Raw genomic sequence first — 69450 nt, 5'->3', positions numbered from 1 at the left:
CCCATAGACACCCTTCTTAACCTTCCCATAGACTACCTCCTAAACCTTGTAGACGGCCTTCCCAGAAGAGTTGAAGCTGTTATAGCTGCAAAGGGCGGGGCCAACTCAGTATTGAACCCTACGGGCTAACACTGGGATGCCATTAAAGTTCATGTGCGTGTAAAGGCCGGCCGACCAATACTTTTGCCAATATAGTCTATCTATCTATCTATCTATCTATCACCTATGTCTATGAGGAAATAATACATTGCAGGTATGCGCATTTCTCACTGGATTTGAAAAGTTAAAAAGAGGGATAAAAGAACAAAGAATACACAAGAAAACAAAAGGGAAAAAACACAAAAAGAAAGAACAAAAAGAAAAAAAAAGCTGTGAGAAATGCACACACCCACTTTTGTTTCTGAGATTTAAGAAGTAAAAAGCCTTAATAAAGAAATGTAAATTGCACAATATACAATGCTGCTCCTGGGGAAGGATGAGTCATGATAGATGCACCTGGGGAGGGATAAAATAGAACAGATATTCTTGGGGAGGGAAAAATTAATCAATACTCCTGGGGGGGAAATAAAATATAACGGATATTCCTGGGGGGGGGGGAAATAAAATATAACGGATACTCCTGGGGAGGGATAAAGTATAACAGATATTCCTGGGGAGGGATAAAATATAACGGATACTTCTGGGGAGGGATAAAATATAACGGATATTCCTAGGGAGAGGTAAAATATAACAGATGTTCCTGGGGAGGGATAAAATATAACGGATACTCCCGGGGAGGGATAAAGTATAACGGATATTCCTGGGGAGGGATAAAATATAACGGATATTCCTAGGGAGAGGTAAAATATAACGGATATTCCTGGGGAGGGATAAAATATAATGGACACTCCCGGGGAGGGATAAAGTATAACGGATATTCCTGGGGAGGGATAAAATATAACAGATACTCCTGGGGAGGGATAAAGTATACCGGATATTCCTGGGGAGGGATAAAGTATACCGGATATTTCTGGGGAGGGATAAAATATAACAGATACTCCTGGGGAGGGATAAAATATAATGGGCACTCCTGGGGAGGGATAAAATATAATGGATATTCGTGGGGTGGGATAAAATATAATGGATACTCCTGGGGAGGGGTAACACTGCAGCATTTGTGTCCTAGAAGTTTTATTAGAGATGGCATTGGTGGCAGGGTGCTTGGAGGGTATAGCCACAGGCCCTGAGTGAGGTGGAGGGGGGGGGGGGAATGTATAGAAAGAAATGCCTTGCATTTGGCTGAAACACAAGAAATGTCTATTGTCTCCGGGAGACAATGATGGTGAGGGGCTGGGCAGATGATGCTACACAAAGTCTATTGTGTCCCTCTCCTGGGCCTGCAGGCTGGGGATGCACACACATTAATAAAGGTAAAGGATTGATTGGGCCCAGGGATGCACATAGCAATGGGATGCTCAGTCCCCTGGGCTGTGGGCTACTGTCCCTTTATGTGAGTATGTATGGCCCTGTGTATTAGGACAGGTGACAAACCATGCGCAATATCACAATGCTTGCATCATGGGTGAAGTGAGACACAAAGAATGGAAAGCATTGGGGTGGGGGAAGCATTGTTGGGTGCAAACAAAATTTCCATATGTGATAAATATATCACATTTTAGTTCCGCCCCATTCTACCCTTTATTGTGTATGCGGAATGAATGGAATATCTGAGGCTTTGCCAAAGGTGATCAGCCATGAGTTTCGGGCTAGGTTCACACCTTGTCGCTGCCATGCGTTGCGTTAACACACACATGAAGGCTGATCTGTAGCAAAAACGCATATTCAATATATTTCAAAATATATTTAAAATAAATATATATATATATATATATATATATATATATATATATATCAGGGGCAGGCTGACCATTCGGGCACTACCCGAGGGCTCAGGGTCAGTAGGGGGCCCCATGAGATGCCCATGGTACCTTTCATAGGCTTTCTTGGGTGTGGTTTGAGCATGGGCGAGGACACAGGGGCCCCATGATCCCCTATTACCCAGGGGCCCCATGAGTTGTCAGTCCGCCCCTGATATATATATCTATATATATATAGATATATAGATATATATATATATATATACACACACACTGCATGTTGAAATGCATTTTTTATATATTAAAAAAAATATGAAAGATAAAGATAATTTTTTTTTTAAATATAGTCTTCAGATTTTTTTAACATATAAAAAAGTAATTTTTACATATATTTGTAAATGCATTTGTGTTTTTTTACAGGACATAGGACTCGAACTCCACACCAAAAACACAACATGGGTGCGGTTTTGATGCGTTTTTTTGCCACGTTCTTCATTCATTTCAGGAGGTGCATTTTTGGTGCGTCTTTTTTTTTTGTTATCACACCAAACCCGCACCAAAAATGCAGAAAGCAGGATTTAAAAAACGCAGCGGACCTGCAATTAATCAGTATGAAGAGTTCCATAGGAATACATGGTCACAGGTTTTTCTTTCACTTTTTTTTTTTACGCAAAATCAGAAGAAAACCGGATCAATGTGAAAGCAGCCTAACATGCACTTATTTATTTTTTTGCTCATTCAAAAACCCAGAAAACAGACCTGCACTGGGGCGGATTGACCATTTGGAAACTTGGGCGCTGCCCGAGGGCCCGGGGTCAGTAGGGGGCCCCATGAGATGCCCCTGGTACCATTTTCATAGGCTTTTTTGAGTTTGGGAAAGACACAGGGGCCCCATGATCCCCTATTGCCCGGGGGCCCCATGAGTTGTCAGTCCGCCCCTGGACCTGCACCTTCATTAGCATGCTGCTGCTCATTGCATTGCACTGTAACATGTGTGCACCCACAAGCTGCAGTGCGTCAGTGCAAGTAACGTGTTGCAGGGCTAGGTTCACACCTTGTCGCTGCCATGCGTGGCATTAACACACACATGAAGGCTGTCTACACACTGATCTGTAGCAAAAATGCACATGCGTTTTTGCCACATTTTTTACCGATTTTGCGCTGTTTTTTTACAGGACATAGGATTCGAACGCCGCAACAAAAACACAACACGGGTGCGTTTTTGATGCATTTTTGCCACGTTCTTCATTCATTTCAGGAGGTGCAAGTAACGTGTTGCAGGGCATTACTGCAAGGTAAAACTGTGAACCTAGCCTAAAGGAAAACTGCGGGGAAGTCCCACATGGAAGAAAAATATATTTGAAATATATTTTAAAAATATTCTTCCCAAATATATTCACATATATTTGAAATGCTACAATTTTGGCCATATTCAATATATTTCAATAAATATATATTTATATGGTGCATGTTGAAATGCGTTTTGTTATATATTACAAAATATATGAAAAATATTTTTAAAAATAAATTATTTTTAACCCCTTCACACCTGAGGGTAAAACAAATCTAAATGCCTAAGCACAATTTTGCAACGTTGATATGTGTTAGTAAAACCGTACATATCATCACAACTACTTTGTACATCCCGGGGGATTATACCGCGTTTTTTCAGGACAAATTGGGCTTTCAAATGGTAATGGTTATTGCCTGATTTTTTTTATTATCAAAGGAAAACTGGCCCAAAATAGTAAAAAAAAATAATTTTTTTTTAAATTTAGCTGTGTGTTTCTTGTTACTACCATAACCTACCACCAAAGAACAACAAAGAAAATAAATTCTCCAGCTCTTGACGATCGCAGCGATACCATATATGTGTATGTTATTTGTTGTTTGTACCCGGAGTACAGCCCAGAAACAATAGTGCGCATTTTGCTTTTGTCTTTTTTTTTTTTTACCTAAAACACACTGATACCAATTTTTTTTAAATCCTGACCTTTGACCCTGACCTTTTGACCTTGACTTTTGACCCTGACCTGACCAAACTCTAACACTGGCACTGAACTAGATCAAACCTTGATCTAGGTATTTTTCTTTATTTTTTTCTTTTCTTTTTTAATATTTATTTATTTTTTTTTTACAAACATTTTTTTTCTCTCTATGCCAGGAGTTAGAGAGATACAATGTATCTTTCTCCTCCATTCATAGAGAAAAAAACAAGGGGGCCGGGCTGTACAGTGACTGATCACTGTGATAGCAAATCAGAGGCTATCACAGCGATCATGTGACATGGAATCGGAAGTCCTGAGTCCCGATCATTAGAATGGGACCCGGGGCTCTCAGTGACACTGCGGTCTTTGTGCTCCCAGCACAAAGACAGGTATGCAAATATGCGGCCCCACGGAAAAAAGCCGAGTTCCGTGAGGCAGCATATTTGTGTGACGTCGGTGTCAAGGGGTTAAAATATAGTCTTCAGATTTTTTTTTAAAAAATAAAAAAGTAAGTTTTACATATATTTGTAAAAAATGTAGATTTGTATTTTTAAAGATATACAGTATATTTGAAATGTATTTTTAAAATTACTTTTCATAAATTTTATAATAAAAACGCATTTCAACATGCAGTGTATATATATATATTTATATATATTGAAATATATTTTGAAACATATTGAATATGGCCAAAATTGTAGCATTTGAAACAGGGGCGGACTAACAACTCATGGGGCCCTCGGGCAATAGGGGATCATGGGGCCCCTGTGTCCTTGCCCAAACACAAAAAAGCCTATGAAAAAGGTACCAAGGGCATCTCATGGGGCCCCCTACTGACCCCGGGCCCTCGGACAGTGCCCGAGTTTCCAAATGGTCAGTTTGCCGCTGATTTCAAATATATGTCAATATATTTGGGAAGAATATTTTAAAAATATATTGCAAATTATTTTTCTTCCATGTGGGGGTGGAGCTGCAACTGTGAATGCAAGGTGTATGGCCAGATTTAGGTCTTATGCACGCAGGACATTTTCCTCCCCTGATTGTCTTTGCTGCAGGAGAGGAAAGAGCAGCTTAAAAAACATGCCTGAAGTCGCGTTTTGCATGTGCGTTTATGCATGTTTGACATTATTGCATTCTACTGGCCAAAATATTAATATGCTGTGGCCATTAGAATGCATTAATGTGCAAACATGCCTAAACGCATCTAGCGTTAATGTGCGTTTATGCTCTTTTTTGCTGCCCAAACGCTCCTCTTCTGAACACGCAAGTGTTTTTTTTTTTTTTTTTCCTGTCTCTAAACGCCTATGTGTGCATGGACACATAAGCAAACATATAGGGGTGTTTAGACGCAGAAAAAAAAAATTAAACGCCTGTAAAAGTGGCGTTTTTGACATCCTGTGTGCAATACCAAAATGATGTAATATGAGGACAAACCTAACAATCCATTCATTGTATCAGATCAGGCAGCTCTTGCAGTACATGATGGCAGATCTAAGGCTCGGTTGATACCTATGCAGTTTGCGTTTGATCCGTTTCTACAGTGCGTTTTTTATGCATTTTCTGTTTTTTTTTATTTTAATTACTTTTTTTTCTTGTTTCTAGGAAGATTTGAAATACAAAACACAAAATGCATAAAAAATGCAGCAAACACGCACTACATGCTTTTCTGCAGCGTTTCCACTGAAGTCTATAGATCCAAAAATGCAACTTTGTGTGTTATTTATTTATTTCAGGTCCATCAATTTATATAGCACCATCAATATACGCAGCACTTTAGCACGAAATGCGTCAGATGGGGCTACAACTTCTGGACATCTAGCCACCGCTGGTGGCCATCCTGAACTTTTTGGTCAGTATCTGTCATTTTTACCTTCATACTTTAATAAAAGCTCATCAAACAGTATCACACTATGTGATGTCCCTTATTGGGCTCTCTCTGTGAGCGCCATCCTCTGCAGTGCCTGTCCCTAAAGGTGACTCCATGATGCTGTGAGTGGATAATGAGAGATGAACCCCAGGATCCTGTCCTGTCCGTGACCAGATGCTGATAGTGAATGCAGCCTGTTCTGAATACAGAAGAGCCTTCACGTGTCTGATGATACAGGAGTTTTTTCCTAATGCGTATCTAATACGCACTTCTGGTGAGTGCGCATTCTATACATTACCTACCACCTCTGGATCACATATTCCCACCATAAATAGGGACTCTACGAGATTTTCATATCATATGTCTTCTTATTTGGACGTTATTTTGCTTGCCTTGAATTATTAATATGATCGCTATGCTATTGTACATTGACTAATACTCTATATGTGGCATGTCACACAGTCATACTATTTATAGCGCTGCACCTATATTATCTACATATTACATATATATATATTGTACATTCACATCAGTCCCTAACCCTCAAGGGGTGTACAATCTAAGGTCCCTAACTCACATTCATACATACACATACTAGGACCAATTTAGACAGGAATCAACTAACCTACCAGCATGTCTTTGGAGTGTGGGAGGAAACCGGAGTACCCAGAGAAAACCCACACAGGCACAGGGAGAACATGCAAACTCCAGGCAGGTGGTGCCGTGGCTGGGATTCAATCCAACAACCCTAGTACTGCTGGGTGGAACTGCTAACCATTTAGCCACTGTGCTGTGTTCGAAAAAGTCCCTGACCTTTTCCAAAAAACGCACCAGGTGAAAAGGCAGAGATGTGAATCTGTCCCATAGGAAATCATGTTAAGTGGACTGTAGTACATTTCTGCAAAACTCAAAATGCTGCGGAAAACGCTTAGGTGTGAACCTGGGGTAAAGGATATTGTCCAATCGGATTGTATAATGTTGGTCAGCCTAAGAATGGCCACACACACTAAAATCTGATGGTACAATCCCTGTCCAATCTAATTTAAATTTACCGATATAATATCAATTTCTAAAATCAATTTCTATCCAATCTCATAGATCGTAATATTACAACATCGGGCAGCACAGTGGCTAAGTGGTTAGCACTTCCACCTGGCAGTACTAGGGTCATTGGTTCAAATCCCAACTACGGCACCACCTGCATGGAGTTTGCATGTTCTCCCTGTGCCTGTGTGGGTTTCCTCCAGTTTCCTCCCACACTCCAAAGACATGCTGGTAGGTGAATTGGCTGTCTAAATTGTCCCTAGTATGTGTATGTATGAATGTGAGTTAGGGACCTTAGATTGTACACCCCTTGAGGGTTAGGGACTGATGTGAATGTACAACATATATGAAAAGTGCTGCATAAATTGACAGCGCTATAGAAGTACCTGAAATAAATAAATTGTTGATTGATATAAAGGAGACTGTACAACAGGGGTGGACTGACAACTCATGGGGCCCCCAGGCAATAGGGGATCATGGGGCCCCTATGTCCTTGCCCAAACTCAAAAAAGCCTATGAAAAAGGTACCAGGGGTATCTCATGGGGCCCCCTACTGACCTTGGGCCCTTGGGAAATGCCTGAGTTTCCAAATGGTCAGTCTGCCCCTGCTGTACAAACAGATTGTGACATGTATGGTCAGCCCAAGGTACCCTGTGATAAATGAACAATTTAATTTCTGACTGATGTCTCCCGATAAGAACAATCGATCTATAGTTGGCAACCCATTCGATCGATTTGCTTCATGGGGAAGAGGATTTCGCTCAACAGGTAAAATACGATCGTAACTTATGATTGTAAGGTATCAATAGCAGGGGTGGACTGACCATTTGGAAACTCGGGCACTGCCTGAGGGCCCGGGGTCAGTAGGGGGCCCCATGAGATGCCCCTGGTACCTTTTTCATAGGCTTTTTTGAGTTTGGGCAAGGACACAGGGGCCCCATGATCCCCTATTGCCCGGGGGCCCCATGAGTTGTCAGTCTGCCCCTGCACCGAATGCAACCAAGTGCGGTAGGTGTTGCTGCTCCTCTGAAAAGCAATCCTTGCCCGGGGGCCCCATGAGCTGTCAGTCCGCCCCTGATCAATAGTGTCTGTTTTCACAATGTAATCTCATGAGCCGTGATTAAACTCGCAGTTTGGGAGGGGGCGGCAAAAATGCAAAGTTGAACCGCATTATGTAGAAAAGATAATAGAGCGAGTGCTAAATGCAGTATATGATATTAAAATTATATATATTCAAATGAATTAAAAGCAGCTAGCACTCAGGGTATAGGTAACAGTCCCAGAATCACAATTTCTAAAATATTAGTGCAGCGCTGCACTAATATTTTAGAAAACGTTGAACCGCATTATTGCTGCCCGCCAATTGCCTTCCTGCAGTAGGCAACAGATAGAGATGTTTACATGCTGCAGCTGCAATGCTAAACACCCACGGTAAAGCTGTCCTGATCGGTGGGCTCGTTGCTACACATTCAAGTCAATCGGGACATGCCACATACACCCCGCAACCGTGTGCAATGCTGCGCAATAACAGACGTCCGTATCTCTTCAGACGAAGTCCGGAAGTGACGAAACGCGTTAGGGGAGGTGACGTCAAGACGCATGTACGCTAACCGGAAGTGTCGCCGCGGCCATTTTGTTGGTTACCTACACATGGTGTGTGCCAGTGTTTGGTAAACCTCTACAGAAAACCTTTTTGTCAGAGCTGGAAGTTGGTTACTACAATGTAAGTTACTATTACATTTTATCTATGCTTGGAGATCTGTCTTAAGACTCTTCTTGTCTTTGTGAGGACCTTGGAAGGAGTATCCATAAAGAAAGAATGGAAGATTATGGTTCCATATTATCGATATGTGTATCATTACTCACAGAGGGTAATAGTACCCAGCACTATTGGGTGTTGTCCCACGGAGTGTTCACAGTGTTGCAGTTGATCACAGAGTGCTCACAATTTGGGGCTTAGTGTATTATATATTATATGTATATATATATATTTATATATATACATATAATGTTTTTTTTTTTTTTCTCTTTCACATTTTTGCGTGATTTATGTTTGCACAATATTGGTTTATTTTGAAAATTTAAAAGGTAATGCACTATGGTGTATATTTTTCATTTTTTTCGAGGTTTCATTGGATTAACCGCATGCCGCCCAGCCACTGTACATATACAGTGGCAGGGCGGCACTCACAGGCAAAACCACGTTTTAAGACGTGTGTTTTGTACACAAATAGGGGGCGCGCTCGAGGCGCGCCGCCGCCCTATTTGTCCCGCGGATCACCGCCGCAGATGTCAGTCGCCGGGTCACAGCCGCTCCTTAGCAGCTATGTCCCGGCGATCGGCGGCAAACAGTGACAGAGAGCACAGCTGCAGTAGCTGTGCTGTCTGTCACTTCCTTGTCAGCTCGAGGATGAGCTGATCGAGAAAGAACAGTTTCTCTTTCTCGATCAGCTTTGTCCTGCCCAGTACACACCCCCGCCCCCTAGTAAAACACTCACCTCACTCCTATAACCCTTCCCTGCTAAATAAAGTTAACCCCTTCCTCCCCATTGCCATTAGTACAGTGTCAGTGGTTTTTTTTTTTGCCCTGATCACTGTATTAATGTTTTTGGGGATGTCAGTGACCCCAAATCAGTACCCCCCAATGTCAGAATGTCTGCCGCAGTCCCGGCATAAGTCCCTGATCGCTGCCATAATACGCTGATCGCCGCCATTATCAGTATAAAAAAAAAACTAAAAATCCCAGTATCTTTCCCGCCATTTGTAAACGCTATAACTTTCACGTAAACCAATTAATTTACACGTATTGGGTTTTTTTTTTAGTAAAGACGTTGCAGAATGCATTTTGGCAGAAATGTATGACTAAATTTGATTTTTGCATTTTTTTTTTACTGGACATGTTATATAGCAAAAAGTCCAAAATATTGTTTTTTTTCCTCAAAATTGTCAGCCTTTTTTTTTATAGCGCAAAAAATAAAAACCGCACAGGCGATCATATACCACCAAAAGAAAGCTCAATTTGTGGGAAAAAAAAGGATGTAAATTTTATTTATTTTTTTATTGCATGACCGAGCAATTGTCTGTTAAACTAGCGCAGCGCTGTATAGCAGAAAAATGGCGTAAATTGCAGTATTTATACCATAGTTTGTAGACGCTATAACTTCCACAAAAAGCAATCAATATACACTTATTGGGATTTTTTTTACCAAAAACATGGAGCAGGGGTAGGTTTCAAGATGGCGGCGGGAGCAGACACGCTTTAGGAGCTCCTGCGCTCCTAGCCCCAATCCGCTGCCATCCGGGCCGCAGCGGAACCCAGCGGGGCCCCTAAGACACTCCCGGCCCAGCCTGACCACCAGGGACCACTTCTGGACCTTTTCCCGGAGCCCCGGAAATCGCGGCCTACCCGCGCACCCGAAGCCGCGGCCTCGATTTTGGCCGCGGCCGAGCCGCGATCGGACCGGATCGCCGGACATCTACCCGGACCGTCACCGCTCTGCCCACCGGGTCCCGCCGACCTGCCTGCCTGCCCAGGGCCCTCCCCATCAGCCCTGGGTCCTTGCTGATCACCCTGGACCACCAGGAACCGGCACGGCCTCACGGTCTCCCTGGAGCCCTCCCTAGCTCTGGGACCACCCCAGACCACCTGGCACCCAGCCGCCACCTCGGGGCACCCAGCTGCTCGCACCCGGCGACCCTGCATGGGAACTGCTTCAGGCCTCCCAGCACCCTGCGGGCCACCCTGCACCAGCCAGCCCCAGACCAGGAACCTTTCCAGGACAACGCCGCACCTCCGCTACCTGCATCGAGGGGATTCCGAAAAACCATGGGTCTTTAATGCCGTTCCAGATATTGCAATGCATTGTTGATGAGGATTCTCCCGTCCTTCCCATCTCTTGGCCTTTGCTTGGCAACTCGAAGTCTAAGCTCCCAGCTAACACCCCTGGACACCCAGCACCCAGCTACCGGGTACCCAGCTACCACCCCTGGACACCCAGCACCCAGCTACCGGGCACCCAGCTACCACCTCTGGTCACCCAACACCCGGACCACCCAGCGAATCGAGACGTCGCCCAGCGAATCGAGACGTCGCCCAGCGAATCGAGACGTCGCCCAGCGAATCTCCCGGACCCGGACCACCCAGCGAATCTCCAGTCACCGAGCCGCCAGCATCACCAGACGCCTTGCCTGCCAACGCCCCCCAACATCGCACCCTACGTCCCCTCCACTCGCCGATCCACCAGACCCACTGATGCCCCCTCGGACGCCAGCATACTGCACCCACAGATTGCAGCCAGCCAGCTGCTGGACTCTACTCCCACTCTCCCCCTACAGAAGGAATCTAGTGGACTCCTCCACGGTGATATAGACTCTCCACATCACCTCGCCCTGACCCGTATCCCTTCACCTCCCCTGACCCGAACAGCACTGCACTCACCCCAGCATGCCACCTGCACTTCTCCTCCTCGTTTTCCTCTCCTCCATCCCAAAAATCGCCTCCCTCTACCCGCCCACCCCCCCAAAACGGCTCTACATTGCCCCTTCACTTCTGCCCTCTCCCCACTACGGCACTCACCACCTCCTCCTGGTACTCCACTCCTCGGTCGACCCACGTGCCACCACTACCAGACCCACACGCTCCTACACCTCCCATTCCCATGCCACCCTCCTCACCCTTCTCCTTCTCCTATCCGCTGGGGACATCTCCCCGAACCCTGGCCCCTCACCACCTCTCCCCCCCTCCAGGGACCCCCCTGCTCCCGCCAGCCGCCGCAACCCCCTCAACCTCATACCTGTGCACCTCCTCCCCACATCCATCCCCCCTCTCTCGGTTGCACTTCTGAACGCCCGCTCGGTTTGCAACAAACTAACTGCCATCCATGACCTCTTCATCTCCCGCTCCCTCAACCTCCTAGCCATCACCGAAACCTGGGTACAGGCCACCGACTCTACCTCCCCTGCGGCACTCTCTCATGGAGGTCTCATCTGGTCCCATTCACCAAGACTGAGCGGTCACAAAGGTGGTGGTGTCGGCCTGCTCCTATCACCGCTGAGCACCTTCCAGGTCCTCCCTAACCCCCCCTCCCTAACCTTCTCCTCCTTCGAGGCTCACTGCATCCGGCTCTTCTCACCCACCCCCTTAAGGATCGCAGTGATCTACAGGCCCCCCGGATCCATAGCCCGCTTCCTGGATGACTTCGCCGCCTGGCTTCCCTTCTTCCTCTCCTCTGAGCTACCGACCATCATCCTCGGGGACTTCAACATCCCCATCAACGACAACACCCCAGCTACCTCTCGACTCCTCCACTTAACCACCTCCTTCGCGCTCACACAACACACTCAATCCTCCACCCACATCAATGGGAACACCCTGGACCTCGTCTTCTCCCACCTCTGTACCCTTAACCACTTCACTAACACCCCCTTCCCTCTCTCCGACCACCACCTCCTCACGTTCTCCATCTCCCCTTCCCCTAACTCCCCCCCCCCAGTGCGCCAAACCATCACCAGCCGCAACCTCCGCAACCTGCACCCGGCCCCCCTCCACTCGGCTGCCGACCGCTTGCACGACAGCATCCTTCCACTGTCATGTCCTGACCTAGCCACCACCGCGTACAACGAGTCACTATCAGCCACCCTAGACTCTCTGGCACCCCTAACCACACGCAACATCAAACCCAGACCGCTCCAACCATGGCAGAACGACCACACTAAATGCCTCAAACGTCGCAGTCGTGCGCTGGAGAGACTATGGCGCAAAACCAGGTCCCCTCATGCATTCTCCCTCTACAAATCTGCCTTCCTCACCTACACCTCCTCCCTCCACGCCGCCAAGCAGGCCTACTTCGTTGACCTGATCAACACCCTCTCTAACTGCCCTCGCCGACTCTTCTCCACCTTCAACTCCCTGCTCTCTCCCCCCCCTCCTCCACTCAGTACCTCACTTACCGCCCACGAGATTGCCACTCATCTCCATAGCAAGATTGACGCAATCCGCAAGGACATAGTCAACTTGCAGTCTACCTCCCCATCTAGCCTCTCCCCTTCCATCACCCTCTCATCTCTCCCCTCCTCTGACCTTGCAACGGCACTGCCCCCCACCACACCCAAGGCCCTGCCTACCGTAACCCCCCCATCACTGCACTCCTTCAGCCCTACTACCACTGAGGAAGTCACCAGAGTCTTCTCAGAAGCCCGCCTCACTACCTGCCCCCTGGACCCTATCCCCTCTCAACTCCTCCGGTCACCCCCCTCTTCCCTCATCCGCTCCCTTACCCACATCTTCAATCTCTCCCTCGCTACTGGCGTCTTCCCCTCCCCCCTAAAACATGCGCACATCACCCCCATACTCAAAAAGCCCTCCCTGGACTCCACTGACCTCAACAACCTCAGACCAATTTCCCTACTGCCACTCACATCCAAGCTCCTTGAGCGCTTGGTCTACGATCGCCTAAGCGCCCACCTAACTGACAACAACCTCCTTGACCCACTACAGTCCGGCTTCCGTCCCCTACACTCCACCGAAACTGCCCTCCTCAAAATCACCAACGATCTACTAACCGCCAAAGCCAAAGGCGACTACTCTGTCCTCCTTCTCCTAGACCTCTCTGCGGCCTTTGACACAGTCGACCACCCCCTCCTCCTTAATAAACTACTCTCCCTTGGCATCAGAGACACCGCTCTCTCCTGGTTCTCCTCCTACCTATCCCAACGCTCCTTCAGCGTTTGCTACAACGGCGCCACCTCCTCTTCCCTCCCCCTCTCTGTTGGGGTCCCCCAGGGCTCTGTCCTTGGACCCCTTCTCTTCTCCATCTACACCTCCTCCCTTGGCAAACTCATACACTCCCACGGCTTCAACTACCACCTCTATGCTGATGATACTCAAATCTACCTATCCACCCCTCACCTCACCCCCACATTCTCCGCCCGCATCACTCACCTCCTAAACGACATCTCTGACTGGATGTCGCTCCATTTCCTCAAACTCAACCTCTCCAAAACCGAGCTTCTCGTCTTTCCCCCTTCCCGTGCCCCCCCCCCCATCCTTTCCATCACTACCAACAACACCACCATCAATCCCGCCCAGCAAGCCAAGGTCCTTGGCGTCATTCTGGACTCAAACCTTTCCTTTCAACCTCATATCAAATCTCTCACAAACTCATGCAGGCTCCACCTCCGGAACATCTCCAAGATACGCTCCTTCCTTACCCCAGACACCACTAAACTACTCGTTCACTCCCTGATTATCTCACGCCTTGACTACTGCAACTCCCTCCTCACCGGCCTACCCCAGTGCAAACTCACCCCGCTTCAGACCATCCTGAACTCAGCTGCCAGACTCATCCACCTCACCACCCGCTCCACCTCTGCCACCCCCCTCTGCCTCTCCCTCCACTGGCTCCCCATTGCCCAACGCATTAAATTCAAACTGCTCACTCTGACCTATAAAGCCATTCACAACACTGCCCCTAACTACCTCACCGACCTGATTCCCAGATACCACCCTACCCGTACCCTTCGCTCTTCACAGGACCTCCTTCTATCTTGCTCCCTGGTCTCCTCCTCCCACGCACGACTGCAAGACTTCTCCAGGTCCTCCCCCATCCTCTGGAACTCACTACCCCAACCCATCAGACTGTCACCTTCCCTCCTCACCTTCAGGCGCTCCCTGAAAACCCACCTCTTCAGGGAAGCCTACCCCACCCTCACCTAACAGCCGCTGCCCTTCCCTCCTCCTTCCACTCCATCCCCCACAGCCATTTCCTCCTGTACCTCTACCCCCTCCCTCCTAGATTGTAAGCTCGAAAGAGTAGGGCCCTCTTACCCCTTGTGTGCTGTTTGATGTTACTGTACTGTTTCATGTATTGTCCCCCCTCTATTGTACAGCGCTGAGCAAACCCTTTGGCGCTATATAAACTCGATAAATAAATAAATAAATAAATAATAAATAGCAGAATACATTTTGGCCTAAATTTATAACCAACTTTGAGTTTACTATATATTTTTTATAGCTGAAAATAAAAAATATTGTTTTTCTTCAAAATTTTTGGCCTTTTTTTGTTTATAGCGTAAAAAATAAAAAGCGCACAGGTGATCAAATTACACCGAAAGAAAGCTCCATTTGTGTGAAAAAAAGGACGTAAATTTCGTTTGGGTGCAGCATTGCATGACCGCGCAATTATCAGTTGAATTAGTGCAGCGCCGAGTAGCAAAAAGAGGCCTGGTCATTAAGGGGGGTAAATCCTCTGGAGCTCAAGTGGTTAATAGGAGTCAATCCTACTTACTGGATGGAAGTTTGGATCTTTGAACTTTATTGGACACATGTGAGACTTTTGTTGAATTGGACACTTAGGATTCATGGATTTTATTTTATTTTTCTATATTTATATTTATTTATCTTATAGATAGTATACCACAAAAAGGTTTAAATATAATAAACTTTCTAGGGAGAAAGTGTGACTTTTTGGTGGGTTCACAGAATAGAATTAATTGAGTTGAAATGCTGCGCAATAGTTGATAATATTCCATCATGGCCGATCGACTCAGTTTGATCAAATCTGATCATGTCGATTGGGAAGAAGCTATGGCCATTGGATTGTTTGCAGATTTGATCGTATTATAAAACTGGAGCATCTGTAGTCACTAGAGAATCAGCAAAGCTCTACCCTTTTGCTGCACTTCTGATCAGGAGGCATGTGTAATGAATGTCTCCCCCATGTACATAGATAATGACAACCCAGGGGCGGACTGACCATTTGGGAACTCGGCCACTGCCCAAGGGCCCGGTGTCAGTAGGGGGCCCCATGAGATGCCCCTGGTGCCTTTTTCATAGGCTTTTTTGAGTTTGGGCAAGGACACACAGGGGCCCCATGATCCCCTATTGCCTGGGGGCCCCATGAGATGCCCCATGTGCCTTTTTCATAGGCTTTTTTGAGTTTGGGCAAGGACACACAGGGGCCCCATGATCCCCTATTGCCCGGGGGCCCCATGAGTTGTCAGTCCGCCCCTGTGACAACCCCTACTCAGATGCCCTCATTTCTGCTCCCCGGATTAGGACTTGATAATAACAGATTCCGGCTTGCTCCTCTGTGAGTCACCTCGCTCAGGTCACTCCGTGTACAGACAAGCTTTACATTTAAAGGGACAAAATCAGACTGATATAATTTCCAGCCCTATGTAATGACTCATATGAAATCACCTTTAATTGCCTTAATCGCTTAATTACGTTTTTTTGGATGGTTCCTGACTTTGTTATGTCTTTCTGGCTCCACCCACTTTTTCACAAATCTTTTTAGTTGCCATATATATTCATGCACATGGCGCCCCTATGTGTAACTGATGGAATTGCTGTAACTTGACTGTCACCTGTGATGCGCTAGATCAGTGTTTCTCAACCTTTTTTCAGTCAAGGCACCCTTAAAAATTCTGCACAATCTCAAGGCACCCTGTTCTAAAATGTAAAAACCTATTCTATACCCATCCAGTACACCAAATGTTAGAGGTGATTTATTCTTTCAAAGCAAATACACCTTTGCACACTGGCACTGACTAGTATTCCAGTGTAGAAAGAAAACAAACTCTCTTGCGCTCTATGACCCATCACGGGGTAGGTAGAGGGAGTCAGGACTTGGAAGTTTCTACCACCAGTGCAGATGGGGTTGTGCAGCTCCAAACAAGGCTGGGGAAGCCCGACCAATACTGTGAAGTGAAAACAAACAAAGAACGCACCAACCATGCGCATTACCTCAGTAAGCCAAAATGTATTAATTACAGAATAATACTCACAAACACTGAAGAATATAATGCATGTAAGTCCTCAAAGGGACTAAGGATAAAAGCAGCTTGCGCGAGTCCCATCAGAGGAGTGGACATTCAGGGAACATCTGACGCGTTTCGAAGGACGAACCTTCTTCATCAGTGCTTGCTGAGGTAATGCGCAAGGTTGGTGCGCTCTTTGTTTGTTTTCGCTTCATAGTATTCCAGTGTGTCTCTCTCATTTTCTCTCCCTCACTCCGCTAATGTGACCCCAGTGCTGATGGAGAGGGGCAAGGGAGGGCCAAACATGGATGATGTGCATGCACCTGATGTCGTCCTTATCAACTGATGATGTCATTGGTTCTTAGGATGCTGACAGCTAGAAGGTCATAAAAGTGCACCATGAAAACCTGTAACTTTGTGTACTAAAAGCCAGGATTGATCCATCTGCTGGCTTGTATATAAGTTTTGGGCATTTTGCCACGGCACCCCTGAAGAAGCCTGAAGGCACCCCTGAAGAAGCCTGAAGGCACCCCAGAGTGCCTGGGCACCCTGGTTGAGAAAGGCTGCACTAAATTGCCAAAAGTATTGGTCGGCCTGCCTTTACACACTCATACACTTTAATGGCCCCCCAGTCTTAGTCCGTAGGGTTCAATATTGAGTTGGCCCCGCCCTTTGCTGCTATAACAGCTTCAGCTCTTCTGGGAAGGCCGTCCACAAGGTTTAGGAGGGTGTCTATGGGAAGGTTGGACCATTCTTCCAGAAGCACATTTGTGAGGTCAGGCACTGATGTCGGGGGAGGAGGCCTGGCTCACAGTCTCAGCTCATGGGGGCCCCATGAGTTGTCAGTCCGCCCCTGGTCATGACCACAGAAATACTAGTTCTAGGAGAGTGTCCCCCCTTGGTGCGCGCCTCTGGGGGTGCATTCTAGGAGGACATCATAGGACACTCTCCTAGAACTAGTATTTGTGTGGTCATGAAACACTGTACCCAAACCAGATTTATAAAACTTTTAACATAGAACTTTTTTTCAATAGATTTTTCTTTTGGTGGTATTTGATCACCACTAGGTTTTTTCTGATCACATGACTAGGTAAAAAGCCAATCACAGCGGACTTTTACCACGCGATCAGCTGTGTCCAATGGCACAGCAGATCTCAAAGTAAATACAGTTGCCGGTTATCGGCAGCACTTTCCTCACGCTGTGACAGGAGGAAAGTACTGCTGATACCCGGCAAATGTCACAGAACAAAACTGCACTGCCCATCAGTGCCACCCACCAGTGCCAACCATCAGTGCCAACCATCAGTGCCCAGCAGTGCCACCCAGCAGTTGCACCCATCAATGCCGCCCATCAGTGTCCCCTATCATTGCCCATCATTGCTGCATATCAGAGCAGCATCATCAGTGCCTCCTCATCAATGCCCACCAGTACCGCCTCATCAGTGCCTCCTATCAGTGCCCATCAGTGCTGCCTATCCATGCCACCTCATCAGTGCCTATCAGTGCTGCCTATTAGTGCCCATCAGTGCAGCCTCATTAATACACATCAGTGAAGGAGAAAAATTTCCTGTTTGCAAAATTTTATAATAGAAACAAAGAAAAAACATTTTTTTTTTTTTTTTTTGTTAATAGTGCAAAAAAATAAAACCCCAGTGGTGATTAAATACCACCAAAAGAAAGCTCTATTTGTGTGAAAAAAATGCTAAACATTTCATATGGGTACAGTGTTGCATGACCGCGCAATTGTCATTCAAAGTGCGACAGTGCTGAAAGCTGAAAATTGACCTGGGCAGGAAGGAGGTATAAGTGCCTGGTAGGCAAGTGGTTAAAGTAGCGCAGTGCGGTGTATTGAAAAATGTCTTGGTCATGAAGGGGGTAAAACCTTCTGCAGCTGAAGTGGTTACTGTTAAAGCGGAGTTCCACCCAAAAGGGGAAGTTCAGCTTTAAGCCTTTGTCCCCCGCTCCCCATTAAGGATTGGCACCTTTGGGGAGCGGGTATCCGAATTTGACAGATACCCGATCCCACTTCCGCTGTGATCACCTAGCAATCGGAAGTTGTCCCCCCCCCCCCTCCCCATAGTCTTCCCGGACACATGACAGGTCCTAGAAGACTACGGGACCATTCACAAAGTGCAGCGCTTCTTGCGCATGTGCAGTGGGCACCCGGCTGTGAAGCCGCAAGTTGTCAAAGCCGGGTGCCCACACTGAAGATGCCGACGCCAGGGAGAGAAGACGGCCATGGTGAGGACACCGCTGGACCGAGGGACAGGTAAGTGTCTGTATCGTAAAAGTCAGCAGCTACAGTTTTTTGTAGCTGCTGACTTTTTTTTTTTGCAGCTGGAACTCCGCTTTATAGGATTGATAATAAGCGCCCTCTAGTGGCTAATCTACTAACCTACAAATCTCTACATTTCAAAAACTAAATATTTTGGAAGGTAAGGCTTTTGAAAATGTAAACGTCACATAAAACATTACCTTGAGCCTGGGTTCACACTGATGGGGTGTGAAATTCGTAGCGTTTTCTGTGTGAATTCCGCACAGCATCACAATCACACCCCGTTCATGCGAACCACCCCGAAATCAGTCCGCAAAACGCAGTGCGATGTGCAGAATCGGATCGCATAGGTGTGAATACCCGTGCGATCCTATCTTGTGCGAACCAAAAAAAAAGGTCCTGCTCCTTTTTGGTGCAGGTGCGGTGTGACTAGAGCCATACAAACTTTTACCTCCTTCCTGTCCAGGCCAATTTTCAGCTTTCAGCGCTGTCACACTTTGAATGACAATTGCGCGGTCATGCAAAACTGTACCCATATGAATTTGTTAGCATTTTTTTGAGACAGATAAAACTTTATTTTGATGGTATTTATTCACCACTGGGATTTTTAATTTTTTTTTGCTATATAAATGAAAAAGTCCAAAAATTTTGAAAAAAAGTGTTTTTCTTATAAAATTTTGCAAATAAATAATCTTTCTTCATAAATCTTGGCCAAAATTTATTCAGTTATCTTTTAGTAAAAAAAAAAATAACCCAAATTAGTTTATAACCAACAATTATAATTTTTCTAAAATTTTGTTTTACAGTTATTATTTTATTTTTTCATAATATTATTTATGTTTTTTTTTACATACTGTCACCCTAGCAGTATAGTGTCACCATGGTGACACTGTACTACTTGTGGGGGGTGATGAAGATTTTTTTTTTTATTTACACTGATTGCATTTCCACCCGTAAAGGCTGTAAAAGCAATCATTTCTCCTCTCTGGCTGCATTCTTGCAGCCATTGAGAAATACTGTGTGAGCTGTGATTGGTCACAGCTTGTCACATGGTACAAGGCTGTTGTGAATAGCCTTATACCATGTGACCTCTGTGATCATTCACCGATTTCACATGTAGTAAGCAATGATGTCAGAAGTGACATCTTGCTTACACCTATTCATGTGATCACTGATTGGCCAATCAGTGATCACATGATCGGGATCTCACACAAAGGTCCCGTACAGCAATCAGTGTTCCACTGTATCCGGAGGACACAGCGGGTACCGGATCGTGGTGCCGCGCGCTCCCATGGAGCGTGCACAATCCAAAATGGCGGGCACCGTTTATGAACGGCAACCCGCCCCTGGACTGCCACAGTCTGGTCAGTTATATACAGCGGCCGGACGGAAAGTGGTTAAAGCTGAACTCCCGAACAAGCAAATACTGTCTAATTACATTCATCATGTCTATTCTTTTTTGAATCTGGATGTGCTTTGTGTATTTCTTCCAGATCTGTGCAGTAATCCAGTGTGAGACTTTCCCTCTGTGCAGGAGCTTCCTGTAATGAAGACTGGTCACTGCTGCTCTCTCTCTTTGTGCAGGGTGACAGGTCTTGTCTCCACCCCCTTGGTAGTTTTCTGCAGGCAGCCTGTAGTGGGTGGAGCTCCTGGGTCCCTCCCACAGCTCTTCTCTCTGCACAGGCTATGTACAACAAAATGATGATGTCACTGGTACTTTTACAAGGTAATAACTTGGTTTGGCAGGCACAACATTGATTTCTATCCTTTGTAGCTTTTGATGAATATGTTTAAATGAATGTTTTTGTGCCTGGAGTTCAGTTTTCACCCCTTGCCCTCCTGAGGATTTACCCCCCCCTTCCTGACCAGGCCATTTTTTGTGTTACGACGTTACGTTACTTTAACTAAGAATTGCGCGGTCAAGCAACGCCGCACCCAAATGAAATTTACGTCCTTATTTTCCCATGAATTGAGCTTGCTTTCAGTGGTATTTGATCGCCTGTGCGGTTTTTAGTTTTTGCGCTATAAAAAAAAAAAAACAACAATTTGGAGAAAAAAAAATATTATTGACTTTTTGCTGTAAAACATATCCAGTAAAAAAATAAAAAAAATATTAAAAAGTGGAAATATTTTTTAAATATATTCTTCAGATTTTTTTTAACATATAAAAAAAGTAATTTTAACATATTGTTACATATATTTGAAAATGTATTCCAAAAAATGTAGATTTGTGTTTTTAAAGACATACAGTATATTTGAAATGTATTTTTTACAAATATTTTTCTTGTATTTTGTAATATAATCGCAGTTCAACATGCAGTGTGTGTGTGTGTATATATATATATATATATATATATATTTTTTTTATTTTAAATTTTTATTTATTTATTGATATATATTTTGAAATATATTGAATACGGACAAAATTGTAGCATTTCAAATATATGGCAATATATTTTGGAAGAATATTTTAAAATATATTTCAAATATATTTTTCTTCCATGTGGGTAGTGTCCCCGTTGCAAGATTTTACCTCTATTTCTGTTCTGGCGACAACCCAAAATGTGGGATTCTTTTCACTTTTGGGGATAATGGTAAACAGGACAAATAGGGAGCATGAATCTTCCTAACGGGGGCACAGACTGCAATAAAAACTAACAGGGGTTCCACTCTGTCCAAAACGAAAGCGGTAATACCATTTGGGAAATATGTGATATAAATGATGCCCCTAGATGACGAAGTGCCTTGTGCAATGAAATTCAAGTTTCCCGATACAGTCCAGTCAAAATCTGGGCATGGAATTGCAGGATGATCTTCTTCTTACTCCTACATATGAGATTCCAAAGACTTCACTTCATGGCAGTACTAGTTGGTTTGAATCCCAGCCACGGCACCACCTGCCTGGATGTTCTCCCTGTGCCTGTGTGGGTTTCCTCCGGGTACTCCGGTTTCCTCCCACACTCCAAAGACATGCTGGTAGGTGAATTGGCTCCTGTCTAAATTGTCCCTAGTATGTGTATGTATGAATGTGAGTTAGGGATCTTAGATTGTACACCCCTTGAGGGTTAGGGACTGATGTGAATGTACAATATATGTGTAAAGCGCAGCGTACATTGATGGCGCTATATAAGTACCTGAAATAAATAAATAAATGTACTAAATGGGTTTTTTTTTGTTTTTTGTTTCGTTAATTAGAACTTCTGAGATTTAGTTATTTGTGGAAAACCAGGTTAATGAATACAGTATGTAGAGCCAACATTTCATAATCCTGATCTGCGCCTGCCTTACCATGTACCTGTATGAAAAAGTCTCCTGTTCTCTTTGCATTGCTTCCTTTGCGCAAAATCCCTGGCGATCCTGCCAGTCACTCTGCCTTCCTATCAAAAACTGACCACACTAGGCATGAGAGCACAGCATGGTCAGTTCTCTAGCTGTGCTGGGAACTCAGTGTGCTCAGACTTATGCTGACACGCCCCCCCGCCCCTCCCTGCCACACACAGCCATTTATTTAGAAGACCAGTGTTCTGCTGTTTCTCCTCTCCCAGCTCTATGAGCAGCTGAGAACAGAGTTATAAAAAGGGGAAAAAGTATTTATAATATCTTTTCTATTTATACACAAATGTTTTGCCTTTCATTTCTATTCATGACCAACAACGCCTCCATCAGTCCCACCCCACAAGCCAAAGTCCTAGGTGTCACTCTAGACTCAAATCTGTCCTTCCAACCCCATGTCCAATCGCTGGCAAACTCATGCAGGCTCCACCTCCGCAACATCTCCAAAATACGTACGTTCCTAACCCCAGAGACTACTAAGCTACTCGTACACTCCCTCATTATCTCACGTCTGGACTACTGCAACTCCCTTCTCACCGGCCTACCCCAACACAGGCTATCCCCGCTTCAGACCATCCTGGACTCAGCGGCCAAACTCATCCACCTTACCAACCGCTCCTCTCTGCCACCCCCCTCTGCCTATCCCTCCATTGGCTCCCGATTGCCCAACGCATAAAATTCAAACTACTAACACTGACATACAAAGCCATTCATAACACTGCCCCAAACTACCTCACCGACCTGATACCCAAATACCACCCAACCCGCAATCTTCACTCCTCACAAGACCTCCTACTTTCTAGCTCCCTGGTCTCCTCCTCCCACGCCCGACTACAGGACTTCTCCAGGACTTCCCCCATCCTCTGGAACTCACTACCCCAATCCATCAGACTGTCACCTACCCTCCTCACCTTTAGGCGCACCCTGAAAACCCATCTCTTCAGGGAAGCCTACCCTGCCCCCTGCTAACTTGCTGACCTCCTCCACTCCTCCTACCACTCCATCCCCCACAGCCACTTCCTCCTGTACCACTACCCCCTCCCTCCTAGATTGTAAGCTCCAAAGAGCAGGGCCCTCGAACCCCTCGTGTATTGTATTGTTACTGTATTGTCTCATGTTCTGTCCCCCACTATAATGTACAGCGCTGAGCAAACCCTTTGGCGCGATATAAATACTGTATAATAATAATAATAATATTTTAAACTGAATGTGTTGTTTTACAAGGTGGGGGCTCACATATATTTTATAGCACATGACTGTGTGTCCTATGTACTAAGCCAGGGGCCCCCAAACGTTTCAGTACAAGGGCCGAACTGTATATTTTACAAATTGTTTGGGGGTGAAAAAAATGAAGATTATTAATGAATGAACACGCTCCAAGAAATAACTTGACATCAGAAGCCCCCCTTTCATTTTAAGCCCTCCTTCACATGAGAGTCTTCCTTTCCCAACTTCCCAACAGAGTACCCCTTACACTTCAAAATACCCCTTTTCACATCAACCCCCCCCCCCCGATCAGAGATCCCCATTAACATCAAGGTCCCCCCTTTCACATGAGAGTCTCCCTTTCACAGCAGAGTACCGCTTACGCTTAAAAATACCTCTTTTCACATCAGGCCCCCCCAGATCAGAGATCCCCATTAACATCAGGGTCCCCCCTTTCATATGAGAGTCTTCCTTTTACAACAGAGTACCCCTTACACTTCAAAATACCCCTTTTCACATCAACCCCCCCGATCAAAGATCCCCATTAACATCAGGGTCCCCCCTTTCATATGAGAGTCTTCCTTTCACAACAGAGTACCCCTTACACTTCAAAATACCCCTTTTCACATCAACCCCCCCCGATCAAAGATCCCCATTAACATCAGGGTCCCCCCTTTCATATGAGAGTCTTCCTTTCACAACAGAGTACCCCTTACACTTCAAAATACCCCTTTTCACATCAACCCCCCCCCAATCAAAGATCCCCATTAACATCAGGGTCCCCCCTTTCACATGAGAGTCTTCCTTTCACAACAGAGTACCCCTTACACTTCAAAATACCCCTTTTGACATCAACCCCCCCCCCCCCCCCGATCAAAGATCCCCATTAACATCAGAGTCCCCCCTTTCACATGAGAGTCCCCCCTTTCACAACAGAGTACTCCTTACACTTCAAAATACTCCTTTTCACATCAGACACCCCCTCCCCCGATCAGTGATCCCCATTAACATCAGGGTCCCCCATTTCACATGAGAGTCTCCCTTTCACAACAGAGTACCCCTTACACTTCAAAATACCCCTTTTCACATCAAAAAGCCTCCCCCCACCCCCCAATTAGAGCTCCCCATTAACATCAGGGCCCCCTTTTCACATGAGAGTCTCCCTTTTCACTTCAGGGCCTCCCTTTCACAACAGAGTACACCTTACACTTCAAAGTCCCCCTTTTCATATCAGAGCCCCCCACCCCCCTTGTACATCCATGTACCTTTTTCACATCCCAGCCCCACTCTCACTTCAAAGTCCTCCCTTCATATCAGAGAACCCATGACATATAGGGGATGTTGCTGTGGGCCGGGTAAAACCTTACAGGGGGCCAGATGTGGCCTGCAGGCTGTAGTTTGATGACCTCAGACCAGTACACCCCTTGTAGAATCGTGTGCAGTGAATCACCCAGTAAATGAAGTGGAGTCTTTGGAATTTCACATGTAGGAGTGAGAAGAACATCATCAGCAATACAAGAATACATAGATCATCCCTAACTGGGGCGGACTGACAACTCATGGGGCCCCCAGGCAATAGGGGATCATGGGGCAATAGGGGATCAAACTCAAAAAAGCCTATGAAAAAGGTACCAGGGGCATCTCATGGGGCCCCCTACTGACCCGGGCCCTCGGGCAGTGCCCGAGTTTCCAAATGGTCAGTCCGCCCCTGATCCCTACATCTGTTACTTTCTCTATTCCGTACCAGTGTTGCCGCATTCACAAGCCAAAAACAAGTCTTGTGTATTTCCTTCCATTGTGGGACACAAGGCATTTAGTGACATTTCTCCTGTGATGGTGTCACACTAGTACCATTCAATAGTGATTAGACACACAATGGCTTTCTGTTCTGAAGAGCTCACAGTCAACTTATGTCTTGACAGACTGCAGGGACAATGGGCCTAATAACATGTCTGTGATGGGATTCACTCCACTGATAACATTTCCAAGTTCTGAAGTGTCCTGGTGGGAGCAACCTGGAACACTGATGAGGTAGCACGGATAGGCGGCACTGATGGGCAGCAATGATGGGCACTGATAGGCGGCACTGACAGGCACAGGTAGGTGGCACTGCTTGGCACTGATAGGTGGCACTGACTGGCAGCACTGCTTGGCACTTGTGGGTGGCACTGATGATCAGTGCCGATCTGTTTTCAATTGCAGGTTATCGGCAACACTTTCCTTGCGCTGTGACAGCGTGAGGAAAGTGCACCCGATAACCGGCAACTGCATTTACCCGGTGTCACTGGACACGGCTGATCACGTGGTAAAAAGCTGCTGTGATTGGCCTTTTGCCACATCACATGATCAGCTGTGTCCGTAGGACACAGCGATCACTGGGTGCACGCTGCTTGGAGTGCGCATTCAGCTATAGCGTGGTTGGCAAGTAGTTAATCAGCGTTTTTTGCCAGGAGCGTTTTCTGGCTGGAAAAACCCCCAAGAACTAGTGGGTTTCAAGAAGAGTTTTTGGCTCTGTGCACACAGGGCATTTTAATAATGCTGGTAGCGTTAGCTGTTCAAGTCACGTTAAGACCGCAAGTTGTCCAGCGTTTTTTTAGCATTTTTGCATTAGCGTTTAGCTGCGTTATTCTGCATTTTTTTTTTACACAAAAAATTAGCTCAAAAAATCAGCCGAAACCGATGACGTCACGAGCTGTGACTCATTAGCCGCGACTCGTCCGAGCTCTCGCATGGCCGCTCAGTGCACTGCCAAGTATATATATATATAGATATTTTGGACTGGCTGTGAGTTTTAATACATTCATTTTTAAGGTGTAGGTCCAGCCAGAATACTTGTCTTTGACTTTTGAATGCAGCACTACTGGTACATAACAGATAAAGTAACATATATAGGGAGGATCTATGCATTTTTGTATTGTTGATGGTCATTTTTTTTTAAAGATTTGCATAGATTAGGGAAGGATTAGAACCCCTTTTTTTGGATTTACGGTTTTATGTGGGATAAAAGGTTAAAAACAGCAACCAAGTTAACCAATAGCATAGTCAACCAAGCACATGACACAGCGGCGTGTTCTAAGCATACGAACCGCTACACCCCTTGTACATCTGTGTGTTTTTATTATTATTATACAGTATTTATATAGCGCCAACAGTTTGCTCAGAGCTGTACATTACAATGGGAGACAATACATGAGACAGTACAGTAACAATACAATTCGATACATAAGGGGTTTGAGGGCCCTGCTCCTTGGAGCTTACAATCTAGGAGGGAGGGGATAGTGGTACAGGAGGAAATAGCTGTGGGGGATGGAGTGGTAGGAAGATTGGAGGAGATCGGCAGGGGTAGGCTTCCCCGAAGAGATGGGTTTTCAGTGTGCGCCTAAAGGAGAGGAGGGTAGGTGATGGTCTGATGGATTGGGGTAGGGAGTTCCAGAGGATGGGGGAGGCCCTGGAGAAGTCCTGGTGACGAGCATGGGAGGAGACGACCAGGGAACTAGAGAGTAGGAGGTCTTGCGAGGAGCGGAGAGTGCGTGTTGGGTGGTATTTGGATATCAGGTCAGTGATGTAGTTTGGGGCAGTGTTATGAACAGCTTTGTACGTCAATGTTAGTATTCTGAATTTTATCCGTTGGGCAATCGGAAGCCAGTGGAGGGATTACAATGGTTTACTTCTCCATTTTGTGGTACCCAGTCAGCACTACGGAACATTCCCTTGCTGGGAGCTGTGTCACTTATGCCACTTTAAAGAGTCCTCAGCAAACCTTGTTGCAGTGCTGACAGGGCCTCCAATACGGGCAAATTTAATTACAGTTTATTTGAATGTATCCAGAGTGGCTCCTAGCATCCAACCAGTTTCAAGCCGTCGCTGTTCTATATACAAGTTCCCCTATTTCATGGGAGAATGTGCTTGGAGATCAAATGCAATCACTCTTCAAACAAGGAAAAAAAAAGAATAAAAGCTTTTTTGTTTTGTTTTTGTTGGGCATCAACCAGTACATGAAGAGGAGCCTTTGGAATCTCATGTGTAGGAGTAAGAAAAACATTATCAGCAATAAAATTTTTTATATATATATATATATCTGTTACTTTGTCTATCCCGTACCAGTGTCTCTGCATTCACAAGCCAGACACAAGTCTTGTTTCTTTCTTTCTGCTGGGTGACACAAGGCATGTAGTGCCATTCCTATTGCAATGGTAACACACTATTACCATTCAGGGTTCTGTTTTAGCAGTAAGTTGCATAATGGCTTTCTGTTCTGAAGAGCTCACAATCCATTTATGGAATGACTGGCCTCAGTTTGGTGGTTATAGGACAGTACATTCAAGGACTAATAGTACAGAGAAACAACTGACCTTTTAATGATGGAAGCAGCAGAAAGACATGTTTTTCTGTGGGCCTTGTTTCATAGAAAGAGCAAGTCCAGCCAAATTTTTTTTTTCCGCTGTGGACAGCGTGGAGACGTATTAGAACCCCTGTGAGATCTACTGGTATTTAGGGCTTTGGTAGAGAGATTTCCCCTCACATACTGTGCTGATTGCATCAGTTTCATGAGTGACCCTAGGTTCACATCTACAGTTGCAAAAGTATGTGAACCCCTTGGGATTACGTGGAGTTTTGCATGAATTGGGCATAAAATGTGCTCTGAACGTCATCTAAGTCACAACAATAGAAGAACAGTCTGCTGAACATAATACTACACAAACATTAGATGTTGCCATGGTTTAATTGCACATAACATGTAAACATTCACAGTGCAGGGAGGAAAAAGTATGTGAACCTTTGGACTTAACAACTGGTTGACCCTCCTTTGGCAGCAATAACCTCAACCAAACATTTCCTGTAGTTGCAGATCAGACCTGCACAACGATCTGGAGTAATTTTGGACCACTCCTCTTCACAAAACTGTTTCAGTGTAGCAATATTCTTGGGATGTCTGGTGTGAATCGCTCTCTTAAGGTCATGCCACAGCATTTCAATCGGGTTGAGGTCAGGACTCTGACTGGGCCACTCCAGAAGGCGTATTCTGTGCTGTTGCAGCCATTGTTTTGTTGAATTACTTGTATGCTTTGGGTCATTGTCCTGTTGCATCCTCTGCGGAGCGTCAGCTAGCGGACAGATGGTCGTACGTTTTCCTGCAAAATGTCTTGATAAACTTTGGAATTCATTTTCCCATCAATGACAACAATCCGTCCAGGCCCTGAGGCAGCAAAGCAGCCCCAAACCATGATGCTCCCTCCGCCATGTTTTACAGTGGGGATGAGGTTTTGATGTTGGTGTGCTGTGCCTTTTTTTCCCCACACATAGTGTTGTGTGTTCTTCCCAAACAACTCAATCTTGGTTTCATCTGTCCACAGTATATTTTGCCAGTAGTGCTGTGGAACATCCAGGTGCTCTTTTGCAAACTTCAAATGTGCTGCAATATTCTTTTTGGACAGCAATGGCTTCCTCCGTGGTGTCCTCCCATGTACTCCATTCTTGTTTAATGTTTTCCTTATTGTAGATGTGTCAACAAAAATGTTAGCATGTGCCAGAGATTTCTGTAGGTCTATAGCTGACACTCTGGGATTCTTCTTTACCTCATGCAGCATTCTGCGCTGTGCTCTTGCAGTCATTGTTACAGGATGACCGCGCCTAGGGAGAGTAGCAACAGTGCTAAACTTTCTCCATTTGTAGACAGTCTGTCTTACCGTGGACACATGAACATCAAGGCTTTTGGAGATACTTTTGTAACCCTTTCCAGCTTCATGCAAGTCAACAATTCTTGATCGTAGGTCTTCTGAGAGCTCTTTTCTGTGAGGCATGGTTCACATCAGACAGTGCTTCTTGAAACCAGTAAACCCAAAACAGGTGTGTTTTTTAAGGGCAGGACAGCTGTCAGCAACACATCCAATATCATCACACTGATTGGAGTCAAGGTTGGCTCACTCCTGGCTCCAATTAGCTCTGGGAGAAGTCATTAAGCTAGGGCCTCACATACTTTTTCCTCCCTGCACTGTGAATGTTTACATGTTATGTGCAATTAAACCATGGCAACATCTAATGTTTGTGTAGTATTATGTTCAGCAGACTGTGTTCTTCTATTGTTGTGACTTAGATGACGTTCAGAGCACATTTTATGCCCAATTCATGCAAAACTCCACGTAATCCCAAGGGGTTCACATACTTTTCTTGCAACTGTATGTGGGTGGTGCCGCTGTGGATCTGCACGAAAATCCATGCAGCCGCACCACCTGCACAGAGAATTGCGGACCCGTGGGTGGGTGCCATTAGTTCTAATGGCACGCCACCTGCACTGGGAAACGCAACCGTACCGGGAACTGAGGTTCCCATGGGGGCTGCATTTTCCAAAGACATACAGGGACTTCTTTCCCTAGGTGTCAGGGGCACGGGAGTTCATTCAAATGAATGGGCTCTTGTGCCCGAGCAAAACACGGCCCGCACGGCCGCATATGTGTGAACCTAGGGTCAGGGAGTGAGGGAAAATCTGCATCAGGGACTGGACAGCAGTAAAGAGCTGACTTGGGTTCTAGCCTTCTCCTACTGTACTAAAATAGCAAACTAAGGGCTCAATTCACAAAATGTTATCTACCCATTTAAGATCAGCGGTAACATAGCTCAAGAAATTGAAAAAATTGTTTTGCAATTCTCTAAAAAAAAAAAAAAAAAAAAAAAAAAAAAAAAAAAAAAAAAAAGCTACTAGAATGCTGCATGCATTATTTATTGAAGTGATGCGGTATTGTGCCCGATGGCATTCTTAACAACCAGTGAATAACTGGTTGGTAAGGAGTCAGCGCCTGCAACGTCCTTAACCACTGCAAGTCCAGACACTTTCACCCCCTTCTAGTCCAGGCCAATTTCAGCTTTCAGTGCTATCACACTTTAAATGACAATTGCGCAGTCATGCAACACTGTACCCATATACATTTTTTAAGAATTGTTTTGAGACAGATACAACTTTTTTTTGGTGGGATTTATTCACCACTGGAATTTTTTTTTTGCGATAATAAATGACATTTTTTTTTTTTTTAAAAAAGTGTTCTTATAAAATTTTGCAAATAAATTTTTTCTTCATAAATCTTGGCCAAAATGTATTCAGTTAACTTTTTAGTAAAAAAAATAACCCAAATTAGTTTCTAACCAAAAATGATAATTTTTCAAAAATTTATTTTGGTTTTAAATATTATTTATGTTTTAATGTTGAAAAGTACCATGTGACCTCTGTGGTCATTCACAGATTTCACTAGTAGTAAGCAATGATGTCAGGAAGTGACATCTTGCTTACTACTATTCATGTGAGCACTGATTGGCCAATTAGTGATCACATGATCAGGACATCACACAGAGGTCCCAAACAGCGGCACCGGATCTCAGTGCCACGCACTCCCAGGGGCTAAAATGGCGGGCGCCATTTATGAATGACAACCCGCCCCTGCACTGCTCCCGTCCAGCCATTTATGTACGTGGGCAGGACTAGAAGTGGTTAAAAACCAGTGAATAGCTGGTTGCTAAGGAGCCAGCACCTGCCACGTCCTTAATAACCATGACCCATTTAAACAAAAAGAGCCAGCATTAAATAATAACACATTATTATTGTTTGCATTCTGCAGTCAGCGGGGAATCTAGCTGATAGCAGATGCATCACGGTTGTTTAGGAGCTGGCACCTGCTGCATCCTTAACAGCCAACTCAACTTTCATACATTTCTTAACCATTTGCCGCCTGCCCTATGGCTGAATGGCGGATGGCAAATGTCATCAGCGTTCCAGGTGGACGCCATATGGCGTCCTCCCGCACATGCGTAGATTGCGCTCCTGCAGAGCAGCGCAATCTGTCACCGGCCGTGTACCTCGGACACGGCCGATGACAGATCTGAGTATCGGCTCCTTTGCCGGTACCATGTGACCTACTGTGACCAATCACAGCAGGTCACATGACAGTTGTATACAATGGATGGCTTCATTCATGCCATCCATTGTATACTACTGCCTAGCTGTGAATGGTCACAGCTAATCACATGCACATGTCATGTGATTAGCTGTGGCCAAATCACAGCTAAGCACAAAAAAAACCCCCCTGAAAAAAACAAAAAAAAAAACCCCTGAATGAATCGATGTCATTCAGGTAAATGCTTGCTTATAGCAAAGTATTTCTTTGCTATAAGCAAACTGTGTAAAAAAAAACAACAAAAAAACTGATCACTTCCCCAAAGTAGTACAATGTTACTATGGTAACATTGTACTACTTTGGTCATAGTGAAATATGAAAAAAAAAAATCTTAAAAAAAAGAAAAAAAATTTAATAAAAAATAATAAACATATATATAATTTTTTTTTTTCATACTGTCACCAGTCAGTGTCCCTGATCACCGCCATACCAGTTATATGATGACGCTGTACTGCACTGGTGACAATATGTATAAAAAAAAATTGTGAAACTAATTTTTTACATTTTCTGAAAAATGACAAAAAAAAATACAACTTCAAAAAACTTGCCATGCCTCTTATGAAGTACGTCGGACTGTCTACTTTGCAAAAAGGGGTCATTTGGGGGATATCTGTACTGTCCTGACATTCTTGGACCTCAAGAAATTAGATTGGCCGTCAGTACTTCAGGATTGATCAATATTCAGATATATCCCATAGTTTGTGAACTCTATAACTTTCCTACAAACTAAATAATACATCCTAATTTGGGTTATTTTCACCAAAGACATGTAGCAGAATACATCTCGGCCTAAATTTATAAAGAACAATTATTTGCAAACTTTTATAACAGAAACAAAGAAAAACTTTTTTTTTTCAATTTTTTTTTTTTTGTTAATTTAGCAAAAAATAAAACCCCCAGTGGTGATTAAATACCACCAAAAGAAAGCTCTAGTTGTGTGAAGAAAATGATAAAATTTTAGTTTGGGTTTGGTGTTGTATGACCACGCAATTGTCATTCAAATTGTGAGAGCGCTGAAACCTGAAAACTGGCCTGGGCAGGAAGGTGTAAAATTGCCCGGTATTGGGTTAAATATCACATGCCTGAACCACTAATTTAAGGCATGCGTTTATTTACTTTAGAGAATTGACTAACAATTTTTATCATGCAGTATTTACCAAGCGATTTTGCTTTTTGCAAAACATACCACATAAAAGAAGGGATAGTGAACCGACATTGTCGTTATCCTGTGCAATATTTGCGAAAAATGTGTCATGTGACCCCAATATGCTTTTGTGAATTGGGCCTTAAATGTCATCCAATTAGGGTTTCCATCTGCTTTAAATCAGAATGATGGCTGCAGGATGGCACATACACTCCAGACAAACCATTTACCTTTTTAGTCGGTCAGCAGAAAGGCATGATTGAGAATATAAAAAGAATTTTATTAAAATATTTATTATTAAACAACCAGCATATGTACAAGAAAACAGAGGTGAACAGCATCCCACTGTGCCCACTGCAGTCATCTCTCCACGGATTTTCCTGTTCATGTCTTGCTGGTGCCAGCAGGGGCGCTCTTCTCTTTCTTGCCTGTCTGTGCTGGTGCTTTCAGCAAGGCAAGCTTTTTAGGCATGTTGGCGCTGGCTTTCATGGTGACGTCATGCTCGATCTTATTCCGGATCTGGACTTCCAGATTCTGAGGAAAGTGCCAAATAAAAGAGTTATTCCGAAGAAAAAAAAAGCTTTAGAATTAAGAAAAATGTTGGATTAAGGATTTTGGCACTCACCGTAAAATCCTTTTCTTTTAATCCATTGAGGGACACAGGAATTCATATACGGTTACACTGCTGCCAGCAGGAGGATTGGACACTGGCAAACAGAAACACTGTGAGCCAGCCCAGCATAATCCCTCTTCTACCCAGCATGCCTCAGTTTTGTACCAAGTAGTACCAAGAGCATGAGTAAAGTGGCTGTAAACCCTTCCATATTTCAAATACTTATATAGCGCCATCAATTTACGCAGCACTTTACATATATATTGTACATTCACATCAGTCCCTAACCCTCAAGGGGCGTACAATCTAAGGTCCCTAACTCACATTCATACATACACATACTAGGGACGATTTAGACAGGAGCCAATTCACCTACCAGCATGTCTTTGGAGGTGGGAGGAAAATGGAGTACCCAGAGGAAACCCACAAAAGCACAGGGAGAACATGCAAACTCCAAGCAGGTGGTGCTGTGCCATGGACCCTAGTGCTGCCAGGCAGAAGTGCTAACCATTCAGCCACTGTGCTGCCTTGTTCTTGCATTTAGTTATCCTTTAGGCCCCATTCAAATATTGTATTTTTTCAAAGCCCGATTCTGCGTGTTTTATTGGGCCAGTCCATTGTACCTGTCTCTCTGCAGTCTTCTCTTCTCTACATCTGTTCAAAGTCCAGAATTTATAAAGCTTATCTAAGAGTTCAGAAAAAAGGGGCGGAGAGCTGAAATTACACTGCAGAGCTCAGTGAGGAGAGCTCTGAAAGCTGATTGGAGGGAAGAGACACACACAAAGGTTTCACTATACTTTCCCAGTACACCTTACACTTTCAGACTTACTTCGGAAATCTTGAGTCAGCTAGAACACAACAGGAGTGTGTAGTCCCAAAAATATTTCCACAAACAAAGGTTAGTAAAACTGGTTAGACTTTTCCCAGCAGAGTGAGAGAAAATATATCCATCCTCCAAGGAAACTAGAAAGAACTAGGGCATGCTGGATAGAGGGGTTATTCTGGGTTTGACCAAAATTTTTCCATTTGCCAGTGTCTACTCCTCCTGTAGGTGGCAGTATAACGGAGGTATCTAAATTCCTGTGTCCCTGAAAAGGACAAGAAAAAAAAAAATGGTACTGAAAGGAAACCTGTAGAAAGAATGATGGTGATGCTGTTCTCCAACACTGCCTTCTCCAGCACAGTGTACACATTCAAGGGTCACTTGCAGTCAGCCTGAACTGGTTCAGCTTCACAGTGTTGGAATCAGCATGTAGCTCAGGAATTATTATTATTATACAGTATTTATAAAGCGCCAATAGTTCGCTCAGCGCTGTACATTACAAAGGGGGACAGAACATGTGACAGAACAATACCAATACAATGCAAAACATGAGGGGATCGAGGGCCCTGCTCTTTGGAGCTTACAATCTAGGAGGGAGGGGATGGTGGCACAGGAGGAGATAGCTGTGGGGGATGGAGGGGTAGGAAGAGTGGAGGAGGTCGGCAATTAGCAGGGGGTGGGGTAGGCTTCCCTGAAGAGATGGGTTTTCAGGGTGCGCCTAAAGGAGAGGAGAGTAGGTGATAATCTGATGGGTTGGGGCAGGGAGTTCCAGAGGATGGGTCACACCCTGGAGAAGTCCTGGAGGGTGTGAATTATGGGGAGATTTACTCAGAATCTGGTTCAGCTATACATCGTAGCCTACGAGTTCAGCGTGTTCAATTAAGCTTTGGTAATAAAACCTGGAAGCTGATTGGTTTCTATGCAGAGTTGCACCAGATTTTGCACTCTCCAGTTTTAGTAAATAACCCCCAATGTGTCAAGAGAGAACCAACTTCCATATTCAGAAGGTCACTTTGCCTATTCATGTTCTCCTTATAGTCCACTTCACGTGGTACGAACACTAACCCTTCCTTGCCATCCGTCCACCTGCCATACCCCTTGGAAATACCCAAGATTGTTTGGGCAGGGTGGATCATGTGACCTTCTCCCTTTCCTCCTACTATGCAGTGCAAAAAGAGTACACACCAATTGCCAGGCCCAAGCGGAGTCCCACAGCGGTGGCGAGGTTCATGATCAGGAACAGAAGTCGCTGCCTGAAACACTGCTACAATTATCGCTAGTGAATAGGAGGAAATGGAGCAAATCACCGCTGGTAGGACCAGTAAGAAACGACTCCATTGAACATGAGCCGAATTTTAGAAAATTCTGTTGTTGGCAAGATGTTTCCGACAATGGAATCGTCCATCTGATGTGGGCCTTATAGAGAGAGGGCCACACAGGCCGAGGGCCACGCAGGCCGAGGGCCACGCAGGCCGAGGGCCACGCAGGCCGAGGGCCACGCAGGCTCAGAACAAGGAGAGATATTTGGATACCATTAACTGACACAGAAACGGTCCTTCAAATGCGATCACTGAAAACTTTACATAGGAACAAAATGTCTCAGAAAGAAAGAAAATGATCGTCTCAATCTCTGTGTATGATGGATATGAAAGACAAGATATATGATGAAAGAGATGATTTCCAAGGGCTCACTCACCTTCTTGAGCTTTTGCTGGTGGATCACCCGAGACTTCTTAGGTGCAATCAGTCGGGCTGAAAAAAAAAGAAACCAAAAAAGGACATTGGGTGTTTGGAGAGTATATGCCATAGGGTGACAGTCTGACAACAGTCCACAATACAACCACCGCATACTCCTTCTTACACCAGTGTTGACAAGCGGGTCAGTTTTTCCGTCCAACCAGCAAAAAAAAACAAAACAAAACAAAAGAAAAACAAAAACTGATATACAATACAGTCAAAAAACAAATTCATATACGGGCTACTTACGTCAGTCATTCCTGCACCAGAGCTAAGGACCCTCCACCTGCCCTCCGGTGAAAGTGCTGGCCCAATCACAAAACACCGCACTGGCACATGGGAGGAAGGGGAGTGCCTCACATGCTCCCCCTTACCAGGAAGTACCAGTTTGCCAATGTTTATTTATTTTTTTTATACTAGTAATGGCGGCGAACAGCGACTTATAGCGGGACTGTGATATTGCGGCAGACAGTCTGACACTGTCACTTTGTGGGAACCAGTGATACTCATACACTGATCAATGCTAAAAATATACACTGTATAGGTAAAGGTCCTTGCTCTACCTCAGAAGTGGTGCGTGCGCACAAAACGCGTCAGCAGGTGCCATGTGGAGGCCCGGCGCGCACCTATAATTTTAAGAGGGTCAGTGGGTCACTTTCACTTGCCACCTGATTATATGTTTTACTTGGTTTTTTGAAGTAAATTGAAGTAATATACTACACTATGAGTATCTCTCTGTGTTCTCTGTGAGGGGTCTTTCCCAATTTCACAGCCACAGAGTGATTTCAATCCCAGCCCTGGTTCCATTGAAGAGGAATATCCTATCCTGGGAGATTCCTGACCTGCAGGATTTCGTTTTCCCACAAGAGGGCGTTATCGTCATCCATTTCAGCACATATCCATTTTCTGACCAGAGGGAGAGAGGGGAATCTCCAGGATTTCTTACACACATGCGTACTTTAAATGCACTTCTGGTTAGTTTGCATTCTTTCCATTGGCACTGGGAATTAATGAGCACCTTTTCAGGACTATTATTGTGTTGATTTGCATGATTTGATCATTTTACAGCGCTGCATTTTTTTTATGTATATATAAAAATATACACTGTTACTGTATTAATGACACTTCGCTGGGAAGGGTGATCAAAGGGTTAACTGTGTGCCTAACCAGTATTTTGTGTACACAGTGTGCTGTTTTTACTAGGCAATCTGCTAGATTTTATTCTCTGCTTTGCAGGGAGAGAAAATCTAGCAGATCGCTGCTGACAGGACACAGCTCTGCCTTGTGTCCTGTCACTCTCTACTCCGATCAACGGGTACCGGCGCTCATCCACTGGCCGGCACCTGCTAATTGGCTTCAGCTGTGACAAATACACACACACACACATTGCTGTAACATGGCGGTGCCATTAAGAATTATATACACGTGATGTTGCACAGGACAGCCACCCTGTAGAAGTATATCTGCTATAGGGCGGTTCATATGTATACGTGTTGGGAACACGCACAAGATCACGAGTGTTCACGACTCATTTCAAGACGTGCTGCTCTTTAGCTGAGAGGTGCTATTCATTCTTAACACTCGTGATTTTGTGCGTGTTCCCAACACGTATACACGTGAACCAAGCCTTATTCACTCCATGACCGCCTTATAGCAGATATACTTCTACAGGGCGGCGGTCCTGTGTACATAATTCTTAATGGCACCGCCATGTTACAGCAATATACGATTTTGTGCTTTCCACTTGAATGAATGGGTTGCTGTACAAGCGATGCACGGGACCGAGCACCAATAGTAGTGTGAACCAAATCTAAGTGCTTAACTCCTTCCTGCCCAGCCTCCCCTTACTAGGGTCTGTAGCCCTCGGGGGTGGAAAGGATTGTCTTTCACAGCGGTCACATGATCGAGAGCCAGTCCCACCAACTCCCCATCATTAGTATGGACTGAGCGGCGTCTGACAGCTCGATCACTGTGCTGGGAGCACAGAAAGCTTGGCCGCCCATGGCCACATATATACAGCAAGCCCTTCTCTATCGCCACACATATGTTACATGGGCAGCAAGAGGATAGGCCACCTACCAACTTTCATAGTATCGACCCTCAAAGCTTCATATACTAGGGTTCATTTTTAAGGATCACCATACATTTTACAATCTGACTGTACAGCCAACTTCCACCAAATCTATGTAATATCCACCCAATCCATCTGTATCCAATCAGGCGGGTTCCTGCACTGCACAGTTGTTGCTAGATCCATTGGTACACTCAGATTGTAACATGTGTGGCGAGGATACCAGCAGCCTAGACAGGTCTGTCACCCGATATTATACAGATATTTATATCTACCAATCCTTTACTAAAGAACCTGCACATGGGGGCTTCCGGATCACCCGGGGGGCCCCACAAACAAATTATACACGTAGGGGACTCCCAGAGCACCCAGGGGCCCTTCAAACACATGATGTGCACAGAGGATTTCAGAGCACCCAGGGGCCCCACCAACACATGATGCGCACAGAGGATTTCAGAGGACCCAGGGGCCCCACCAACACATGATGCGCACAGAGGATTTCAGAGCACCCAGGGGCCCCAACACATGATGCGCACAGAGGATTTCTGAGGACCCAGGGGCCCCAACACATGATGCGCACAGAGGATTTCAGAGGACCCAGGGGCCCCACCAACACATGATGCGCACAGAGGATTTCAGAGGACCCCACCAACACATGATGCGCACCGAGGATTTCAGAGCACCCAGGGGCCCCTCCAACACATGATGCGCACAGAGGATTTCAGAGCACCCAGGAGCCCCACCAACACATGATGCGCACAGAGGATTTCAGAGCACCCAGGGGCCCCACCAACACATGATGCACACAGAGGATCTCACAACACCCAGGGGCCCCACCAACACATGATGCGCACAGAGGATCTCACAACACCCAGGGGCCCCACCAACACATGATGCGCACAGAGGATCTCACAACACCCAGGGGCCCCACCAACACATGATGCGCACAGAGGATCTCACAACACCCAGGGGCCCCACCAACACATGATGCGCACAGAGGATCTCACAACACCCAGGGGCCCCACCAACACATGATGCACACAGAGGATCTCACAACACCCAGGGGCCCCACCAACACATGATGTGCACAGAGGATTTCAGAGCACCCAGGGGCCCCACCAACACATGATGTGCACAGAGGATTTCAGAGCACCCAAGGGCCCCATCAATAAATTATATGCAGAGAGGATCTCAGAGCACCCAGGGGCCCCACCAATACATGATGTGCACAGAGGATCTCACAACACCCAGGGGCCCCACCAACACATGATGCGCACAGAGGATCTCACAACACCCAGGGGCCCTACCAACACATGATGCACACAGAGGATCTCACAACACCCAGGGGCCCCACCAACACATGATGTGCACAGAGGATTTCAGAGCACCCAGGGGCCCCACCAACACATGATGTGCACAGAGGATTTCAGAGCACCCAAGGGCCCCATCAATAAATTATATGCAGAGAGGATCTCAGAGCACCCAGGGGCCCCACCAATACATGATGTGCACAGAGGATCTCACAGCCCCCAGGGGCCCCACCCACAAATGATGTGCAGAGAAAATCCGAGAGCACCCAGAGGTCCCACCAATAAATTATGTGCACAGAAGATCCGAGAGCACCCAGGGGCCCCACCAATAAATTATGTGCACAGAAGATCCAAGAGCACCCAGGGGCCCCACCAATAAATTATGTGCACAGAAGATCCAAGAGCACCCAGGGGCCCCACCAATAAATTAGGTGCACAGAAGATCCAAGAGCACCCATGGGCCCCACCAATAAATTAGGTGCACAGAAGATCCAAGAGCACCCAGGGGCCCCAACAATAAATTAAGTGCACAGAGGATCTCACAACACCCAGGGGCCCCACCAACACATGATGTATACAGAGGATCCCAGGGGCCCCACCAACACATTTGTCCAGAGGATCCCACAGCACCCAGGGGCCCCACCAACACATTTGTCCAGAGGATCCCACAGCACCCAGGGGCCCCACCAACACATTTGTCCAGAGGATCCCACAGCACCCAGGGGCCCCACCAACACATTTGTCCAGAGGATCCCACAGCACCCAGGGGCCCCACCAACACATTTGTCCAGAGGATCCCACAGCACCCAGGGGCCCCACCAACACATTTGTCCAGAGGATCCTACAGCACCCAGGGGCCCCACCAACACATTTGTACAGAGGATCCCACAGCACCCAGGGGCCCCACCAACACATTTGTACAGAGGATCCCATAGCACCTAGGGGCCCCACCAACACATTTGTACAGAGGATCCTATAACACCTAGGGGCCCCACCGAATGTTTACAGCACGTGCATATCCCAGCATGCTCTGGGCACACTCCTTGCCGCCCCTCCCATTGTGGTCTCACCTCCTTTCCTCATCACTGAAGGCTTGCTGGTGTTCTTTTTCTTAGGCTTTGCCTTCAGCTTCAACGACCCCTGCGCCATGACTGCAAGCGATCTACGACCCAGAAGACGTGCAAACCTTGCGGGCGGACCGGAAGCACGTGTCCGCAGAGGGCCGCCATGTTGGTCGGGGCAGAGCGGAAGTAGGTCTCAGCTTTCCCTGTCCGCTGTCACTCAGCTTGCCCGAACTACGGTCGCACCGCGCCATCTTGTGTCCATATTGGTGTACTGCCGATTGTATATTTTTTTTTACCAAGCGCTTACTTGCCAATGAAAACCTTTTTTTTTATAAAAAGTATTTTTTGTTTAAGTACAAGGGCTGGTTGACACCATAAAAGCTGCGTGCGAGCACCATATTTGTGCATTGCCATGCAGCGCGTTTGTGACGGTCTGCTGAACGCGCAAACAGTACAGCAGGAACGGGTTAAAGATCGCGCTGCAGCAAATGGCGCGGTACTGTGCTACTGTGCAGCTTGATGGCTCTGAATGCACCCACACTTGCAAGATGCCTAGGGTGCCATTTAAAATGAATGGCCCCTCCATGTGTCTGCAGATGGAATTGCATTCCTGTGGATTTTCCCACACTGACAGGTGTGAACCGGTCTCAATGGAATAGAAAATAATGGCCAAGGATTTTCTGACCATAATTCTTTTGTGGGTCACAGAAGTGCACTTACTTTTGCCCCCCTGTGGCCCAGAGTCAGCTTATAGCGGGATAAAGCTTGCTGTCAGCTGATGTCACAGGCTTTGTGGCTCTGGAAGGATCCCGACCGTATTGTCGGGATCCACCCAGCTGCCTGATTGAAAGCCAGCTGCTCCCGCCCCCTCTCCTCCCCCTCTGCCCCAGTGATCCCGGGCCAGAATTCAATAAGTGTGGTGTAAAGTGAGCGTCACCGAGGAGGGTGATGCGTAAAAGGCTGGTAAAGCCACATTATCAGCTCAGAAATACTACAGATACAAGTGGGTGATAAGTTAGAATTTGGCCCACTGAGCTCCCCTCCCCCCCTCAAAAAATATACATTCATTTCTTTCACAGCCACAAAGGATGTATAGTAACATTGTGTGCACCAAATGCCTTTGCAAACCCTGATATTACCTTGTAAAGTAGCAGTGACATCATCCCTGTGTTGTACATGGCCTGTAGAGAGAGCAGAGCTGCAGGAGGGATTTATCAGGTCCACTTACTACAGTTTGCCAACTACAGAAGGGGAGGAGACAAGACCAGTCTGCCTACAAAAGGGAGGGAGAATGTCACCAGCACACCGAGGATCACCAATACGGGTCCAAAGGTTTTAATGAACGATCACATAGTTACAGCAAGGCAACGTTTCGGAGTCTCGCAGGCCCCCTTCATCAGGCCTGTGATGAACGATCACATAGTTACAGCAAGGCAACACTTTCGGAGTCTCACAGGACCCCTTCATCAGGTCTTTGATGAACGATCACATAGTTACAGCAAGGCAACGTTTCGGAGTCTCGCAGGACCCCTTCATCAGGCCTTTGATGAACGATCACATAGTTACAGCAAGTCAATGTTTCGGAGTCTCGCAGGACCCCTTCATCAGGCCTGTGACGAACGATCACATAGTTACAGCAAGGCAACGTTTCAGAGTCTCGCAGGACCCCTTCATCAGGCATGTGACGAACGATCACATAGTTACAGCAAGGCAACGTTTCGGAGTCTCGCAGGACCCCTTCATCAGGTCAGTGACAAACGATCACATAGTTACAGTAAGGCAATGTTTCGGAGTCTCGCAGGACCCCTTCATCAGGTCAGTGACAAACGATCACATAGTTACAGTAAGGCAATGTTTCGGAGTCTCGCAGGACCCCTTCATCAGGCATGTGATGAACGATCACATAGTTACAGTAAGAAAACATTTTGGAGTCTCCCAGGACCTCTTCATCAGACATGTGACGAACGATCACATAGTTACAGTAAGGCAATGTTTCAGAGTCTCCCAGGACCCCTTCATCAGGTCTGTGACGAATGATCACATAGTTACAGTAAGGCAATGTTTCGGAGTCTCGCAGGACCCCTTCATCGGGCATGTGACGAGCGATCACATAGTTACAGCAAGGCAACGTTTCAGAGTCTCGCAGGACCTCTTCATCAGGCATGTGATGAACGATCACATAGTTACAGCAAGGCAACGTTTTGGAGTCTCGCAGGACCCCTTAATCAGGCATGTGACGAACGATCACATAGTTACAGTAAGGCAACGTTTTGGAGTCTCCCAGGACCCCTTCATCAGGCATATGATAAACGATCACATAGTTTACAGCAAGGCAACGTTTTGGAGTCTCGCAGGACCCCTTCATCAGGCATTTGATGAACAATCACATAGTTACAGCAAGGCAATGCTTCGGAGTCTCGCAGGACCCCTTCATTGGGAATGTGACGAACGATCACATAGTTACAGCAAGGCCACATTTCGGAGTCTTGCAGGACCCCTTCATCAGGCATGTGATGAATGATCACATGGTTACAGCAAGGCAACACTTTCGGAGTCTCGTGGGACCCCTTAATCAGGCCTGTGACGAACTATCACATAGTTACAGCAAGGCAACGTTTTGGAGTCTCGCAGGACCCCTTCATCAGGCATGTGATAAACGATCACATAGTTTACAGCAAGGCAACACTTTCGGAGTCTCGCAGGACCCTTTCGTCAGGTCAGTAACAAACGATCACATAATTACAGCAAGGCAATGTTTCGGAGTCTCGCAGGACCCCTTCATCAGTCATGTGACGAACGAACACATAGTTACAGCAAGGCAATGTTTCGGAGTCTCGCAGGACCCCTTCATCAGGCCTGTGACGAACGATCACATAGTTACAGCAAGGCAATGTTTTGGAGTCTCGCAGGACCCCTTCATCAGGCCTGTGACAAACAATCACATAGTTACAGCAAGGCTATGTTTCGGAGTCTCGCAGGACCTCTTCATCAGGCCTGTGACGAACGATCACATAGTTACAGCAAGGCACCGTTCGCAGTGTCGCAGGACCCCTTAATCAGGCATGTGACGAATGATCACATAGTTACAGCAAGGCAATGTTTCGGAGTCTCGCAGGACCCCTTCATCAGGCCTGTGACGAACGATCACATAGCTACAGCAAGGCTACGTTTCGGAGTCTCGCTGGACCCCTTCATCAGACCTGTGCTGAACGATCACATAGTTTACAGCAAGGCAACGTTTCGGAGTCTCGCAGGAACCCTTCATCAGGCATGTGATGAACGATCACATACTTTACAGCAAGGCAACGTTTCGGAGTCTCCCAGGATCCCTTCATCAGGCATGTGATGAGCAATCACATAGTTACAGCAAGGCAACGTTTTGGAGTCTCGCAGGACCTCTTCATCGGGCATGTGACGAACGATCACATAGTTACAGTAAGGCAATGTTTCAGAGTCTCGCAGGACCCTTTCATCGAGCATGTGACGAGCGATCACATAGTTACAGCAAGGCAATGTTTCAGAGTCTCGCAGGACCCCTTCATCAGGCATGTGACGAACGATCACATAGTTACAGTAAGGCAACGTTTCGGAGTCTCGCAGGAACCCTTCATCAGGCATGTGACGAACGATCACATAGTTACAGCAAGGCAACGTTTCGGAGTCTCGCAGGACCCCTAAATCAGGCCTGTGACGAACGATCACATAGCTACAGCAAGGCAACGTTTCGAAGTCTCGCAGGACCCCTTCATCAGGCATGTGATAAACGATCACATAGTTTACAGCAAGGCAACACTTTCGGAGTCTCGCAGGACCCTTTCGTCAGGTCAGTAACAAACGACCACATAATTACAGCAAGGCAATGTTTCGGAGTCTCGCAGGACTCCTTCATCAGGCATGTGACGAACGAACACATAGTTACAGCAAGGCAATGTTTCGGAGTCTCGCAGGACCCCTTCATCAGGCCTGTGACGAACGATCACATAGTTACAGCAAGGCAATGTTTCGGAGTCTCGCAGGACCCCTTCATCAGGCCTGTGACGAACGATCACATAGTTACAGTAAGAAAACGTTTTGGAGTCTCGCAGGACCCCTTCATCAGGCATGTGATAAACAATCACATAGTTACAGCAAGGCTACATTTTGGAGTCTCGCAGGACCTCTTCATCAGGCCTGTGACGAACGATCACATAGTTACAGCAAGGCACCGTTTCGCAGTGTCGCAGGACCCCTTAATCAGGCATGTGACGAATGATCACATAGTTACAGCAAGGCAATGTTTCGGAGTCTCGCAGGACCCCTTCATCAGGCATGTGACGAACGATCACATAGTTACAGTAAGGCAATGCTTCGGAGTCTCGCAGGACCCCTTCATCAGGCATGTAATGAATGATCACATGGTTACAGCAAGGCAACACTTTCGGAGTCTCAAAGGACCCCTTCATCAGGCATGTGATGAATGATCACATGGTTACAGCAAGGCAACACTTTCGGAGTCTCGTGGGACCCCTTCATCAGGCCTGTGACGAACTATCACATAGTTACAGTAAGGCAACGTTTCGGAGTCTCGCAGGACCCCTTCATCAGGCATGTGACGAACGATCACATAGTTACAGCAAGGCAACGTTTCGGAGTCTCGCAGGACCCCTTCATCAGACCTGTGATGAACGATCACATAGTTTACAGCAAGGCAATGTTTCGGAGTCTCGCAGGATCCCTTCATCAGGCCTGTGACGAACGATCACATAGTTACAGCAAGGCAATGTTTCGGAGTCTCGCAGGATCCCTTCATTGGGCATGTGATGAACGATCGCATAGTTACAGCAAGGCAATGCTTCGGAGTCTCGCAGGATCCCTTCATCAGGCATGTGATGAACGATCACATAGTTACAGCAAGGCAACGTTTCGGAGTCTCGCAGGACCCCTTCATCAGACCTGTGATGAATGATCACATAGTTTACAGCAAGGCAATGTTTCGGAGTCTTGCAGGATCCCTTCATCAGGCCTGTGACGAACGATCACACAGTTACAGCAAGGCCACATTTCGGAGTCTTGCAGGACCCCTTCATCAGGCATGTGATGAATGATCACATAGTTACAGCAAGGCAACGTTTCAGAGCCTCGCAGGACCCCTTCATCAGGCATGTGACGAACGATCACATAGCTACAGTAAGGCAACGTTTTGGAGTCTCGCAGGACCCCTTCATCAGGCATGTGACGAACGATCACATAGCAACAGCAAGGCAACGTTTTGGAGTCTCGCAGGACCCCTTCATCAGGCATGTGACGATCACATAGTTACAGCAAGGCAATGTTTCAGAGTCTTGCAGGACCCCTTCATCAGGCATTTGATAAACAATTACATAGTTACAGCAAGGCAATGCTTCAGAGTCTCACAGGACCCCTTCATCGGGCCTGTGACGAACGATCACATAGTTACAGCAAGGCCACATTTCGGAGTCTTGCAGGACCCCTTCATCAGGCATGTGATGAATGATCACATAGTTACAGCAAGGCAACGTTTCAGAGCCTCGCAGGACCCCTTCATCAGGCATGTGACGAACGATCACATAGCTACAGTAAGGCAACGTTTTGGAGTCTCGCAGGACCCCTTCATCAGGCATGTGACGAACGATCACATAGCAACAGCAAGGCAACGTTTTGGAGTCTCGCAGGACCCCTTCATCAGGCATGTGACGAACGATCACATAGTTACAGCAAGGCAACATTTCGGAGTCTCACAGGACCCCTTCATCAGGCATGCGACAAACGATCACATAGTTACAGCAAGGCAATGTTTCGGAGTCTCGCAGGACCCTTTCGTCAGGTCAGTAACAAACGATCACATAGCTACAGCAAGGCAACGTTTCGGAGTCTCTCAGGACCCCTTCATCAGGCCTGTGACGAACGATCACATAGTTACAGCAAGGCAATGTTTCGGAGTCTCGCAGGACCCCTTCGTCAGGTCTGTGACGAACGATCACATAGTTACAGCAAGGCGATGTTTCGGAGTCTCGCAGGACCCCTTCATCAGGCATGTGATGAGTGATCACAAAGCTACAGCAAGGCAACTTGCCTACATAAGGACAAACGGCAGCAGTTACTAGTCTGTATGATGAAATATTCCTTACAGAGACAATGTACAGGAGCCGTTACACTGATTTGTCCTGTCTCACCTATATGAAGTTTTTTCTGTATCGAACTGTTACAGGTTGCTATTTTTGTTAGTATGCCTAAATCTAGTGGTGGTTTAGGGCCATTACAGTTTGTTTACTTAGTTATTTAACCACTTGCCCTCCACAGGTTTCCCCCCTTCCTGACCAGGTCATTGTTTTGCGATACGGCGCTGCGTTACTTTAACTGACAGTTGCGCGGTCATGCAACGCTGTTCATAAATAAAATGTATGTTTTTTTTTACCACAAATTGAGCTTTATTTCGGTGGTATTTGATCACCTGTGTGGTTTTTATTTTTTGTGCTATAAACAAATAAAAGACCGACAATTTTGAGAAAAAAACTATATTTTTTACTTTTAGCTATAAAACATCCAGTAAAACATTTAAAAAAAATCAAATTTCGTCATAAATTTCGGCCAAAATGTATTCTGCTCCATGTCTTTGCTAAAAAAAAATCCCCAAAATTGTAAATGAATTGGTTTATGTGAAAGTTATAGCATCTATAAATGGCAGTATATATACTGGAATGTTTTTGTTTTTTTTTGTAATACTAGTAATGGCGGTGATCAGCGACTTATAGCGCGACTGCGGCAGGCATTCTGACACTGGAGGGAACTGACTTTCACTGACATCCCCAGTGACACCAACACAGTGATCAATGCTAATAAAAAGCACTGACGCTATACTAATGGCACTGGGCAGGAAGGGGTTAACAAGGGGGCGCAATCAAAGGGTTTACTGTGTGCTGTTTTACTATTATTACTATTATTATTATACAGTATTTATAAAGTGCCAACAGTTCGCTCAGCGCTGTACATTACAATGGGAGACAGAATATGCGACAGTACAGTAATGATACAATGCGATACACGAGGGGTTACAGGGCCCTGCTCCTTGGAGCTTACAATCTAGGAGGGAGGGGATGGTGGTACAGGAGGAAATAGCTGTGGGGGATGGAGTGGTAGGAAGAGTGGAGGAGATCTGCAATTAGGTGAGGGTGGGGTAGGCTTCCCTGAAGAGATGGGTTTTCAGGGTACACCTAAAGGAGAGGAGAGTAGGTGATAGTCTGATGGATTGGGGTAGGGAGTTCCAGAGGATGGGTGACACCCTGGAGAAGTCCTGGAGGGTGTGAATTATGGGGAGATTTACTCAGAATGGGGTCCAGCTATACATCGTAGCCTACGAGTTTAGCGTGTTCAATTAAGCTTTGGCAATAAAACCTGGAAGCGGATTGGTTTCTATGCAGAGTTGCACCAGATTTTGCACTCTCCAGTTTTAGTAAATAACCCCCAATGTGTCAAGAGAGAACCAACTACCATATTCAGAAGGTCTCTTTGCCTATTCATGTTCTCCTTATAGTCCACTTCTTGTGGTACGAACACTAACCCTTCCTTGCCATCCGTCCACCTGCCATACCCCTTGGAAATACCCAAGATTGTTTGGGCAGGGTGGATCATGTGACCTTCTCCCTTTCCTCCTACTATGCAGTGCAAAAAGAGTACACACCAATTGCCAGGCCCAAGTGGAGTCCCACAGCAGTGGCGAGGTTCATGATCAGGAACAGAAGTCGCTGCCTGAAACACTGCTACAATTATCGCTAGTGAATAGGAGGAAATGGAGCAACTAGAGAGAAGGAGGTCTTGTGAGGAGCGGAGTGTGCGTTCTGGACGGTACTTGGATATTAGGTCAGTGATGTAGTTCGGGGCAGTATGATGGACGGCTTTGTACGTCAGTGTTAGGATTTTGAATTTGATCCGTTGGGCAATCGGAAGCCAGAGGAGGGATTGGCAGAGGGGGGTGGCCGAGGTGGAGCGGTTGGAAAGGTGAATGAGTCTGGCTGCCGTATTCTATATACTAGCGGAGCATACTGCTGTGTAATTCTCTGCTGTGCACAGAGATACACAGCAGCATGTTACTTCTGGCAGGAGAGAGACCTGTGTTGTTTACACACAAGGCTCTCCCCTGTCAGTGTTACTTGGCGATCGCCGGGTAGCGGTGAGGTATCTCCGGCCAGAACCCAGTGATTGACAGATATATATATATATATATATATATATATATATATATATGTGATTGTACACAGTCCTGCCGCCCTGTAGCAGTATTTCTGCTATAGGGTGGTGGACAAGTGGTTAATACCTCCCTCTGTCTTCCCCTCCTGTTTAGTGCCAGTTCGTTTGGTCCTAGCTAAACCCAAACCCTCCCTATTTCTATCATGTTTCCTCATGCTATGCCCAAGCTCATTCACAATTATATCAGCTGGCTCCAACCTGTGACATCACAGTAGGGTTGGAATTTGTTCAGCACGGGCCCGTGAAAGTCTGCCTATTGTTCTTGCTGACTGCATGCTTCTTGCAATATCATGACTTTTGAATAGCCACTCTCTGCTGCTCTTCTTCCTGGACTCCCTCTTCCACCAGTTCAATGGGGGACCCCCTTAGATCCTCTTGGATTTGTGTATCTACCTGTATGTGTTGCCCATTACCCTGAAGTCATTGTTAGCATACAAGCCCTGATGAAGGGGTGAGCCCCTCTGAAATGTGTTGGCTTTCTACCTTTACATGGTGTCCTATGAAACACCCTCACTGGACTTACTCAGTTTTTGGGCCATCCTCATTCTTACAATATTCTGCAGACTTGTTTGGGACTCCCTGGGATACCCCTGTTAAGGGAAAGCTGTCTCCAGACAGTAAAAACATTAGACTACCTGTCCTTGTCCATTCAAGAGCCTCTACACCATACATTTCATTCTGAACATCTCCCTGAATGGGCAAGGTGACAGGATTTCTTTATCCACTTCAATACCGGGCACTTATATCCCCTTCCTGCCCAGGCCAATTTTCAGCTTTCAGCGCTGTCACACTTTGAATGACAATTGCGCGGTCATGCAACACTGTACCCATATGAAATTTTTATATATTTTTTTCACACAAATAATGCTTTCCTTTGGTGGTATTTAACCACTTGCTATAGCCAAATGACAGCTACAGTGCGGTTATCCAGTTCTGGGAGGGCGTCCTCCCAGAACGCGCCCTCCTGCACGCCCCCAGCGGCGTGCGCCTTGCGGTCTCCATGATCGCCGTGTCCTATGGACACAGCTGATCACGTGATGAGGTAAGGCCAATCACAGAGGCCTTTTACCACATGATCAGCTGTGTCCAATGACACAGCAGATCATGGAGTAAATACAATTGCCGGTTATCAGCAGCACTTTCCTTGCATGAGGAAAGTACTGCTGTTAAACGGCAGTTGTCACAGAGAAGATCGGCACTGATGATCAGTGCCCCGATGACCAGTGCCCTGAAGTGCCACCCACCAGTGCCCAACAGCACCTCCCACCAGTGCCACCCATCAGTGGTAATTAACCCCTTCCCTACCGGGCACTTATACCCCCTTCCTGCCCAGGCCATCAGTGCCCTCCAGCAGTGCCACCCATCAGTGCTGCCCAGCAGTTGTGCCCATCAGTACTGCCAGTCAGTGCCATCAGTCAGTGCTGAAAATCAGTGCCAACCATCAGTGACCATCATTGCTGCATATCAGTGCAGCATCATCAGTGCCTCCTCATCAATGCCCACCAGTGCTGCCTCATCAGTGCCACCACATCAGTGCAGCCTATCAGTGCTGCCTATCTATGCCACCACATCAGTGCCCATCAGTGCAGCCCCATTAACGCACATCAGTGAAGGAGACAAATTACCTGTTTGCAAAATTTTATAATAGAAACAAAGAAAAACTTTTTTTCACATTTTTTGCTCGTTTTTTTGTTTATAGTGCAAAGAAAAAAAACATCCAGTAGCTATTAAATACCACCAAAAGAAAGCTCTATTTGTGTGGAGAAAATGATAAAAATTTCATATGGGTAAAGTTTTGCATGACCGCGCAATTGTCATTCAAAGTGCAACAGCGCTGACACCTGAAAATTGGCCTGAGCAGGAAGGGGGTATAAGTGCCCGGTAGGGAAGGGGTTAATCACCACTGGGGTTTTTTTAAATGTTTTTGCACTATAAACGAAAAAAGAGAAAACATTTTGAAAAAAAAAAGTTTTCTTTGTTTGTATTTTAAAATTTTGCAAACAGGTTATTTTTCTCCTTCACTGATGTGCGTTGCTGAGGCTGCACTGATGGGCACTGATAGGAAGCACTGATGGGCACTGATGAGGCGGCACTTATGGGCACTGATAGGCAGAACTGATGGGCACTGATGAGGCGGTACTGATGGGCACTGATAGGCTGCACTGATGAGGCGACACTGATGAGGCAGCATTGACTGACCGCACTGACTGGCGGCACTGATGGGCAATGATGGGTTGCACTGATGAGGTGGCACAGGTGGGCATTGATGAGGAGTCACTGATGATGCTGCACTGATATGTGGCATGGATGGGCACTGATAGGTGGTAATGATGGGCATTGATGGGTACTGATAGGTAGCACTGGCGGCACTGACTGGCAGCACTGACTGGCAGCACTGACTGATGGCACTGACTGGCGGCACTGACAGGCACAGATTGGCAGTACTGTTGGACACTGATGGGCAGCACTGTTGTTGGGCACTGATGGAGCTTCACTGATAATCATGTCTCCTTTGACAGTTGCCGGTACTTTCCTCACACAGTGACAGCGGCAAGTGTATTTACATGTTGGTCAGCTGTGATTGGACACAGCTGATCACATGGTAAAAGGCCGCTGTGATTGTCCTTTTACCAAATCATGCGATCAGCTGGATCCAAAGGACAAAGCGACCACAGACAGAGCCGGTTGTGCACCGCTGGAGGCATGCGGGGGGGGGCGAGATGTCATGTGACGCCCTCCCAGAACTGGACGACCGCGCTGTAGCCGTCATTCAACTGTAGCACGACAGTAAAGTGGTTAAGCACAGAATTAGGTAATGGACAAACCCTTGCTGCACCCACAGACCACGGCAAATGTATCGATGAGTAAAAATGAATATGTAAAGCCACTTTCTGTTTCACCACAATGGAGCACTCACTCCCGCAGGAGCCCCCAGAATTAAAGGTCCCGAGGGTCTTTTCCCGTAGTTGCCCGGCATCCAAGCACACAATGAACAGTCTAGCAGTAAACTTTTCTGATGCTTTATTCCAGAACTTGAACTTGGATAGGGGCAGGATAACTGTGGGACACTCCCAGGGACAGATTGACCATTTGGAAACTCGGGCAGTGCCCGAGGGCCCGGGGTCAGTAGGGGGCCCCATGAGATGCCCCTGGTACCTTTTTCATAGGCTTTTTTGAGTTTGGGCAAGAACACAGGCGCCCCATGATCCCCTATTGCCCGGGGGCCCCATGAGTTGTCAGTCCGCCCCTGGACACTCCCGTCATAGGAAGCAGCAACTTGAGGACACTAAACTTCCTTCTAAAGACCCGAGTCCTGGCACAAGCAAATGGTGATGTTCTGTATTCTCAGCATAGTGTTGAGTGGGGAGCCATCTATTGGGAATTCACTGTCATTGCAGTCTATTGAAATCCTGAAACAGGAAACAGGAAACATCACTCACATCCTCAGTCCACTTCCTGTTCAGCTGATGAAAGAACACCAGTGAAGGCCTCCCTCCTTGCTTTGATACGCATACACCTGTAAGTTCTTTCATTGTGTTTCTCAAAGTCCAATACATAGCTAGATCGCATTTAAATTTATTCAATGTGATTTGTAGGTAGCTGTCTGCAAGAAACTGTGCTTCATGTAACTGGGCCATAATGGACAAAAATGGAAGTACCCAGATCTTTTTTTTTTTTTACACGGGGTAGGCAGGATAGGTAGGAAGGCAGAAGGAACATTTTTAAGCAAAGTTAGCTTTAGGTGGGAATACCACTTTAATCATCTGCCAAACTGTAAGGGCTCATGTACACTGCAACTCCTAAACTGACATTCAGCTGTTCTGCATTTTTTTCAGCAGCCCCTGAACTCCCCCTAATGTTCTATGTTTCCATGTACACATCTTCGTTTACAGTTGTTTACAGGCAGTTGAGTTTACAGTCTTTTTTTGAACGCGCCAAACTTGTGTTCAGGAGTAGATTTCCAAACGTGTGTAAACGCGGTTAACTGCGTTTATAAGCGTTTGCGTTTAGAAGCGGTTTTTACCTGTTCCATATCCGGATGCTGTCTGGAGCCTTTTTTCATCATCAGAAATGCATGCAAAGCGTTTTTCATGGAATCAAATGGACCCGGTACACCAGCGCAGTCAGTTGCAGGTTTCTTGTGAAGGAAAAAATGGCAGAACGTGCCGCATTATGCTCATGATGGGATCCATAGTGAATACAACCAGAAAAGACAGGTCATCTCAACACATACTGCTCTCTCTGCTTCTGCTCTCTCTATTCCTCTCAAAATGTCTGAAATAGTTCATTTGTTTCAGTGCATTCTGGGCAATTTGGAAGGTCTCCTGAGGTTATCTTTTAAAAACGCTTCTAAACACAAACGCACATAAACGCGGCTAAACGTGCATAATTGCAGTATGCAAACTGACTTTTTTAACCTACGTTTTCCAGCAGTCCGTTTTCATCGTTCAGAAGAATTTTCCAAACGCCCCGTGTACATGAGCCCTAAATGAAAATAAGGCCAGGTTCACACCTATGCAGTTTGCGTTTAATCTCTTTCTGCAGTGCACTTTGAGTTTTTGCATATGCGATTTTGATGCGTTTTGCGGGTTTTTAAATTTTGTTTATTTTTTGTTGTTAGGCAGATTTAAAACTCAAAACTCATCAGAAACACAGCACATGCTTTTCTGCAGCCTTTCCATTAAAGTCTATAGATCCAAAAAAGCCGCTGACCCTTTCCAAAAAACACACCGGGTGAAAATGTGGAGATGTGAACGTGCCCCATAGACAATCATGTCAAATGGACTGTAGTGCGTTTCTACAAAACGCTGCAGAAAACGCTTAGGTGTGAACCCGGGGTAATCGTGATTTAAAAAAAAATGGCATGATCTGTAAGGAAGCGACATTAGCCTGGATAATGTGATGTCCAGTGCACATAGGACATCCATCATTGGGAACTGCCTTCAACTCCTATGAACAGTAGTGCAGGTGGGTGTACATCCTCCCCATGACTTTATAAAAGTTGCACTTTAACGCCAACTATTTCCATGATTACTTCATATGCCCAACCAAGGCACCACCTGCCTGGAGTTTGCATGTTCTCCCTGTGCCTGCGTGGGTTTTCTCCGAGTACTCTGGTTTCCTCCCACACTCCAAAGACATGCTGGTAGGTGAATTGGCTCCTGTCTAAATTGTCCCTAGTATGTGTATGTATGAATGTAAGTTAGGGACCTTAGATTGTACGCCCTGTCTTGGAAATTCGCTTTAACGAATTTCTCCTTACCGTGAGTACTCGCAGTTGGATGCGCAGAAATCCCCCATAAAGCTGTGCGAATCTCGCTTACCACGACTGCAGCCAAACTACACGATTCCTGCCCATCCAACTACTTTTAGCTTCTGTTGAAATGTGGGGGAATTGGAGCTCCGTTACCCTAGAATGATCAAACGACACTCTAAGGCTAGTGTTGCAATTCACATAAGGGCTGGTTTCAGACTCAGCTCTCTGTTTTATTAAAAATACACACATGCCCCCCACATGAATAAAGTCAATCCCCTCCCACCGAACAATGCAATGGGGAGTGCCTATACACAGGATGTACATTCCAATTGGAGCATAGCCTTTCCTATTATCTATCACTGGTCCTCCCCCATGAGTCTTCTGAGGTCAGCAGACTTCCTCCCCTTCCCCCCCATGAGCCATCTGAGGTCATATTTCCTGTCCTACTAGCTTCTATTGGTATGTAAATTATCTGTACAAGCATTCCCTAAAAATATCAGTCTGTACCTGGATGGGCCCAATACGATCTTTATTAAAACACATCCATCCAAGATACAGTTTCAAGTTGGTAATGGGTTGTAAGATATGCATAAGCCTACACGTGGAGTTCACACCGCTTGGCGCCTTGCGTTATGAAGCCCATGTGGTACTATGCTGCTGATATGTGGATACAGGCCCACGGTCTACTGCCAGCGACATTCGCATCGAATGCCGTGGTGGTATACACGCCGGTCTATAAGCGCAGATCTGCCATCTCATCCATTACCAAGCTGAGTACTGTAATACATACATTGTACATGCGCATGGCCCAATTGCAGCCTTCAGAGCTTTAATTAAGCCACACGAGAGACATATGAATAACACTCATATATGACACATTTAAAGTTCGACCAACAATACAAAATTTCCATGACATTCCCTCCTGTTTTATCATATTCTCCTCGTGTCCCTTCTTGATCTTCTTCAGCTTGATGGGTGTAGTCTCAAACCTCAAAGAGTTCCTGTAGTTGTCCCTGAGAATAAAGCTCCACGGGGTACCTGAAACAACAAGACCCGACGCAGACTCGACGCAAACAGGCTTGATTGAAGCAATGATCCTCAAGAGCGTTGGAACCTTCACTGCAGGAAGGCTCTTGCAAAAACCACAAACAGACTTGTGGTATGAATAAGGCTTGTGATCCCACGGTGGTCTGGGGAGATCCAGCAATAGATTCTCAAATTGCCCCTGCAGACGGGGCCACACAAGGCTGGTCTCGACCCAGACAGTTTTCCAAATCGCAGAAACAAACCATGATGAGGCTTGAAGCTTGCTTGAAGGTCTTGGAGAATGTGGTCTTCAGGGAGATAAATTAGAGGGAAGCCAGGATGTAATCTGTAGAGAAGGTGGTTGGTTGGTGAGGTCTTCCTCCGATCAGTGGTTGGAGTGGGATCCCAGGAGCGGGCATGGAGATGTGGTCGTCTGCCCGAGCTTGGCTTACACGGTCGATGAGGCAACAGGAACATCTCACCGCGGCATATAAAAGGCAGATGAAAAAGAGAAGCATCAGGACATACACTCCCACTTCCTTCAACCAAGATCCGATGGAGAACAGGAAATCTCCCAATCCTCCCAAACCCTTGAACGGATTCCAACCCTCACTAGCTATAGCTCTAGCTTTTCCCTGTAGTTCACTAACTTTGTCCATATGGGCCTGGACCTTGTCATCGGTGTCTTCTATCCAAGTACAACAATCCTCTCCGATGAACTCACAGAACCCCCCTTTGGCGGCTAAAAGATAATCAAGGGCCATCTTCTCCTGAAGCACTAAAATTCCCATCTGCCGTTGTTCTTGGGCAATTTCTCTGACAGCCTCTACGGTCTCGTTAAACATACTATCCACGATGACAGAAAAATTGTTCAGGCGCTTCATAAGTTCTATTCCCCATCCTGTCCATGAGGGGAACCAAGCCCATGCCTGGTCGCCCTCAGAGAACAGCTCTCTGCGAACTCTCCCTGCCATCCTTACCTTCTTGTGGACCATCAACTCTTCATGATCCATCACTACATAGGATGCTGGGACTAGCTTTATGAGGGCACACGAACCTTTCGCGTTCTGGGGAAATGTTCTATAGGCTGCCGAACCCCAAAGAAAATAGTATGGACCTGTCAGAGCAGAGCAGGAGGAGTTCCTCGTTCGGCCTCTGGCACTGAGCAACAGTTGCACAGACTGGGGGATTGCTCCCTCAGTCTGCACATCACATCCGTCCTTCCAACAAACGTGGTCTGGTCGGTCAGTGTTGTTACTCAGAAGGGAAGTCTGGTTAGTCAGATTGACAGTTATACCTCCCTCACAGGTGGTAGTCCCAACAAACTTGTTACCTGTGCCAAAGCTGATGTTAAAGCACACCTGAGGGCTGCCTAGCTGTCCAGTTACCCATAATGGACTGACGAGGGTCCTACAGGAGCTAGAGCTAATATTGGTGCTAAAACTGATGTTACCTGCTAAAAATGTGTCATTAAGTTCTACCGACAAATGTCTACGTGGGGGCTGACCAGGGGTCCCTTGCTTTTTCATGCCGACGCGGATGTCATATAGGGCATGAACAGCGGCCATTGCGGACATGTGATGACTGGGTGGGGGCTTAGAGCATACCCAACAGTTGGTTTTGTTGGCGGTTCTGGCTAAACGCAGGTGCATTTTAAATAAAAGGTTGGGGTATCTGCCGTCTTTTCCTCCGTTCACACACATGTAAGACATACAAACAAAAAGAAAAAGGAAAATGACACCCCTCATTCTCTGGTGTAGCTGAAAAGCTTCTTGCAGTGGCTTGCGTGCACCCAGTTGTCTCGTCCCTCGAGCTTGAGTGAGGTAGGTGTCGTCAGCTGGACTTGGTATGGTCCGGTGAACCGTGGCTCGAGTCCGGTTCTTTGATCTTTCTTTAGGACGACCCAATCACCTGGCTCAATAGAAAGAACACCTGTTATTGAATTTGGATCGGGGAGCGATTCGCGAACCCGATGGTCTATCTTCTGCAGCTCCCGTTGCAGAGATTGCACGTAACCTATAAGCTGTGAATGCAAAGATGACAACTGTTGAGGAAAGTACAACCCTGTTTTTGGGAGGTCCCCCAAACAACACCTCGTAGGGTGACAGCCCATGTGGTTGCCAAGGGGCATTCCGGATGGAATAGGGGGCAATGGGGAGACACTCAGGCCAAGGTTTTTGGGTATCGGCCATGATGTTGGAGATCCTGTTTTTAAGGATTCCGTTAAGACGTTCAACCTTACCGCTACTCTCGGGATGATATGGGGTGTGTCGCCGCTGACTCCAGTTCCACCAAAGAAATGCAGTCGTGTCCTTTGGAAGAGAGGTTAATAGTGGACAAAGAAGACATGTTAGCAGAAGAGGTGTTAGTATTTTTAGTCGTGTTGCAAAATTCAGCACTGTCATTGCTGTCCTCCCCCCCCCCCCCCCCCCCCTTCTCATCTTCCAACACAGGAAGAAGAGAAGCTGGGTTAAGAATAGTGCATCGTTTGATAGTGAGGTTAGTAGGGGTTAGGAGGGCTTTCCCCTGAGAGGGGTACCTTGCCTTGGATGTCCTGTTTTCGCAGGACCGTTCTTGCTGCACTGGTGTCAGTGAGGCAAGGGAGGGGATATTTTAATTCCTCTAGAAAAAGATGGATCTGGGCCGACACCGATTTGTCAACTTCCTATGAAAATTCATAGGAGTTACTTACCATGGTGGTCATAGGGGCGGAGGACTCATCAGGAATGAACTGCCACCGACCTTTAGGTAATTGGGGACAGCTCCTCCTCATGTGCCCCATTTGGTGGCACTGGAAGCACCTGGGTGGGGCCCTATCCTTCCTGTGACCCAGATCCCTTGGTTTTTCGTGTGGGGTCTGGGACATAAGAACTTTGGCCTTGTCTTGTTTTCTTCTATCCATTTCCCTCTCTATTGCCGCAAGAGTGGAAAGGATAGCAGGGATAGACATCTCATTATATTCTGGTCGGGCCAGAACCAGCCTTTCCCGAATTTTAATATTGATGCCTTCCAAAAATTTGGCCCGCAACAGAATGTGCGTCGCGGTCACCTTTACCCCTTCAGTTGGAGCATCAGGTCCAACTTCCAGATCCGCATCCAGTGCCGTCTGCTTGAGACGGCGCCAGAAGCAGGCGCTTTCCTCATTAGGACCCTGGGTGAGCTTCATCATGTCCGTAGTAGAGGTAGCACCATACATTTCTGGAAGCTTTGCCTTTAGCTGTGTACAGAACTCTTTGCCCCCTGAAGTCATCTCCTCATGAGTGGTTATAGAGCACCCTGCAATCACTGTACTGGCCACTTCCATGCCCACCTTTGCCCGTAGGATCTGTGCACAATCTGACCCGCTCATACCATAGCTGAACTGGTTTTGTCCAAACATTCGAGCAAATCCTCTCGGATTGACTCGATAGTCCGGGAGCTCAGCCAGAATAGTGCGGATCTCTGCCGGGGTGAAGGGGACATGCCAAACTACCCGTTCCCCTAAAGTCCGTTCCCCCTGTGCATTGGGAGGACCTTCAAATTGCTGCACTCTGACTGGATAGGCCTCGGTCTGGGAAGAGTGCAAGGGCTGGCCCAGCTTCATCGGTGGGCTTAGATTAACCACCTCGCTTACTGCACCTTCAGGTTTGAGGTCCCTCAGATCAGGGTATAGCTGGGGGGCAGGGGTCTGATCAGTGGTTCGTAGCGCTTTGATGCAATCCGCCCTGTTTCTTAACTCACAGTCTGCAAATCGGTTGTTGAGAAGACTTCATAGTTGGAAACAGAAGGAGCTGGGGTGAAGCAGGAAGAAGGGAGAGGTAGAGGTAGAGGCTGAGGCATAGATACAGAAGACACGGAAGATACATCAAGAGTGACGTCACTAACAGAAGAGACAGGTGCAGTTATACTTATCTCAGCCACTGTTGGTTGTTCGGGAACCCCAGCAGACCCTGACCCTGCCTGCCTTAGTAGAGTCAGCCCTGAAAGAGCTTCCTCCACCTCTGACACTGGATCCTCCTGTTTTATTCCCTCTGGAGGCCAGGTATACATCACCTGGTTCTTCCGGACAGACACCAGTTTATGTATGCCTTGCTTCCCTAATTGGATTGACCTGTGAAGCCATAGCTGTGCGATCTCTAGTTCTGACGCCTGCATCCGTGGTTCAAATTCAGAGATGAATTTTTCCCACCTCCATGCATCAAATGTACCTTCCCGGGGAATTTCCCATGTGGTACCCTTCGACCATTTATTCCATCTTTTGAGGGGTTCTGTAGACTTCCCCCCCAAACTCACCTTCATCAGTTGTGCAGCTGTCCTTACCCTGAAGAGGGCTGGTTCCCCCTCTCTCTTCATGGACTGACTACTGCCCATCGTGACTAGTCACTGGTATATATCCCGCGTCCGGGTACCTGTTTACCCCCTGGAGCACTCGGTGGGATCCTACCGAGAGGCCTGATTCCACCACTTTCCCAGCACAGCGTAATTTATGTGATACTTATCGATCACCCGAAGCACATCAAGTGGCGGTCAGACTGAGAGCACACCTCCCACTCCCACAGCGCAATTTATGTGATCCTGACCACCCGAAGTGTTTGTGGTAACCAGGCTAAGCGTTACTTCCCTGGACCGCCCACTCGCACAGCGTAATTTATGTGGTTCTCATCACCCACTGTGTTTGGCAGGCCACACCGCACAATGATGAAAGTGGCTTTTCTCTCCCTGCACACAGTAGCTAACACAAGTCAAAACAAAAAGAGGGGTTCTTGGATGTTACTTAGGGGTCACTGGTTGGCCGGAAACCTGCTAACTGACCTTTAGGAAATTTGTGTAAAGAAAAAAAACTTTCCTAATACACACAGAAAAACCCCTTTTCAACCTGAAAAACCGTTTAAAAAAGGACAAAGTGGATCCTTATGAAAAACACGGGACGTTTCGCAGTAAAACAATTACACAGAGGTGAACCAAAAAACTGCGCCAAGAATAACCCGTTGCTGACGCAAAAATCACTCCTATCAGCACCGCTAAACGATCTGCGCTACACACGCAATCTTCACTGCAACCACCTAAAACCGTTTACACAAAAAGTCTGCTGGACGTGAAACACGCAACGCAGCAGCTTTAAAACAAACCCGCTTTACAATAAGGAACTACTTTTAACAGGAAAAACACAAGAAAAACATAATCACTATACAGGAAATCTATGTGCAAAAACCCAGACTTCACCGTGCTCACTAAATGTGGAACACGTGAGGGGAAAACTCGCTTAACACACTTTAAATTGGCTGGCAATACGCAAATTTAAAGCTAAAAGCAAACAAATGAAACTGTAAAAAATTTGGATTAAAAACACAAAATGGGTCAAATGCATATAGAAAGCTGCATACACATTGCATAGAGATTACTGCACATGTGGTATTCAACAAAATGGCCACCAACAGGGAAAGCACATGGTAGCCAACAAAATGGCCACCAAACAAAAGGAGTCCATGTGGTTAGTCAAGAAAATGACCCCCCACAGAGGAGCACACGGCAGACTATAGCCTCAAAATTGCCTCTAACCTCTTACATAAAACAGACTTTTGGACAGAACATACACTGGACAATTACACAACAATATACAGCACACATACAACACAATTTGGCACGATCACAGAACAGACATAAAACACCAACATATCACACTAACATGCACATGTAACAGAAAGGACCCCCTGCTGCATGCTTGCTGGGAGCAGTAGTACCAAACAGAAAGGACCCCCTGCTGCATGCTTGCTGGGAGCAGTAGTACCACAAAACATTGCACAGACTACATACAAAGATCTTACAACAGTTAACAATTAACCTAAACCTTTCAGCACTGTAATAATTACCTCACGTGGAGGGGGTAGAGCAATTACCACAGTACCTACAACCCGCAAATACTTACCTAACACTATGCAACAACTTTTACCCGCTAAAACATATACCCATTTAATTTTTGGTTGGAAGATTTTGAAACTTGACCAAATCCAGCCAACCAAACCCACCCCTCTGCTGCTCTCCGCAGAGACAAACCCTTGTCTTTCACCCACAAATCAAGAGTTTAGGACAAAAATCTAGGTCCTTGCTAAGCGGTAATTCTTGTTAGCTAACCGAGAGCGAAATCAGCCACACGAACACGCAAAAAGCGATCCTCTTAATGGCAAAGAGACCTGAAATGTGCCGGCATACTTTTTGCTAGTTCATGATGGCTATTCCCCCCTCGTACTGGGTTAGATATGCAAGAATACGCGTTAGTATCCACCAGGCTCGCCAAACTGTCTTGGAAATTCGCTTTAACGAATTTCTCCTTACCGTGAGTACTCGCAGTTGGATGCGCAGAAATCCCCCATAAAGCTGTGCGAATCTCGCTTACCACGACTGCAGCCAAACTACACGATTCCTGCCCATCCAACTACTTTTAGCTTCTGTTGAAATGTGGGGGAATTGGAGCTCCGTTACCCTAGAATGATCAAACGACACTCTAAGGCTAGTGTTGCAATTCACATAAGGGCTGGTTTCAGACTCAGCTCTCTGTTTTATTAAAAATACACACATGCCCCCCACATGAATAAAGTCAATCCCCTCCCACCGAACAATGCAATGGGGAGTGCCTATACACAGGATGTACATTCCAATTGGAGCATAGCTTTCCTATTATCTATCACTGGTCCTCCCCCATGAGTCTTCTGAGGTCAGCAGACTTCCTCCCCTTCCCCCCCATGAGCCATCTGAGGTCATATTTCCTGTCCTACTAGCTTCTATTGGTATGTAAATTATCTGTACAAGCATTCCCTAAAAATATCAGTCTGTACCTGGATGGGCCCGATACGATCTTTATTAAAACACATCCATCCAAGATACAGTTTCAAGTTGGTAATGGGTTGTAAGATATGCATAAGCCTACACGTGGAGTTCACACCGCTTGGCGCCTTGTGTTATGAAGCCCATGTGGTACTATGCTGCTGATATGTGGATACAGGCCCACGGTCTACTGCCAGCGACATTCGCATCGAATGCCGTGGTGGTATACACGCCGGTCTATAAGCGCAGATCTGCCATCTCATCCATTACCAAGCTGAGTACTGTAATACATACATTGTACATGCGCATGGCCCAATTGCAGCCTTCAGAGCTTTAATTAAGCCACACGAGAGACATATGAATAACACTCATATATGACACATTTAAAGTTCGACCAACAATACAAAATTTCCATGACAGCCCCTTGAGGGTTAGGGACTGATGTGAATGTACAATATATGTAAAGCACTGCGTAAATTGACAGCACTATATAAGTACCTGTAATAAATAAATAAATATGTTGCCTCATCATCCGCTTTATTTCTTCTCTTCCTGTCTAGGGGGTCATTGTTCCTTCAGCTGAGGTTTAAAAGTTAGATTGTCTGAGCAAAGGATTGTTTGACTCCAAGAAACCATTCCTGTGTTGGCGGCATCAGAATTCAATGAGGAGGTACAATCCGAACGATGATTGTAATAATGCAGGTTATAATTAGAGATGAGCGAATCGAACCAGGCGAACCGGAATTCGATACGAATTTCAGGAAAAATTCGATTCGCGTTGAATCCGAATATTTGCCTACTTCGGGTGCGCGAATCGGATTTTTCCCGATCAGCCGGCAAAAGTGTCCCTGCAGAGAGCTCCGCTATTTCTGACAGTTCTCTGACAGAAGGAACACATGTACAGCGGTTGAAACATTGTATCTATTAGTTTCCATTTAGGATACAGATGTTTCAACCGCTGTACATGTGAAGAAGCTGTCAGAGAACTGTCAGAAATAGAGGAACTCTGCACATACACTTTTTGCCGGTTTGGAATTCTTATTTTCATCCTACTTCTTCTTCTTCTTCATCCTCATCCTCATCCTCAGAAGAAGAGGATGAGGATGAGGATGAAGAAGAAGAAGAAGAAGAAGAAGTAGGATGAAAATAAGAATAATTCCAAGCCGGCAAAAAGTGTATCTGCAGAGCTCCTCTAAGTGTATCTGCAGAATGTCATTTATGGAAACAAATAGATACAATGTTTCAACCGCTGTATGGAGTGAATGTCCCAGAACTGTCAGAAATAGACTATTTCTGACAGTTCTGGGACATTCCCTCCATACAGCGGTTGAAACATTGCATCTATTTGTTTCCATAAATGGATCAATTTATGGAAACAAATAGATACAATGTTTCAACCGCTGTATGGAGTGAATGTCCCAGAACTGTCAGAAATAGGCTATTTATGACAGTTCTGGGACATTCCCTCCATACAGCGGTTGAAACCGCTGTATGGAGGGAATGTCCCACAACTGTCAGAAATAGACTATTTCTGACAGTTCTGGGACATTCACTCCATACATGTCCCAGAACTGTCAGAAATAGACTATTTCTGACAGTTCTGGGACATTCCCTCCATACAGCGGTTGAAACCGCTGTATGGAGTGAATGTCACAGAACTGTCAGAAATAGACAGAAACTGTCACAGAACTGTCCTTCTTCTCATCCTTCTTCTCATCCTTCTCCTTCTTCTCATCCTTCTCCTTCTTCTCATCCTTCTCCTTCTTCTCATCCTTCTCCTTCTTCTCATCCTTCTCCTTCTTCTCATCCTTCTCCTTCTTCTCATCCTTCTTCTCATCCTTCTCCTTCTTCTCATCCTTCTTCTCATCCTTCTCCTTCTTCTCATCCTTCTTCTCATCCTTCTCCTTCTTCTCATCCTTCTTCTCATCCTTCTCCTTCTTCTCATCCTTCTTCTCATCCTTCTCCTTCTTCTCATCCTTCTTCTCATCCTTCTCCTTCTTCTCATCCTTCTCCTTCTCCTTCTCCTTCTTCTCATCCTTCTCCTTCTCCTTCTTCTCATCCTTCTCCTTCTTCTCATCCTTCTTCTCATCCTTCTCCTTCTTCTCATCCTTCTTCTCATCCTTCTTCTCATCCTTCTCCTTCTTCTCATCCTTCTCCTTCTTCTCATCCTTCTCCTTCTTCTCATCCTTCTCCTTCTTCTCATCCTTCTCCTTCTCCTTCTTCTTCTCATCCTTCTCCTTCTCCTCCTTCTCCTCCTTCTCCTCCTTCTCCTTCTTCTCATCCTTCTCCTTCTTCTCATCCTTCTCCTTCTTCTCATCCTTCTCCTTCTCCTTCTTCTCATCCTTCTCCTTCTCATCCTTCTCCTTCTCCTTCCTCATCTCCAAGGGCATTTAAATTAAAGGTACAGTGTTCTGCACTAATTTAAAGGCTCTCTGAAGCCTAGAAACCCTTTTTATAAGTTAACTTCGTAGCGAATTAATTCGCATCGAATCGAATTTCTTCCTGGAATTCGCCGAATCAGCCGAATCGAATTTTTGAAAAATTCGCTCATCTCTAGTTATAATTATAACAATATTAATAATAATAATATAATAATTATTATTATTTGTATTCGTATTTCTCTCACTAGATAGCTGAGCACAGTTGTGGTGGGTTTTGGATTTAGATTGTAAGCTCTCACTAGCAGGGCTCTCCTAACACTTTTATATTGAATTGTGTTGTAACGGTATTGTCTCTTTTTTCTGAAGTGCGGCACAAACCGTTTGTGTTATATAAATCCTGAATAATAATATTAATAATAATTTTCCTCTTTATATGTGAAAAGGTATCACTAACATGTCAGTTGGTGGGCTGCATACGTCAAGAAAATGAATGCAGAATTCAGATGGTTTATGTAGTCCTATTGTACTATAAGAAGACATGCTATGCTCCCAGTAGTAAACGTCTGTCAATGACAAACAGGAAAATCTCCCGCTCTTTGGGGTGGGCTTGAAGGTAACAACTGGCTATTTCCCATCCTGGCTCTTAGATCACTCTTTCTTTGCTGCCTTCAAAGGACTGGGGACGTCAGGGAACACTGTAACCATAAAGTGACAGATATGGGGGTACTGATGATGGGGAACAAATAATGGGACACTGATGGTAGGGGACAGATAAGGGGGCACTAATTATGGGGGACAGATAAGGGGGCAAGGATGGTGGGGCACTAATGATGGGACACTGATGGTGGGGGACAAATAATGGGACACTGATGGTGGGGGACAAATAATGGGACACTGATGGTGGGGGACAGATAAGGGGGTACTGGTAATGGTGGACAGATGGGGGGCAAAATAGTTGGGGACAGATAGGGGCGGAGAAAAGATAATAGGGCACAGTGATTTAGTTGAGGACCTAATCGTCCAGTGCTTATCTGTTCCTGTCCTAATTTTTGATGCTGGCCAGCTTCTGGAATGTGCGCACATGAAGAAACTCACACTGACACGTTTGGTCTGTGAAAACTTCTCTCTAATTTATTAAAATGAAACTGTGAGTTTATATATGAAAAATGATGCGAACATCACGTGATAACAGCATAAGCATTATATTAGTCTTTGATTGGTCACTTTACACGAAAACAATCTCCATCATGGTATAGGTGTGATCTTCTTTAGTCTTATCTTAAAAAGAGAAAAACATTCTTTTGTCTTCCAAATCACACGGTGGGAGGGGTCTGTGTCTGTGAGCAAACATTTCTTAAGCAAGGATTTCTTAAAGTACCACAAAGCCCAGCAGGCAGAAAATATTCACACAACATATATATTCATGCTAAACATTTATAAATATGTGGAAAGAAATAGTATTAAAGTATAAAAGTAAATATGTAAAAAGATGTGTATAAAAGTGTGTATATGTGTATATATATATATATATATATATATATATATATATATATATATATATATATTCAATTTGAAATGAAATAGACATTTTACCAAATCCATCACAACAGATAGGGGGGTAAAGATAAGGGGGCACTGATGGTGAGGGACAGGTAAGGGGGCACAGATAATGGGGGAAAGATAGGGGGGGCAAAGGTAGTGGGAGTCAGATAAGGGGGCACTGTTGATAGGGGACAGATAAGGGGGCAAAGATGGTGGGGGACAGATAAAGGGGAAAAGATGGCAGGGGACAAATAATGGGACACTGATGGTGGGGGACAGATAAGGGGGCACTGATGATGGGAGCCAGATAGGGGGCAAAGATAGTGGGGGACAACAAATGGGGCACTGATGATGGGGGACAGATAAGGGGAGAAAGATGGTGGGGACAGATAAGGGGAGAAAGATGGTGGGGGACAGATAAGGGGACACTGATGGTGGGGGACATAAGGGGACACTGATGGTGGGGGACATAAGGGGACACTGATGGTGGGGGACATAAGGGGACACTGATGGCGGGGGACGGATAAGGGGGCCCTGATGGCGGCGGACGGATAAGGGGGCCCTGATGGTGGGGGACGGATAAGGGGGCCCTGATGGTGGGGGGTGGATAAGGCGGCCCTGATGGTGGGAGACGGATTAGGGATCAGTGATGATGGGGGTCATATGAGGGGACATTGATGGCGGAGGAAAGATAAGGGGGCACTAATAAAGGGGGACACTGAAGGTGGGGAACAGATGAGGAGTCACTGATAATGGGGGACAGATGAGGAGGACACTAATGGCAAGAGACAGATGAAGGGGACAGATGGGGGGGCACTGATGGGGGGGCACTGATGGGGGGGTCCCTGATAAGGATTCTCTAATGGGGGGGTCTCTGATGAGGAAGTCTATGATGGGGGGGGGGACTGATGAGGGGAACCTGATTGGGAGTCTCTGATATGGGGATCACTAATGAGGGGGGGTACTGATGAGGGGGTGATTACACAGGATGTGCATAGCAGACACGCATGAAAACTGATGTCAACGTGCATTAAAACTGAGGGAAACTGATGTCTGTGCAAGTGAAAGTGAAATCTGCAGTTCTCACATCGGTTTTCATGCACGTATAGTTTATGTGATCTTATATTCACGAAGGACGAATGAATCAAATGCTCACCATTAAAAACAGCACCATCCAGTCCGCATCACATCCCATAACAGGATCAATGGACTTCCAACAGACTAATGCGTTTCGAGGCCTTGCCTCTTCTTCAGAGCCTATCATGCCTCTATCTTTGGGAGTCATGCTTGTATCTGTCAGCCTTGCAATGCCTCATGGGACTTGTAGTTTGGCAACAGCTAGAGGGCCGCCAGTTTGACACCCATGCGCTAGATCATTTAGATCAGTGTAGGCATCCTTAGACAGGTGGAGATCTACCTGAACAACATGGGAAGGGTCGAAGATCAGCGAGCACAATGTCGCCCATTGTCTCCTCCTCACCACCTGATTTAAATCTATAATTGCCTATATAAGTGCTCTAGTGGCTTTTGATTTTGTTGTCTCCTGGGTAGACAACCTCAATACGGAATTAAGGTTTTTGAAAAGGTAGCAAGAGAGCCCACACAGTCGGTTGGAAAATGACCAAGTTTACAGCTTTCAATGTAGGAATACAGCTGCAAGCATCATCCTGTTTCATTTTGTTTTCTGCTGATAGCCGGCTTTCTTGTAAAAGTCATCCTAGTGGCTAGTTAGCTGCTGGATTGCTTTTACAGGCTGCTGGAGGGGTGTCGTCGTCCCCTCCCTTCCCCCTCTCCTGCAGCCTGACGGTACCTCTCCGATTTCTACATCCCACCGGAAAACTCAGGACTGAAGCCAGTGCATTTGCTGGTTCCCACGAGCTCCATGGTATAGGAATCTGGAAGCAATGTGCATTTTGGTCAATTCTGGTTTCCCCGGATGTAAACAGCGCCACTTTTTAAAATAGAAGAGCATCTGATCACACTGATCTTGGTGTGATCAAATGCTTTTAAGGGCAGAGGAGACATCTGGGGTCTAATAGACCCCCGATCTCTCCATAAAGAGTGCCTGTCACTGCCTATTGCTGTCACAAGGGATGTTTACAGTTACAGGCCTCTGTAACTCTCTATTGGCACCCTGTAAAGGCTTTTAACCGCCTCCTGCCTGCTATATAAGGAAATGACAGGCGCAAGGCGGGTCTCTCATTCTGGGAGGATGTCATATGATGTCCCCCCGGTCTAACCGCGCGTGCGCGCTCCCAGGGGTGTGCAGTGCGGTGATCGGTGGTGCGCTGTGTCCATGGGACACAGCGGATCACTGATCAGCGGAAAGAGCCGATGACATCGACTCTGTCATGTGATCAGCGGTGTCCAATCACAGCTGATCGCATGTAAATAAGGAAATGCCGGTTATCGGCATTTCTCTCCTCACAAGCTGTCATGCTGACAGCTCGAGAAGAGAGCCGGTAATCGACATCTCTCAGAGGGGACATGTACACTGATCATCAGGGTCCTGATGATCAGTGTAGCCCCGTCAGTGCCCATCAATGCCACCTGCCAGTGCCCACCAATGCACATCAATGCCACATATCAGTGCCCATCTGAGCTGCCTTTCAGTGCTGCCTAGCAGTGCCCATCAGTGACGCCTAACAGTTCCAGTTAGTGCCGTCTATCCATGCCATATATGAGTGCTGCCTATCAGTGATGCCTATCAATGCCCATCAGTGCCTCCTCATCAGTGTAGCCTATCAGTGCCTATCACTGCAGCCTCATTAGCGCACATCAGTGAAGGAGAAAAATTACTTATTTACAAAATTTTATAACAGAAACTAAGAAAAAACTTTTTTTTTTTTTTTTACATTTTCATTTTTTTGGTTTGTTTAGCAACAATAAAAAACGCAGAGGTGATTAAATACCACCAAAAGAAAGCTCTATCTGTCTCAAACAAATGATAAAAATGTCATATGGGTACAGTATTGCATGACTGCGCAATTGTCATTCAAAGTGTGACAGCGCTGAAAATTGGCCTGGGGGTATAAGTGCCCAATAGGCAAGTGGTTACAGTGTCCTCTAAGGAGATTTTTAAATACCATATTTTTGCACCATTCACTACGCATTTGCAGTTTTGAAGCATGACATTTTAGGTATCAATTTACTCAGCGTAACACTGTGTTTTATATTTTACCAAAAAATTGGGTATTATATTGTGTTTATCTGCATTAAAATTCATTAAAGTGTATTGCGAGCAAGGTCTCCTCCCCCGACATCAGTGCCTGACCCCACAAATGGTCAAACCTTCCCATAGACACCCTCCTAAACCTTGTGGACGGCCTTCCCAGAAGAGTTGAAGGTGTTATAGCTGCAAAGGGCGGGGCCAACTCAATATTGAACCCTACGGACTAAGACTGGGATGCCATTAAAGTTCATGTGAGTGTAAAGGCAGGCCGACCAATACTTTTTGCAATATAGTGTATGTTATATATAAAAACACAATTTTTATTATAAAAAAAAATTCAAAAAATCAGACAATAACCAAACCAAATTTGCTAAGGGTTAGTCATCCTTTTTGCTGTCACATGTCCTGTAATACTGTATCTGATTGTTTGTGTTGGCTACTAGTGGTATATTCAACGTCCTAGTTTTGGTACATTATTTGTAATTTATACATCTTCACATTTAAATAAATTTATAAATCTTCATATAGGTGACAGGTACCTTATACAAGATGTGAGTCTCTTTAGATGATATATGATTATACCCCACACTACAGGATATAACACAGAACAGAAAATATACCCTAGCATCCTTACTGTTCTAGAGGAGCTAATAGAGTAAAATAGAACAGAATAGAAGAGAATAAAAAAGAATAAAATAGAATAGAACATAAGGGAATACTGTAGAATAGAAAATATGGAAAAGAATAGAATACAATAGAATATAAAATAAAGGAATATAAAATAAGTAAAACAGATTAAAATAGAAGATAAAAGAATGGGAAAGAAAAGAAAGGAACAGTATAGGAATAATAGAACTGCGTCAAACGGGTGGAGCCTGAATATGGCGGCACGGGAGAGTGTGCAGTAAGCACTCTCCGTTAGCCTCCCTTCATCTATCCTCCCCATGAGGCCCCGGTAGAGAGACCAGCTGCACCGAGGGTGTGCGGAGACTCA

The 69450-nt window shown here is 45.9% G+C and overlaps 1 protein-coding gene across 1 annotated transcript; it reads right to left on the bottom strand.

Moving 5' to 3' along the window:
• Window positions 1-32674: 32674 nt before the first annotated feature.
• On the bottom strand, window positions 32675-40198 carry CUNH19orf53 (chromosome unknown C19orf53 homolog). The gene is made up of 3 exons (XM_089652630.1): window positions 40040-40198; window positions 35548-35603; window positions 32675-32949 (listed from the first exon to the last, which is right to left on the bottom strand). Exons 1-3 carry the CDS (start codon window positions 40116-40118, stop codon window positions 32800-32802), a joined length of 285 nt encoding a protein of 94 aa, XP_089508756.1. The 5' UTR covers window positions 40119-40198; the 3' UTR covers window positions 32675-32799.
• Between the last annotated feature and the right edge of the window lie 29252 nt (window positions 40199-69450).

Source organism: Staurois parvus, unplaced genomic scaffold (genome assembly GCF_062004578.1).
Source record: "Staurois parvus isolate SC_StPar_1 unplaced genomic scaffold, SC_StPar_1.0 ptg000689l, whole genome shotgun sequence".
NCBI classification, from domain to species: Eukaryota; Metazoa; Chordata; class Amphibia; order Anura; family Ranidae; genus Staurois; species Staurois parvus.
This window is presented reverse-complemented; position numbering and strand designations above follow the sequence as displayed.

Excerpts from the sequence above, each read along its gene's own strand:
- CUNH19orf53 (XM_089652630.1), bottom strand. The coding sequence starts at position 40,118 with ATGGCGCAGGGGTCGTTGAAGCTGAAGGCAAAGCCTAAGAAAAAGAAC. Across the intron at positions 35,604-40,039 it reads TTCAGTGATGAGGAAAGGAG|CCCGACTGATTGCACCTAAG; the intron begins GTGAGACCACAA and ends TTTTTTTTTCAG. Across the intron at positions 32,950-35,547 it reads ACCAGCAAAAGCTCAAGAAG|AATCTGGAAGTCCAGATCCG; the intron begins GTGAGTGAGCCC and ends CACTTTCCTCAG.